The sequence below is a fragment of the Rhinatrema bivittatum genome, chromosome 18 (assembly GCF_901001135.1).
Source record: "Rhinatrema bivittatum chromosome 18, aRhiBiv1.1, whole genome shotgun sequence".
Lineage (NCBI taxonomy): Eukaryota > Metazoa > Chordata > Amphibia > Gymnophiona > Rhinatrematidae > Rhinatrema > Rhinatrema bivittatum.
The window spans coordinates 61,074,394-61,146,482 of record NC_042632.1 but is presented as its reverse complement, the minus strand read 5'-3'; the positions used below and the strand labels follow the sequence as shown (position 1 = coordinate 61,146,482).

General features: G+C 44.9%; 1 protein-coding gene across 4 annotated transcripts; it reads right to left on the bottom strand.

Moving 5' to 3' along the window:
* Positions 1-21,112: 21,112 nt before the first annotated feature.
* LOC115080083 (glycine-rich protein 23-like) lies at positions 21,113-64,604 on the bottom strand. 4 transcript variants are annotated; one of them, XM_029584119.1, is made up of 15 exons: positions 51,990-52,042; positions 49,165-49,221; positions 45,006-45,062; positions 39,296-39,362; positions 35,800-35,844; positions 32,047-32,079; positions 26,640-26,672; positions 26,203-26,223; positions 26,070-26,090; positions 25,925-25,957; positions 25,779-25,808; positions 25,633-25,665; positions 25,490-25,522; positions 24,346-24,366; positions 21,113-21,316 (listed from the first exon to the last, which is right to left on the bottom strand). In XM_029584119.1, the coding sequence occupies exons 3-14, from the start codon at positions 45,026-45,028 to the stop codon at positions 24,352-24,354; spliced, it is 387 nt and encodes a 128-aa protein (XP_029439979.1). In that variant the 5' UTR covers positions 45,029-45,062; positions 49,165-49,221; positions 51,990-52,042; the 3' UTR covers positions 21,113-21,316; positions 24,346-24,351. The 4 variants fall into 4 exon arrangements, 3 of the variants coding, with proteins under 3 accessions (XP_029439979.1, XP_029439980.1, XP_029439981.1); XM_029584120.1 differs by lacking the exon at positions 25,925-25,957; XM_029584121.1 differs by lacking the exons at positions 25,925-25,957; positions 26,070-26,090.
* Between the last annotated feature and the right edge of the window lie 7,485 nt (positions 64,605-72,089).

The following is a 72,089-nucleotide window of genomic DNA, read 5'->3' as shown; positions in this document are numbered from 1 at the left end:
TGCATGCCACACTGCATCCCAGATTCCCATGCATGCCCCAATCCATCCTTGGGAGTTATGATCAAAAACACTTTCAGCTCAAAAGCTGTTCTTAAATGCTCGCAGCCTCTGTGTTCTGGAATCTTCCGTCCTACTGAGAATTGAACAGAAACGCTGGATGCCTCTCACACTGATACCAGTCCCAAAGCAGGTAATTTTTTTCTTTTTTTTGTGGACCTGTCCACACTAAATATGGTGTATCTTGAATGTCTATGAGCAATAACAGCAATATTCTTCCTTATCTAATCAAACTTACCTCAGTGTTGTTGTTCGAGCAATTGAAAGCTTGGGTAACTGGAAGAAAGGAGAGGATAAGGGTGAGTGAGGGGGACCGTACAGTCAGGCAGAGCGTTCAGATTATCGGCTCCCTTACAGGAAACAACTGCAAACATCAAAGCCACAGACTTTTGTACTTAAGCTCTAGACTTTGCTACACTATTAGGAGCAAGATATCTGGAGAAGAAAATAATTCAGGACTAATTATAGCTAGGCGCCTTTCTTTTCAGATCTGATTTATGTTTCCCAGGAATTTATCAGGAACAAAAAACAGGAGAAATCGCTGCAGAAAGTAAAAGACTCTCCATTTTCCCAGGAAAAAAATATCATTTTTGTTCTTATTGCAAAGCACACTGATAAATTCCTGAAAAGGAAGGTCCTTATTTGTAAGAGGAGTGGAGGAGTAGCCCAGTGGTTAAAGCAGCAGGCTCTGAAGAGGGAGATGAGGAATCAAATCCCTTTGCTGCCCCTTGTGACCTTGAGCAAGTCACTTTACCCTCCCAGTGCCACAGGGCTCTGGGACAGGGAAACACCTGAATGTAAGCCGCTTTGAAGTGCCACACAGGGTAGAACATAAACTATCAATTATTTCTTTTTTGCAAAACAACCCTAACCTATTCTCATCCCAAGAACTGCACAGGAAAAAGTTTGCACCTTGTCATATGCACAGAAGGGACACAAATGGGTCTTGAAACTATTCACTGATGGATTTTCTATTCTGCATCCCAATTCTTCGTTAATTGCAAATTCTGATTTGCCTCTGTTCATTTACATTTATTGCAATCCGCCTTGATACTGATGAATAAAATGTATAAATATGCGCATACATAGAGGGGGAGAATAATAAAGCACCATTTCTGCAGATAAAAGGCTTTTGCTCACAAGTTTACTGTATTATGGCCCAGTGACTGCTCCTCCCGTTTCTTCTTGAATTATAAAGATCAGATCAGACCTCGCCCATCCCTGGAGATCCTGAGAAACCTTTTCCCTCTCTTCAGTGTCTTTTAGGATAATTACTGTCCCCATTCTTATTGTTACTTGGCTCTGGGATCTGGGGCAGTCGTTTTATTTCATTCTCTGCTTTACAGCACACACGACTATCGCTATCACCCTGCTCCTAAAATCCAGAGTCCCCCCTGAGGACGGGTCCTACAGCAGGCAACGTTCCCTCCTCCTGCTTTCTGTCTCTCCAGTAATCTCACAGTCAGCCACCTTTATTTGTATAATCTGAGGCTTATTCCTCCTCATAACACTTTCATTTCTGCAATGGGATCTGCTCACGAGCCTGGAAAAGGTGAATGTGAGCAGGAAGGGACTTACGCATAAGCACCAGGCTGCCAAATTGTGAAGGCACCGAAAAACGGGGACTTCCCCTGCTGATCTCGCCATAACTTTATATCCAGCCCTGGTCAGGTGAGAAGGCATTAGCCTTCCATTCCCCCCTCTCCCCCTCCTCATACAGCCAAGACGAGACCGTCCTCAGTTCATGTTTAATCTCAATCAAAGATGTCCAATGTGCCACCAGTGTGGAAAATCTGACAGATATTGCCCATTAAATCCTGCTGTACACTGTCCATCTGTCTGTGCAGCTGAGAGCAAAGTGCAAATCTCTTTGAGGCCAAGCAGTCAGGAACTAGGGTCAATGAAATATACAATTTACAATATCCGCAGCATCAAGGAGCATTATCTATCCATATTGCCACTGTATGCAGGCTGAAGAGACCATGTAAATGCTTTTTATAGTCTCTGCAAGACAGATTTCTCCTCAAACCTCTCAGCTAAGAATGATTCAGAAAAAGGTGGAAACAGGATGGCAGAATAAACGGTAAGGCCCATCCGCCCAGTTAATTTAGCTTTCTATGGCCCACTCAAGCTTCACCTTTACGCATTTTGAACAACAGAATACTGCCTCTAGCAATAGTTTTTTTAAAACCTCTCATGGTAACAGGAGCGCTACAGTCTCTGCACGCTGTAAGAATAATCTTCAGGAAATGGAGAGAGGCCTCGTCACTCACCAGGGCAGCAGCTCAGAGTCACCAGTAGAATGGCAGCGACGATCTGCATGGCGGAGATGGTGATCGACTTCACTATTGCAAGCACAATGCAAACTCTGACGCTCTCTGTAAAGCCAGAGAGAGAAGTGCCACATGCACAATACGTACAGGGAATACACCTTAGCTCCACCTGCACGGCTATGACGTTCACATGGGGTCAGCGCAGGTCTGGCATGTAGGCTATGTGGCGACAAAGCAAGATATTACATGAGTATTCCTCCTGATCTGTCATTGTTTGTCCTGGGATTGAAATACTAAGATGTCCTTTACCAGTTATTATTTGTTCTCTAAATGTACGATGTGTACACAGAAGATTTCATCTTATTATGGAGACATTCCAGGGAGCTCAGGGAACGTATGCTACAGAATCATCGCTGGCACTTAGCCATCTCTGTCTATAAAGTCTCTGTGCTCTGTGAAAAGTTATTAGGTCCCTTGTGTTTGAGTTTAGACCAAATCCATTGCAACCTTCTATTAGCTGTTTGGAAATTGTTAATCCCCGAGTTAGAAGAAATATGAAAAAATGGACTCCGGCAGCAAGGAGTGGGGCGGGGGTGATGGGGAATGTTGGACAGGGATGTCAGGATGTAAAGGGATGATGAAGTGAGGGTTATTTAGGCCCGGACTCTGCATTTTGACAATCCGGTGGGAGCACAGAGAGGAGAGGATCACCCCCTGCCGGTGGCTGAAACAAATCAGAGTTCCTGGAAGTGAAGGGAGCTTGTGATGTGCTTACTAAGATGACACCTGATTTTGAATACTTTTGCTCTATTGTGAGTTGTAAGAGGGCAGGGGAGTTTCTGTGGGAACTGGTTTATGTGAAGAAATTAGGTAAAATATTATAGGACTTAGTTCAAAATGGGCCAGCACCTCCTGCACTGAATTTACATTTTGGTAACAGCAGAATTTGTTGTCTGATTTTACTTTTCTGGTGCATAATTACTTTGTATGCAGGGCATACCTGAGCTTTTTGTATTGGATCTGAAATATTTTGTGTAGAAACTGAGTGGGAGGCTGATTTTTCATACTGTTTAGACTGCTAACCTTTGGCCTTTATGAAAACCAAGGCCTTTCTGGGGAATCAGAGGTTAACCCTTTACAGCTATGGGAAAAGCAGTTTATGTGCAGGCTGACCAGCAGCTGAAAGTATGAGAATAAAGCATGAGCACAGCATTAGCAAGAGGACAGGAAAGCTTCTGGACAACAGAGGAAGAAATAGATAAACAGTTGTGGAGACAGGAAAGTGAGGCCAATAACATTTCCTAAACCTCAGTGGGCAGACTGGGAGTCAGACAGACCTCATTAAACAGCTGGAGGCAAGCACTGGAGCAGCTGCATGGGATGTGTAGGTAATGTTCAGATCCTGCTAGAAAGGAAGAAGTGAAAATAGAAAAAGAAGCACATTTTCCAAGTAAAAATGTCGGAGAAGTGCAGGGCTGTGTGTCTGAGGAGCGGTCGTCTACTGTCCAGCCCTGAAAGCTAACATTCAAGGGAAGAGCTCCTGACGTGTGCCAGAAATGAGACATGGACGGTCAGCGGGAGTGGAAATCTTTCCTTAATTTCTCTGTGTCCTACCGTTTGCCCTCAGGGTGTACTGGCCCACAAAATGCTTCCCTCCCCCTTCCCTGATGCTCGTCAGCTTTCGGTTGTGTCTACAAAGACTTTGCAAATCTAATTAATGCTGCTGTTTGTGCTACAGGTTGTCTGTGAGCCCTTAGGGCCTTTCATTTAATAAAGTGGAGGGAGGAGGTTACATCAGCAGCTGCACCGCTGCCCCCTGTGGGCCTGGGCAGCTCACTCAGGGCCTGATTTCTCTCTATCTATGGGGAGGCCCGGGGACTGGGGAACGTCAATAAGAAATGATTAGTAATATAAGGGTTTTTCATTTATTAATTATTAATTTCAAAATTATTTGACAAAGATTAACCTTTGCTTAGGAAACATGATACATCTCATAGGCAAACATTAAAGAAATTACTAAAAAGAAAGAAAGAAGAAATACACTTTCACAGTACATCTTAAGTATCCACTAGACCCCAATCTACTGGGGAAGGAGCCATATGTAAGGAGAATTACAGGAAACAAATATAAGAAATTGCATAGCATAAACGGCTACATATGCAAATTATTACATCGATCCCACCTCTACACCTCTACGACTTTTTCTCAATCCCAAGACTCAAAAAAAAAGGAGGAGGGCTTCTACTAGCCGCCAAGAAAGAATTCTATCTCACACAGCAACCAGTCAAGACCCCCACAAAAAAAAAAATGGAATTAGGTCTATTCAAATCTAAACACATCCAAATTCTTTTGGTTTATGCTCCACCAGGTACACTCGACACCGAAGCCTCCCTTCTCATAGAAATTATCGCCAAATACATCAACACAGACGCTCCGGCTATGATATTGGGGGATTTCAATCTTCATGTAGATGCCTCACCTCTCTCCACTAATGTTGAATCCTTACTCTCAACTCTCAGAGCCATGGGTTTTGAACAAATCATAAATAAACCAACCCACAAAGCAGGACACACACTTGATCTCATATTCATTAATTCTAACCTGTCTTACTATAATTCTCCAGAATGCACCCCTGTTCCTTGGTCGGACCACTCCCTGATATCAACTACTCTCTCTACCAAAGTAAATCCTATTGAATCTCAACCTCAATCCACCATCCACTTCCGGAAAGCATGCCCCTCCGACACTCTTAGCGAACACCTATCTACTGATCTTCCTAATATGGATATCTCCAACCCCAATGCAGCCCTTCTCTCTTGGAGCAACATCACGGAATCAATAGCCAACAAACTATGTCCTAAAATGACGAAAACCATCAATTGGGCACAAAAAAAGAAACAACCTTGGTTCTCCCCAGAACTGAAACAGATGAAGCTAGACCTCAGATACAAAGAAGGCTTATGGCGTAATAACCCCAACTCCACAACTCTATCTGATTACAAACGTACCCTTCATTTCTACAAGATCTCTATCCTACAGACTAAAAAGAAATTCTATGCAAGCAGAATCCATGATATACAATACGATGCCAGAGCCCTGTTTTCCTTCGTATCCCAACTCACAAAACCCTCTGCACCTACTATCCCAGATGAACAGGCTCAATCAAAAGCCAATGAACTAGCACGCTTCTTCCAAGATAAAATAACAAACACTCTGGCACTCCTTCCCTCCAACCCTATGACCCCAACCCTAGACTCCAATCCCACCCTTCATCCCAGAGCCACCTTCGACTCCTTCGAACCTACAACTACCTTGGAGATAGAATCAACCCTTAAAAAAATGAAACCATCCAGCCATCCGACGGACCACATTCCTACTAAACTTCTGCTCCTCATCCCCAGCACCATCTCTAGAGCACTGACCAACTTCATAAACTGCTCCCTAACTCAAGGAAACTACCCAGATGAGCTAAAATCTGCATCTCTCAAACCCCTCTTGAAGAAACACAACTTGGATACAAAAGAACTCTCCAATTACAGACCTATATCCAACCTTCCGTTTCTAGCAAAACTCACAGAGAAAATTGTGAACACACAACTCTCTGACTACCTCGAGGAACATAAAATCCTATACCCCTCACAGTACGGTTTCCGGAAATCCTCCAGCACAGAAACCCTCCTCATCTCCCTATCAGACCACATCCTTCTGGGTCTTGACAAAGGGCTTTCATACCTACTGGTCCTCCTAGATATCTCAGCGGCTTTCGATACGGTAAACCATGCCATTCTTCTAAACCGTTTATCTGACATCGGAATTGCTGGACTCGCCCTTAGCTGGTTCAACTCTTTCCTTAAAAATAGAAGCTACAAGGTTAGAGTCAACAACAGAGAATCACCTACGTATACAGCAACAATAGGCGTTCCACAAGGCTCCTCTCTGTCCCCTACCCTCTTCAATATTTACTTACTGCCCCTCTGCCAGCTGCTCACAAACCTAAAACTGACACATTACCTCTATGCAGATGATGTGCAGATACTGATCCCCATAAAAGATTCTCTGCAAAAAACGCTCGACTACTGGGAAAATTGCCTGAAGTCCATAAAAAGCCTCCTCTCTAGCCTGAACCTGGTTCTTAACGCATCCAAGACGGAAATCCTTATTATATCCCCCGAACACTCGACCAACACCGACATTACGGCTCTGGACCCACAGATCTCTCAAACTAGAGATTTAGGAATCATACTAGACAATCATCTGAATCTAAAGAAATCAATTAATAATATCACCAAGGACTGTTTCTATAAGCTTCAAGTTTTAAAAAGAATCAAACCCCTTTTCCACTTCCAGGACTTTAGAACCATCCTTCAATCCACGTTATTTTCGAAAACAGACTACTGCAATGCCTTACTCCTGGGACTCCCCATTTCAGCCACAAAATCTATACAAATGCTCCAGAACACAGCAGCTAGAATCCTAACCAATACTAACCGCCGTGCTCACATTACCCCCATCCTTCGAAACCTGCATTGGCTGCCAATAAAATATAGAATTCTATATAAAGTTCTCATGATAATCCACAAATCTATTCACCAACAGCTCTCACTAGACATTCAGAACCCTCTCAAACACCGCTCGTCCGAAAGACCCATCAGAGAAGCCTATAAAGGGACCCTCCAAGTCCCACCTTCAAAATACACCCGTCTAAAAACCACCAAAGAACGTTCCTTCTCCACAGCAGGCCCTGTCCTCTGGAACAGACTTCCGACTGACCTAAGACTTGAACCTTGCCTTCATACCTTTCGAAGACAAGTGAAGACGTGGCTTTTCCACCAAGCCTTCCCCTAGTCAAAGTACACTTCGGACTCTGCTTAAGGAATGACATATGTACTAATACCATAACCAGTTAAATATTATTTATTTGTTGCTAATTTCCGCTCTACCTTTCTTCCTGGCTACTTTAGCCCCCAAGTTCTATGCCCTTGTTTTATGTAACTTTGCTCGATTCAGCCTTCTTGTTTTTTGGTTACTCTTGTTTTCTTCCCCTAAGTTCCATGTAAACCGGCCTGATGTGAATTCTATTCGTGAAGTCCGGTATAGAAATATATATTAAATAAATAAATAAATGTTCCCAGTTTCCTTGATTCAATAAACTTCTTTAACTGTTCCGGAGCAGCAGGGGCGGATTCCCGATGACGACCGGCCCCGGGATTCGCCGCCCAGGCCGGCCCGGAGATACCACGTGACTGGAGCGACCGGCCCCCCGGGGATGCCCGATTCCCCCGATAGGACAATCCACCCCTGCGCAGCAGTAAAAGCAAACTTATCTCCTCTCAGCTTAACCAAGCGTTTAGATGATATCTTAGGAAAAAGGGCCAAGGCTAGGAAACCTTTTCTTCTTGCATAAGTCCGGGAAGATTCTCACTGGTTGTCCCATGAACAGGACATTAGGTTTATTAAAGTATTTCTTCATGGTAACCCGTAGAGTAGCTCTCTCCGAGATTTCCTAGTGTGAGGACATTTTCCAAATCCACAGCTTGTATCTGCACTTGAGGTCTTACACCAGATGGTAAGAAATGCACCTTATCCAGGGGGAGGTCTCTTGTGAAGAAAATGCTAATGTTTCCAGGAAATATCTCCGCAGTGACTCGTGGCAATTGCCCCACCACCCTGGGGAAGTTTAACAAGCGTAAGTTTTCCACATATTCAATTCTTCTATTCAGGCTGTCGCCATCCTGAATAAGGGAACTTTGCACCCCTTTAATCACATTCAGTTCTTCCTCAATGCAAGCACATTTTTCTTGAATTTGCACTGGATTATTTTTACAAACTGTTTCTAACTGCTGAGGTAACACCGACATTTTTATGGAACAGTCAGTTACAGCATTTCCCATGTTTTTAACTAAATCCCATATTGAATAAAGCGTTACTGTTGCTGGTTTCTGGTTCATAGCAAAGGATTTCTGGGCTGCTAAGAGCCTCTCACCTTCTCCTCCACCGACAGATGTCCCTTCGGCCAGGGGCCTGCACAGGTCTCCGGTTGGAGTTCCCAGCATTTCTGGGGCAGATCCGCTCACCGCAGTCGCTGCTTTGTGGCTCAGCTCAGAAGCAACCTCTCCGAGACTCTGTCTGACATTGAGCGGGCTCAGGGACGCCTCCTCGCTTTCTTCGGCAGCCGGGACTCCTGGCCCAAGAACTGTAGCCATCACCAAGCTTTGCTGGATGGCTTCTTGCCCGGTAAAGTGTGATTATCAGAAGACGTCAACATATTTAGCTGATTTGTTTCAGAATAGAGAGTCGGGGAGGGGAGGTTATTTTGATTGATAGCATGAAGTGGGATTTAGAACAGGTTTCTTGCAGGGCACTTTCAGGCTGCGAGTGTCTGCTTGCAGTTATGGGGGATCTGTCAGTTATTAGACTGGAAGAATTTATATAATTTATTGAGGAGATCTTTGCGCAGTATTCAAGATTGCTAGTGGTTGGTGATTTTAATCTGAATTTGGAGCATATTGAATGTTCAATGGCTCAACGATTTTTGACTGTGTTGGCCTCTTTCGACTTGCATCAGTTGGTGTTATCACCTACGCATAGGAAAGGTCATATGCTGGATTTAGTCTTTGGAACCTCAGAGTTGGGGTCTCTGGGACTCGTGAGCTTCCATGGTCAGATCATTGGTTCATTAGTTTCGCCTTTGAGGAATTGGATTTTAGGGGAAAGGGACAGAACCTAGGATTGGGAAGGGTGAAGGTAAGATTAATTTAGAGAATTTTCAACAGAAATGGTTGGAGAGCCTCCCAGAGGATAGTAGTAATGATGCAGGTGAATTAGCTGAGAATGTCCATGGTACAAACTTTGGATTTAATGGCCCCTATTAAGGTTCGTAGAAGAATGAGAGGCACTTCTGCAGCTTGGGTTTCCCCTGCATTGAATAAGAAGTATCAGGAGGTTCATTGTTTAGAAACAAAGTGGGTTAAGAATAAGAAATGGGAGGATAAATTGGTTAGGCAAAAGGAAGCCAATGAATATGTGGTAATATTAAATTAGAGAAAAAAATGTTACTTAGGGAAACAGGTTGAGCCAGCAGGCTATAATCGATTAGAAATGTTTAAGATTATTGTGTCCCGTTAGGGAGGGGTTACAAACCAGATTTGGGGATTCCTGAGTCACTGCAGGGAGAAGATTTTGGGAGGATAATATTGAGAAAAGCCATTTTAGCAATAGGGTCAACATATTGGGAAGATAGTCAGTGTTCAGATAGAGGTAATGAGGTTAGAAGAGTTTTCCCCAATAGGAGTACAAGAGTTAATTGGGGTTTTGGCTAAGTGTAAGATTACTACTTGCTATTTTGACTCTTGCCAGACATTTGTAATGTAAACCAATGTGATATCGCAGATCAAATGTCAGTATTTAAAAAATTATAAAAAAAAATTATAAATTGCAATAAAAGCCCTTTTTGAGACTTTCCAAAATTGGCTGTTGAGAACAGTTAATGTCTCATTGGAGTCTGAACTGTTACCTTTAAGGTTGAAACAATTAATTGTGACGCCAAAATTAAAGAAAACATCGCTTAATATAGAATTGTGTGCTGTCATGGCTGCCAGCTGCAGCGGTCTGCGGCCGGGACCAAATGCTCACCCGCGGCGTCAGGTTGGTCTGGAGGCTCCTGCAGGAGCAGGGGGCCTCCTCCGGCGTTCTCCCCGTAGCTATGGCTGCTGCTAGGCCGGCCACAGGGCCCAACTAAGCTGAAATGACTCCTCCCCCTTCCTAGCTGCCTTAGAGCCGCGTGCGCAGCTGAAGATAAGATTTAAAGGGGTGTTCATTCTAAAGAAAGTACAGCAGCAATAGGTAACTGGAGACTTTATTAGGGAAAGACAAAAATGAAGGGGATAAAGACAGGGACCAGAACAAAGCACAAGGAAACATTTTGTTCCGGGGGGGGGGGGGGGGTGACAGGTCCATACAACTGCATAATCACCCAGTCACCCCAAAGTTCCAGTAATGTGCATAACCTTTAATACCTTTCATACTGACCAATCAGAGCATATGCAAAGTGTTGATTCTAGATAAATGCAGTCCATTTCATTTGAGAATGTATTAGACCAATCAGCTAATGGGTCTGGGGTGTTGGCTGGCTGCATTCCAGCGCGTAGGCAGAATCTTTGCATTCTGTGTCTAACACTGGTATACAGGAATTCAGCACTAAGAGGTGTCAGAAAGACAGGGCATACCTACATCGGCCATGACAGGAAGTTGCCGTGGCTCCCTCCTGAGACTCCTCCCTCATTTTAGGTATTTAAGGCAAGGTCTGCTCCTCAGACCTTGCCTTGGTATTGAGGCTTCGTGCTTGGTTTCCGGTGCCCATGTTCCTGGACTTACTTGGTTCTTCATCCCGTTTCTGCTCCTCCTCTTCATTGGATTGTCTCTTTGGCTCCTGACCTTCGGACCGGCTGTGGTGAGGTCCTGGCGTTGACTTTGGATTGGCTTTGGACTCTTCTCCTGTGTTGCTCTTGGACTGGCTTCGGACCTCTCTCCTGTCTGTTCCCGGACTGGCTTTAGACTGCTCTCTGGACTTCGACTCTTGGACCGGCTTTGGACTGTCCTTCGACTTCTACTCCTGGACTATCTACGACCAGCTGGAGACACCAGTTGTCTGGAATCCCCGACCTGCAGGAGGCGCCTGCGTCCAGACCTTCACTAGTCTTCAGGGAATTCCCAGCAGCCGGATCCCTTTAGGCTCCTCCTGGGGGGATCACAAGCTTCCAGGGTGAAGTCTTCTTTCAACACTTATTGAGCCTTGCCCTCCAATGGTAGGGACCTAACGGGTTCGCTGTCCGTTGGGGTAGCACCAACTCTACCTCGGAACAGCGGTCCACCTCTTGAATTTGTAACACTAACTATCGACCAGTTGCCAATAGCCCATTTCTGACCAAGGTTATTGAAAGGGTAGTGGTGAATCACTTAACTTCACATTTGGAAGAAAGTGAGGTCCTCGATGCTTGTCAATCATGGTTTAGGAAAGGATATGGGACTGAGACAGTGTTCATGGGAGCACAGGATGAGATCTTACAGTAGAGAGATGGGGGAGTCATTATTTTTTATTCTATTGCACCTCTTGAGCGCTTTTGATTGATCAGTTTTTATTATTGAAGCAATGTATCTCTCTTGGATTGGGTGGTTGAGAGATTGGGTGGATCTTTTTATCAGAGCATTTGTTAGTGGTTAGGATGAAAGAGGATCTGTCAGCCCCATTTAGATTACACTGCAGGGTGCCGCAAGGTTCCCTGCTTTCACCTTTATTGTTTAATCTGTTTTTACAGCCTTTGGGCAAGTTGATTCGATATTTAGGATTCATTGGCTTCATATATGCAAATGATGTTCAACTGGTTATTCAGGCAGGAAGGGATCCCATTCAGGCTATAGGTAGAATAAATGAGGGTTTAGGGACTATCTTGAACTGGTTTGAGTCTCAGAAGCTGTTTTTAAATATGGAAAAAACAGAAAGGAGCAGATTTTAAAACACGCACGCGGGCGCAGATTTGTTCGCACAACCCGGCGCGAACAAATCTACACCAGATTTTATAACATGCGTGCAGCCGCACGCATGTTATAAAATCCAGGGTTGGCGTGTGCAAGGGGGTGCACAATTGTGCAACTTGCGCATGCCGAGCCGCGCAGCCTGCCTCCGTTCCCTCCGAAGCCGCTCTGAAATCAGAGCGGCCTCGGATTGAACTTTCTTTCCACCCCTCAGCACCTTCTCCTCCCTTCCCCTACCTAACCTGCCCCACAGCCCTACCTAGAACCCCTCCTTACCTTTGTTGAAGAAGTTACGCGCACCGGCCGACGGTCGGCCCGCGATCCCAGGCACAGCGGCAAATGGCTGGAGGCTCAGGCCACGCGCTACCCTGCCCCCGGACCGTCCCTTTTTGCGCGTCCCGGGGCTTGTGCGCACCACCGAGCCTATGCAAGATAGGCTTGGCATGCACAGGGGGAGGCAGGGGTAGGTTTTGGGGGGTTGTGCATGTATCTTACAGGCGCAACCTTTGAAAATCTACCCCAAATGCTTTTAGTAGGAGGGGCGGATATTTCATTAGATAGGGATCTATTGAAAGTGAGGAATATTGAATTACCAAGGAGTAAACGTGTTAGGAATCTAGGGGTATTAGTGGATGAGGCCTTTAGTTTAGTTTCCCATGTGTCTTCCATTACTCAGAGAGCTTTTTTTAAGCTAAGACAGCTTAGGAGGCTCAGATGAGTTCTAAATTTCTCAGTTATTAGGATCATTGTACAGGCCTTTGTCTGTCCATTGTTAAATCTTACAAAACACTGCTGCAAGAATTTTGACCGGTAAAAGTAAAAGAGACCACATCACCGAAACCCTAGCAGAGTTACACTGGTTACCTGTGGAGCAGAGAATACAATACAAAACACTTTGCATCTTACACAAATTAATACATAATGAAAAAGCGGAATGGCTTAACACAGCCCTCCGTGTACACGTACCAAACATAAACCTAAGGTCAGCGAATAAAGCCCTCCTTACTATCCCATCAATTAAGACAGCAAGACTAACTCAAGTAAGAGAGAGAGCACTATCCTTGGCAGGACCCATACTGTGGAACACCATGCCACTAGAGTTAAGGTTGCAAAAAGACAACAAAACCTTCAGCAAAGGATTAAAAACTTGGCTATTCAAGCTAGCCTACCAAATAGAGAAGGAGAAACAGTGAGGCAGGCAAAGTATGAGATCTGAACAAATAGTGTGTAGCTGTATTTCAATTTGTTTTTTACTCTACCTTCTCGTTGTTCTTCACAGGATGAGAAGTTGACACTTATAAAATAGATTTGTTTTTAAACCGATAGTTCCTGGACAGTATTGTATCACACCCCAATTATATCATTGAGAAAACTATGTACCGAATCATTATGGCACGCGTGTAAATTAATGTATCCCAGCATCCTTATTTTATGTGCCTTATTGTAAACCATTGTGACGGATCCTTCCTAACGACGGTATAGAAAAGATTTAAATAAATAAATAAATAAATAAATAAATAAATAAATTATTGAAAGACTCCCAAAGAAAGATTCATATCCATTACAAGTAATTCAATATGGTTGCTCGATTAATTTTTCGTTACTCGAGGAGGATGAGCACAGCACCTTTGTTGAACACCTATATTGGTTGCCTATAGAAAAGTGCACCCGGTTCAAGATTTTGTCATTAATCTTTAAGGCGATGTAAGAGCAAAATATCTGCAGAAAGGGTCAAGCGTTAGACTCCGAATCACAACCTGCCTTCTCAGAATGATAACGTGTGTGTGTGGTTCCTTCTAGAAAGGAAGCAAGAAAGATGTTTTCTAGGAGAAGGATGTTTGTAGTTTGGGGACCTGAGTTGTGGAACTCCGTGCCCGCAGGCTATAAGATTGGAATTAAATTATTTAGCCTTCAGGAAGTAAAAAAAAAAGACTTGGTTATTTTGATTCAGTAGCTCTAGAGCCTTGGGGTTCTTTCATCAGCATTGAGGAAGGCTGTTCACATGGATTTTGTTTCTTTTTAACTGTTTTATATGTATTTGATTTTATTGTTGTTTTTAAATTGCACACCACTCTGGCCAGACTAGGCTGATTTAGTGGGTTGAAAGAAAAATAAATAAATAAAATACACCTTATGGGGCCGACTTATTCTGAAGTAAACCTTCTGAAAAAACCTATTTAACTCCCTGTAAGTTAATAATGATTTACAAGGAGATTGATTCATAACATGAAAGAGGCTCACAGGTCCAAAACCCTAGGTTCATTTAAAAGAAAACTTCTTGTAACCTGTGTCTCCTTAACCAAATCAGGAAAAATGGAAATGCATTGATCCTTAAAGGATACATTTTTAAGCCAAAAGAAGTATCTTATCATCCACTGCTTGTCACTCTCTTTAGCAAAGATTACCAATAAGGTGGATCTCCCAGTTATCTCACAGCATGCACAGAGGTCCACCCTAGCAAAAGAGTCAGATTTCTCTGCTGTGGATAAAATACTCTTCCAGTCCGGCAAATAATAAGATTAGCAACTTCAGGAATTACTTCCTTTGAGACCTTAAAAAAATCTAAAGAGATTTTTCCGAGCATTTCTTTAGGTGTATTAGGAAACATAGGAAAATTTAAAAACCTAAGATTAAAGCATCTTAAATGGCTACCCTATTCTCTAATTTCAGATATATCGACTGAACATTGTTAATTAGAGCAACATCACACTGTTCTAATTGAGAACACTGGCTTTCAATTTGCTGTACCTTAGAAACCTGATCAGATAACTTCTGAGAATTATCATTAACTGAAGTAGGAAATTTATGAACAGTTCCCAAGATCAAATCAAATTTCGTAGACACCGGTTGATGCAATTTGGCAATAGCTGACCACATCGCTCCATGGTAATCTCCGCAGGCTTCGCTATGGGTTGATAGCTGTTAACCTCCAAGAAAAACAACAGACTCTGATCTTCCCAGTAAAGGGCTCTCTTCCTCCCCAGGAGAAGGGGAAGTTCAAAGCGCCCAGAAGAGACGTCTGGTAATTGGGCAGGTAAGAAGTTACTGTAAATAAATAACCCATTAAAGGACTTCCCTAAACATGTTTTGCCCCTAAAGAGTCTGGGAATTCTGCTTGATGCGCCCTTTTCCTTTAAACCACAGGTTAGCGAGGTCATCAAAACTGTTGTTTTTTAAGCTTCGTTTGATCGCTGGTTTAAGGCATCTTTTCTACGATCATGATTTTCTGACTGTAGTTCGTTCTATAATGTTTCCACATCTAGATTATTGTAACAGCCTGATTATAGGGTTACCCAAGATCAAGTTGCAACCTATGCAACTTTTACTAAATGCTGCTGCTCGGCTGGTTTCTCATACGAAACGGACCAAACATATTTCACCAATTCTTTGTAAATTGAATTGGTTTCCTGTGCATGAACGCATTGAATTTAAAATTGTAATGATCGTGTTTAAGCTTCTCAGTCTGGATGGTTCACATTGGACAAATGCATTGCTGCGTATTTACAAACCAACTAGAGGTTTGAGATCTTCTCAACTAAATGTGCTCGATATTCCTTCTATGCGGCAAGCTAGTCTATTCTATACGAGATAGACATCGTTTTCAATTGTTGCTCCATCTTTATGGAATCTCATTCCTTTTGAGCTGCGTTCTTTGGATAACGTAAAGAAATTCAAGAGGCTTTTGAAAGATTTTCTGCTCCATCCGGTCTTTAGTATTTTCTAGAATCTATGACTGTGACAGATTTTTATACCTTTTTTAGGTATGATTTAGGATTTATTTTTGTCTGATTACAATTGTATTATATGTTTACATAATATTGTTGAGACTGTGGTTTCTATGAAACTAGATGAGTTGTGTTTTTTGTCATGTTATTGTTTTGATGATATTATGTATGTATGTTGTAAATCGCCTAGACCTTTGTGAGTTAGGCGTTTAATACGTTTTAATAAATAGAATTGGAAATAGGAGTAGGCCCAGTAGACCCTTAACGAGACCACAGTCTCTTCATGAACAGGTTTAACCACCCCAAGTTCCCCAGTTCCTGCCTATCTTGTGAAAAAAAAACCTGTTGTATCATCAGTTGAGAGGATGAAGGGTTCGCTATAACTCTCCTGATCAAAAACGAGCACCCCCCTTTCTTTTCTTCCCCATAATATATGAACAATTACAGTAAGTACAAATATGAGTGTACGGGCGCAAGGCTTCAATGCGCCGCTCTACGCTGCCTTTTATATTCCCCACTGCTTGATGTAATGTGGCAGGGCATCCTGGTGAGCAAATGCAGTCAGGCGCTGGAGGGATCTGCACAATCCTATTATGTATTTTTAAACTCTTATTTCAACAACTTTTTAAGATATTTTAAAACCCTGCATGGATCTCACAGTCCTATGGGTGCAATGTATCTGTGATACCGCAAGTTCATTTTTATAAGGAACCCCTTATAAATCCTCCAACTATAGGAAAAGAGCTATAACTTCTGTATTTGGGGACTTAAACAAGTGCGGTGTTGAAAATTAAGTGAAAGTTATATTTATTTTTTGTTTTAGTTTCTTAATGCAACCTGATTTGTTTTCTGTTTGAAATATTGATCTTGAATATATTTTGTAAATAAATAACTACTTGTATTTTTGTCGGTGAGAATCACGAATTTCAGTTTTCAGACAGGGCACCAGTTAGCATAAAGGTAGCCCTGAGTGCACCTCAGATAAGTGGCCTTTCACTAGGACATTTCAGTTTGACTCTGTCTTATTTGTTGACTCTTTTCCATAAGAATTTTGATTCTTTGTGTTATCTTGTAATTTACAGGTTCTATATTTTCAGGAATTCAACTTCAGCTCTGAGTTAGGGGAAATTTAAGTTGATCCTCAGTTATTTAAGCTCCCTCTGAATCTTTATTTTATGTTAATCTCTTTATATTTTGAGTTCTTGCACTAATGTTCCTTAACTTTGTGTGCCTTTGTAACCTTATGAATGTTTTGTTAATTCTGGCCAGAATGTTTTGAAGGTGTGTGCACAGTTAGCTCCTGTCTGTAATTAGATGTCATCCAGTCCTTCTGTTCTGTCCTTGATGCTTCTTCTCTCTTCTCCAGGATCTCCCTATGTCCTTAATAAAAAGAGATTCCAACTCCCTATAACTGAAACTAAAAGTATTTATGTTCCTTTCTCCAACTGGAAAACATTATTGAAACTGTTTTCACTAACAAGTGTAAAAATATAATAAAAATATCAGTGAATGTCACTAAACTCTATTTTTATATTTAGGCCATTCCTTCAATTATATAGCACAAGAGTTTTTCTTCTTTTCCTAGCTCTCCCCTCAAACAGTTACTCTTTCAAGTTTTCAGACCCTAAACTGGGATTTCACTGTTGTTCTTTTCTCTCTTACATCAGCCTCCGTTCTGAATTGATCATTTGTTACTGATGGCTGTTGCAATCTTTGAAAATTCCACTGCTGACAGAAAATTGCACCTACCGCAGAGGAACTTAGGGTCAGCCAACAAAGGATTGTTAACAGTACCTACAATCAAATCGGCAAAACTCTATAGCAGGCCCAAAACTGTGGAGCTCTCTGCCTGAAGAAATTAGATTGCAAGCTGATATTAAAAAATTAAAAGCGTGGCTGTTTAAATGTGCCTGCTTAGAAACACAGTGACAGCAGAATATGGTTTTACTACAGCACATTCTTATTTTATCTTCCAACCTTCTAATTAATTTAAAGTTTATTTTAGTATTCATGATTATTGATGCTTCGTTGATTATTAAGTATTTTATAATATTGTTTATGTTCTGTATTTTCTTACTTTAATTTATTGTTCACCGTTATGATGGTTATACTGATATGACGGTATAAAAATAAACAAACCTTAAACCTTAAATTTAGTTGCAATTCTTTGATTGGCAATCATCCGCTTTCTCCCAAGGAAAGTTTCCCAAATCAGTTTTCTTTTAGAGATAATTATGAGTTTTCAAAATTATCACATCACAGTTCTTTCTCAGCCATAGTAAATGTTGGTAGGAAAAGAGCCAAGTGGTCCATCTAGGCTGCTGGGCAAGTTTTTTGGTTTTTTTTTTTGGGGGCGGGGGGGGTAGTAACTGCTGCTCCATGCAGGTTATCACCATGTCATCGCTTCTGGGTAGTAGCAACTGCTGCTCCATGCAGGTTTCCCCATGTCATCACTTCTGGGTAGTAGCAACTGCTGCTCCATGCAGGTTTCCCCATGTCATCGCTTCTTGATAGTAGCAACTGCTGCTCCATGCAGGTTTCCCCATGTCATCGCTTCTTGGTAGTAGCACCTGCTGCTCCATGCAGGTTACTCTCATGCCTTCACTTATAAGTAGTAGCAATTGTCCTAAACTCGATCCATGACTATATAATTCTGATCTAATTTTTGGAAAGTGAATGGTGAATAAAATGGAAAATGTCCTAATGCCTCTGAATCGCTCCATGGTGACCACATCTTAAATACTGTGAACAGTTCTGGTCGCCGCATCTCAAAAAAGATATAGTTGCACTAGAAAAGATACAGAGAAGGATGACCAAAATGATAAGGGGAATGGAACAGCTCCCCTATGAGGAAAGACTAAAGAGGTTAGGGCTGTTCAGCTTGGAGAAGAGACGGCTGAGGGGGATATGATAGAGGTCTTTAAAATTATGAGAGGTCTAGAATGGGTAAATGTGAATCGGTTATTTACTCTTTCGGATAATACAAGGACTAGGGGACACTCCATGAAGTTAGCAAGTTGCACATTTAAGAGTAATCGGAGAAAGTTCTTTTTCACTCAACGCACAATTAAGCTTTGGAATTTGTTGCCAGAGGATGTGGTTAGTGCAGTTAATATAGCTGGATTTAAAAAAGGATTGGATAATTTCTTGGAGGTGAAGTCCATTAACGGCTATTAATCAAGATTGACTTAGGAAACAGCCACTGCCATTAATTGCATCAGTAGCATGTGATCTAATTAGTGTTTGAGTACTTGCCAGGTTCTTGCAGCCTGGATTGGCCACTGCTGGAAACAGGATGTTGGGCTTGATGGACCTTTGATGTGACCCAGTAAGAATTACTCTGTGTGTGTGTTTGTATCACAGGGTGGTGTTAGGAGGGATATAGAATCTTCAAGATTACCCTGTGTGTGGGTGTGTTTGTGTATATGTGTGTGTGTATGTCCCAGGCTGGTGTGTAGGAGGGATATGGAATTGGGAGGTTTAATGTGTGTATGTCACAGGTTATGTGTTGTGTAGGAGTGATATGGAATCACCAGGATTAATATGTGTTTATGCTTTGCAGGCTGATGTGTAGGAGTGGATATGGACTCAGTAGGGTTAGTGTGTGTTTGTGTGTGTGTGTGTGTGTGTGTGTGTCCCAGGCTGGTGAGTAGGCGGGATATAGAATCAGCAGGGTTACTCCTTGTGTGAGTGTATGTACGTCCCAAGCTGGTGAGTAGGAGGGATATGGGATCTGAAAGGTTACTCCAGAGTATGTGTGTGTGTGTGAGTGTGTGTATACACGTCCCAGGCTGGTGAGTAGGCTGGTGAGAATCAGCAGGGTTACTCCTTGTGTGAGTGTATATGTGTGTGTGTGTACGTCCCAGGCTGGTGAGTAGGAGGGATATGGGATCTGTAAGGTTACTCCAAGTATATGTGTGTGTGTGTGTGTGTGTGTGTGTGTGTATACGTCCCAGGCTGATATGTAGGCGGGAGATAGAATCAGCAGGGTTACTCCTTGTGTGTGTGTGTGTGTTTGTGTACGTCCTAGGCTGGTGAGTAGGAGGGATATGGGATCTGCAAGGTTACTCCGAGTGTGTGTGTGTGTGTGTGTGTGTGTGTGTACACGTCCCAGGCTGGTGAGTAGGCTGGTGAGAATCAGCAGGGTTACTCCTTGTGTGAGTGTATGTGTGTGTGTGTGTGTACGTCCCAGGCTGGTGAGTAGGAGGGATATGGGATCTGCAAGGTTACTCCAAGTATATGTGTGTGTGTGTGTGTATACGTCCCAGGCTGATATGTAGGCGGGAGATAGAATCAGCAGGGTTACTCCTTGTGTGTGTGTGTGTTTGTGTACATCCTAGGCTGGTGAGTAGGAGGGATATGGGATCTGCAAGGTTACTCCAAGTATATGTGTGTGTGTGTGTGTATGTGTGTGTATACGTCCCAGGCTGATATGTAGGCGGGAGATAGAATCAGCAGGGTTACTCCTTGTGTGTGGGTGTGTTTGTGTACGTCCCAGGCTGGTGAATAGGAGGGATATGGGATCTGCAAGGTTTCTCCGAGAGTGTGTGTGTGTGTGTGTGTGTGTGTGTGTACATCCAAGGCTGGTAAAATAGGAGGGATATGGGATCTGCAAGGTTACTCCGAGTTTGTGTGTGTGTGTGTGTGTGTGTGTGTGTTTGTGTACGTCCCAGGCTGGTGAATAGGAGGGATATGGGATCTGCAAGGTTTCTCCGAGAGTGTGTGTGTGTTTGTGTATGTGTCCCAGGTTGCTGAGTGGGAAGGATATGGGAATCAGCAGGATTACCCTGTTTCCGTTTCACATGTTGCTACTCAGGGGTGATATCTAAAAGATAATACAGACTAACAGACTGGTAATTTTCTCCCTGAAACAAACTCGGATGAGACACATTATATTGTGTCTCATCCGAGTTTATAAACAACTATTTATAAACACATAAATAGTTGTTTTCCTGAGGCTGTAAAGAATCTCTCAGCTATCGTGTATCAGTAACTCAGCTCATCATCTTTTCATGCAATAGTGTTTTTCTTTGACTAATTTCCCAGCCTGGCTTGTTTGGCAGGTTTTCAGGATTCCTGCAGGGAATGGATCTTTACATTACTTGGAAAGGGAAAAGCAATCAGCCTGAGCTCGGTCCTCTCACTCTATAGCAGAGGGACATCCCGCACTGTGACTGATCCCCAAAGGTTGGCAGCTGCACGTCCCTGTCTGACTGGGATAGAAAGACTGAGCTCTCAGGAACAGGAAGATATGCAGCATTTTAACCTTGCTGTTGTAATAGTAACTTTGTACCACGCTTGGACGGTCTTGGCATGTAATAAATGTAAATGAATTAATTTTAGTTTTGCAGGAATCCAATCTTTTATCTCTAAACCCCAGGGCAGGAGTTTTCTGAAATGGCAAGAACATCACCCCTTTGTATTACCCTAGAAACTAGGGGCAGAAGAGAGGCTGATTGCCCACCAGTGCCCTGAAATCACCCCTTCCCTTCTGGGAAACGAGCAACAAAGGAGAAGGAGCAGGAATTGCAATGCTGTTACTTTATTGAAGAAGCGATACAAGGGACAGCAAAATCATAAGACGTCTCTACAGGATAAGATGCTTCGTGTGCCAGCGGAAATAGAAGAAAATCCCTTGCAGTGAACAGAAAAGAGCAGACAGGTTTCAGCCGTCAGCAGTCACCACCTTTCAGGTCTTATCGGCTGATCTTGGGCACTTGCTGGGCCCCTCTAAAAGAGAGAATAAGATCAATAAATACAGAGCAGGGTCAGCCTGAGACAGAAAAATACAAAATACTTCTGAATGGATCGCTGGGAGCAGGATTATTCAGCGAGATGCTCCCAGTGCATGATGGGGACCTGCTAAGTAGCAGCTCATTTGCTCAGATTGCAGTATGGGAGGATCCTGATTACTTACTGGCGCGAATTGCATGGTAGAAGCAGCTGATTGGCTACTCATGGGCTCGGACTGCACGGTAGAAGCAGCTGATTGGCTGTTCATGGTCTCTGACTGCACTGGAAGCAGCTGATTGGCTGCTTATGGGCTCTGACTGCACTAGAAGCAGCTGATTGGCTGCTCATGGGCTCTGACTGCACTAGAAGCAGCTGATTGGCTGCTCATGGGCTCTGACTGCACTGTAGAAGAAGCTGATTGGCTGCTTATGGGCTCTGACTGCACTAGAAGCAGCTGATTGGCTGCTCATGGGCTCTGACTGCACTAGAAGCAGCTGATTGGCTGCTCATGGGCTCTGACTGCACTGGAAGCAGCTGATTGGCTGCTCATGGGCTCTGACTGCACTGGAAGCAGCTGATTGGCTGCTCATGGGCTCTGACTGCACTGGAAGCAGCTGATTGGCTGCTCATGGGCTCTGACTGCACTGGAAGCAGCTGATTGGCTGCTCATGGGCTCTGACTGCACTGGAAGCAGCTGATTGGCTGCTCATGGGCTCTGACTGCACTGGAAGCAGCTGATTGGCTGCTCATGGGCTCTGACTGCACTGGAAGCAGCTGATTGGCTGCTCATGGGCTCTGACTGCACTGGAAGCAGCTGATTGGCTGCTCATGGGCTCTGACTGCACTGGAAGCAGCTGATTGGCTGCTCATGGGCTCTGACTGCACTGGAAGCAGCTGATTGGCTGTATATTAGCTCTCGCTGTCCCTGCTTTTCATTTGTAATGCATTACTGGAGAAGCAGAATAGTTGGCTCGTTTCTGAATCTTCTGAATATCTAAGCAGTATAATATTTGTGTATAAAGAATTATTTAAGGAGCCTTCTCATTGGTTGTGACCATAGTGGAGTAGACCTGAAGTTTGATCCTGACGGGGAGAGGCCAGGGGTAGTGGGGTCAGCTCTTCAGCTCGCAGAAGCTGGGGAAAGGGAAAAAGATGTTTTTCTTTTTCTCTAAGGAAAGCTGAATAATCAAAGCATTCTGCAGTCTTTGCTACTTTTCTCTTTCAGTCAGGGCGGCCGCGGTTACCCTGCTTCTAACCCGCTTTCTATTCACAATTTGGCAGCGTTAGTCCAACCTGCGATTCACTATCCCTTTTAACCCATCCTTACCGCCTCTTTAAATCAACGGGTAACCCTTTCCGCCCGCGGCGTGTATATGAGATGTAAGCGATCGGATTAGCTATTCCCTCCCATTCAGTAACGTGCGCCCCGACTATCGCCTTTTTAACCTGCAGTGTAGCCGCGTCTTTAACCTGCTAAATTACCGCCTACCCCTACCCCTGTGTTAGAGGCCAGGGGTAAGGGTAGACGGGAAACTTTCCCCCAGCCTCCCCTGCCCTGGCCGCGTCCATGGGGGCAGCCCCAGCCCTCTCTCCCCTCCTCCCGAAGCGACTCGACATGTAAAGTATTGTGAATAAGTGTAAGCAAAGTTAACTTACTTTTTCTTTCTTTCAGCCCTCTCTGCCCTCCTCCGGAGGCGCGCACCGCGGCTCCCCTGCCTCCCGGGGGCAGCCGGCGGCAAAAGCGGCTTACAGCGGCCCCCGCCGGCGAAGATGGATGAACGCACGCCCGTAGTGCACGGGCGCTCAAGCCAGCGAAAGCACATGAACGGGCGTGCATGACGTCACAGCGTACTTTCACACGCTTCGTTGGCTTGAGCGCCCAAATTGACGGGGCCCCTCGCTAACTTGGGGCCCCGTCAATTTGGGCGCTCGCCAGCGAAGCGTGTGACGGGTCAGGGCGTACGTTCATGTGCTTTCGCTGGCTTGAGCGCCCGTGCACTACGGGCGTGCGTTCATCCATCTTCGCCGGCGGGGGCCGCTGTAAGCCGCTTTTGTCGCCGGCTGCCCCCGGGAGGCAGGGGAGCCGCGGTGCGCGCCTCCGGAGGAGGGCAGAGAGGGCTGAAAGAAAGAAAAAGTAAGTTAACTTTGCTTACACTTATTCACAATACTTTACATGTCGAGTCGCTTCGGGAGGAGGGGATTTTAGGTTTTTAGGTTTTCGATTGGTTAAAGTTGGGATCCACTTCCTGGTACCTGTCATTTCAAATGACAGGTACCAGCGCACCCAGGATACTGTATAGAGCGCTGTATAGCGCTCTATACAGTAAAATGGATTGCGCTTCATGGACGTGCGTTGGACGCGGCTTGCATTTGCATGCCATTTAAATAGAGTATTGAGCGGTATGTGATCCAAACTGTGCTTGCGGCAAACGAGCGGGCGCCCGGCCCTAACGCACCTCTTTCTACCGCACCGTACTGTTTCGGCCCGAGTGTGAGCGAGGAGGCTGCCAGTAATTGCTGTAAGTCCATGGTTACTCCCTCCTACTCCTCCTCCTCTTTTCCTGGCAGCCCCCCCCCACGGGGCTCACAGACCCAGGCGGTGTGAGAACAGGATCGGGTCTCGGGTCTGTTCCCAGAACCTCCAGCTCGGTGCAGAGGGAGACGGCACTGAACCTCAGGACTGCATCGATGCTGCACAATATCGGGGGGGGGGGGGGGGGGGAGGGGAAGTGAATTGGGGATTCATGGAAAGAGAATTGCTGCATTATACTGGATTTTTGTCACTTGAATTTCGTCTTTTGTCTTTGTCTTAGCCTCTCTTGGTATTTTTAGGAATGTTTGTATTGTTCACCAGTCTAGGCTTCTGCGAAAAGCGATCTAGAAATGTTTGAAATAAAATAAATTCTGCCAATGCTGCAGTAAAATTTTAGTAATAAATTTCAGGGCAGGAGCACTTGTTCTGATTACAAACAGTAAAATCATGAAGTGAGCAGTATATAAGAAATGGTAAATAAATAAATAAATACCAGCAGTTAGAGGAGATTGCCCTACAGGAGAGAAGAGAAACAGAGCTTACAAAGTGGAACTTTTTCTCAGACACTGACACAAATCCAAACCTAGCAACAGTTTTTAAAAGAAAAATTATCAGAGACATAGAGTTATCTTATTATTACACTTAATAAATCGCATAAATAAACTCTCTAAGTGGTTAACAGAAATAGCATAAAAATAATCCATACCCAATTAGACAAATACACTGAGAACGTACCCCCAGCATCCAATACGAGTACAACAATCCCAAAACATCCTCCCAACCTGCTCCCCGTTATAGGAGGCAAATTACAGTAATACCCTTACCCCACCCACTCTAATCCCATAAAAATAATGACAAATTGTAAGTCCTGTGAGGGCGATACCTCTATCCAAAGACCGGGCATTTTCCTTAGTTGGGCCCGCTCTGTGGAGCAAGCTACCACCCTCCCTCCGCCAAGAATCATGCCCGAAAAATTCAAGCAGAGCCTGAAGGCTTACACCTGACTGCGCTCCATCGTCTCCCCATTCAATCGCCCTGTGACCTTCTGTTCTTTATAATCTCTTTCTTTTGTAACTCAATAGAAGTAGGATATGCCATTCTAAGCTTTTCTATTTCATGCTAACGTAACGTGTATATAATTCATCCTTGCAAAAATGTGATGCTCTTCTAACTACCAGTCACTTGATCTTTCCCTCTATTCCCTCCCCTCCAAGTTTGCGCCCCCTCGCCCTCCCTTCTCTAATTTCTTATCCCACCCCCCCTACTATTTTCATCCGTTCTATGTTCAATGTAAAGCCTGTTGCTGCTTTTTGTTTCTTGTTAACCGAGGAGATGTTCCCAACCACCTTCGGTGTAAAGAAACTGTTAAATAAATAAATAAATAATAGCTAGCATGCATACACAGTAAACATAGCCAAGCACACTGGAGACACCAGCAAGGAGACCAATCCCTAGCCAGGGCCACACGGCCTCCATACCTCCAAACAATGCTCTTTCCTCCAGAAATAATAAATAAATAAATAGCGGCCCCAGCTCTCTTAGTGACTCGCACGTAATCTTCATGTTCCTCACACACATGCAAAACAACTTCTCACAGGTTTTCAAAGTCACTTTATGGGGCAAAGTTTCAGACTTACTGTAAGATCAGTCACAGGGCTAAGAACACCACCCTAAAGGAAAGAATGAGAGCAGAGAGTTAGGGAGGAGGATCTCATGGGGAGGGCACAGAACAGCAAAGTCACTTTAGGGAACAATTAGCAGGAGCAAAGGTTGGACTTACTGTAACACCAGTCACAGCGCTAAGAAGACCACCCTAAAGGAAAGAATGAGAGCAGAGAGTTTAGGGAGGAGGATCTCATGGGGAGGGCACAGAACAGCAAAGTCACTTTAATTAACATTTAGCAGGAGGAAAAGATTTACACATACGTTGCCGCCAAGGAGACTGCCAAGAAGACCCTAAAGGAAAGAATGAGAGCAGAGAGTTTAGGGAGGAGGAGGATCTCAAGGGACGGATAAAGAATAGCAAAGTCACTTTAATTAACATTTAGCAGGAGGAAAAGATTTACACATACGTTGCCGCCAAGGACACCGCCAAGAAGACCACCCTAAAGGAAAGAATGAGAGCAGAGAGTTTAGGGAGGAGGATCTCATGGGACGGGCACAGAACAGCAAAGTCACTTTAATTAACATTTAGCAGGAGGAAAAGATTTCACATACGTTGCCGCCAAGGAGACCACCCTAAAGGAAAGAATGAGAGCAGAGAGTTTAGGGAGGAGGATCTCAAGGGACGGATAAAGAATAGCAAAGTCACTTTAATTAACATTTAGCAGGAGGAAAAGATTTCACATACGTTGCCGCCAAGGAGACCACCCTAAAGGAAAGAATGAGAGCAGAGAGTTTAGGGTGAATTTCGGAAAGGACTATAAACATGGCTGTTTCAGCAAGCATATGCAGACGGAAAATTAGCATAGGAGCTTCAGACATTGTAATGTGTCTTAACTTTTTCTAATACTGCTTTTACTTTTTATCTTTACTTCGGTAATGTTATAGTTTTTAATAATTTTAGATATTTAGATGTATATTTATAATAATTGTATTTTTTCCATTTCTCCACCTATTTTATCATTATGATTAATTGTGAACCGCTGAGATGCATTTGTCAGTGCAATGGTATATAAAACTGTTTTAAATAAATAAAATAAATTGGGAGCAGGATCTCATGGGACGGACACAGAACAGCAAAGTCACTTTAGGGAACAAGGAGCAGGCGCAAAGGTTTAGACTTACTGTAAGACCATTCACAAGGCTAAGAGCACCACCCTAAAGGAGAGAATGAGAGCAGAGAGTTAGGGAGGAGGAGGATCTCATGGGGAGGGCACAGAATAGCAAAGTCACTTTATAGGGATGCGTCACTTTTTTGAAGGGGTTAATAAACATGTGGGTAAAGGTGAACCAGTAGATGTAGTGTATTTGGATTTTCAGAAGGTGTTTGACAAAGTTCCTCATGAGAGGCTTCTAGGAAAAATAAGTCATGGGATACCCACCCTTCCCCTCTCCCCCATTCTTCACCCCAAGCAAAGATTCCAAAATATAGTGTTTCTCCCCCTAAGCAATGACGCCTAAATTCTCTTATTAGCTTTCCCTCACCCTCCTTTAAGCCCACCCTACCATTCTCTCCCCCCCCCCCCCACCTCTCCCTGTCACTGCCATCACGGGTCTGGTACCCTCCAGCCCACCTGTACATACATTGTCTATTGTTAATTTATTTTCTTCAAATGTTCCTCTCTCCTCTTTCATTGCTGCTCCCCTTTCCCCATCCCTGTTTATTGTATTTCACTCTCTTGTTATTTTTGTTACAATGTAAACCGGCAGGATGTTCCAACCAATGTCGGTGTATAAAAATCAATCAATCAATCAATCAATAAATAAATAAATAAATAAATGTCCTTTCGTGGATCGCAAACTGGCTAAAAGACAGGAAACAGAGAGTAGGATTAAATGGACAATTTTCTCAGTGGAAGGGAGTGGACAGTGGAGTGCCTCAGGGATCTGTATTGGGACCCTTACTTTTCAATATATTTATAAATGATCTGGAAAGGAATGCGACAAATGAGGAAATCAAATTTGCAGATGACACAAAATTGTGCAGAGTAGTTAAATCACAAGCAGATTGTGATAAATTGCAGGAAGACCTTGTGAGACTGGAAAATTGGGCATCAAAATGGCAGATGAAATTTAATGTGGATAAGTGCAAGGTGATGCATATAGGGAAAAATAAACCATGCTATAATTACACAATGTTGGGTTCCATATTAGGTGCTACAACCCAAGAAAGAGATCTAGGTGTCATAGTGGATAACACACTGAAATCGTCGGTGCAGTGTGCTGCGGCAGTCAAAAAAGCAAACAGAATGTTGGGAATTATTAGAAAGGGAATGGTGAATAAAACGGAAAATGTCATAATGCCTCTGTATCGCTCCATGGTGAGACCGCACCTTGAATACTGTGTACATTTCTGGTCACCGCATCTCAAAAAAGATATAGTTGCAATGGAGAAGGTACAGAGAAGGGCAACCAAAATGATAAGGGGAATGGAACAGCTCCCCTATGAGGAAAGACTAAAGAGGTTAGGACTTTTCAGCTTGGAGAAGAGACGACTGAGGGGGGATATGATAGAGGTGTTTAAAATCATGAGAGGTCTAGAATGGGTAGATGTGAATCGGTTATTTACTCTTTCGGATAATAGACTAGGGGGCACTCCATGAAGTTAGCATGGGGCACATTTAAAACTAATCGGAGAAAGTTCTTTTTTACTCAACGCACAATTAAACTCTGGAATTTGTTGCCAGAGGATGTGGTTAGTGCAGTTAGTGTAGCTGTGTTTAAAAAAGGATTGGATAAGTTCTTGGAGGAGAAGTCCATTACCTGCTATTAAGTTCACTTAGAGAATAGCCACTGCCATTAGCAACGGTTACATGGAATAGACTTAGTTTTTGGGTACTTGCAAGGTTCTTATGGCCTGGATTGGCCTCTGTTGGGGGCAGGATGCTGGGCTTGATGGACCCTTGGTCTGACCCAGTATGGCAAGTTCTTATGTTCTTATGTTACCAGTGTTAGGCCCGAGGTCCAGTCTCTAGTTTTGAGCTTATTTTATAACCTTTCCAATTTGAGCTTCCGGGGAAGGGAGTCTCAGCTGTGTTCCCATATCAAGCAATATCAGAGCCAGATCTGATGATAAGACCAGCAGCGGCCACTTTCCTTTCTCCTGGTTTTCCTCTTCTTTGGACTCAGAGTGAGTTTGCAAATAAATTATAAGAAAGTGGACCAGAGGTCTATACATTTGCAAGCTGAGGTCATGAAGGTCCTACAAACTTTATCTGCTAAAAGTTAAAAAAAATTTTTGCCACTGAGGTTATATTTGTATGAGCGATTGTTTGACAGTTTCCTGAGATTTCCGAGGTATATTGGGCCTTTTTGTTTGATTTTCCTCTTCTCATCCCATTGGCCACATCCTGTTTTGCATTATCGCATAGTAGGGCCTTCATTTTCAGTTTAAATCAATTGTAACCTTAAATTCCTGGATTTTTCCAAAGGTGACAATCAATTTAAACAGATTACAGAGCTGGAAGCCAGTGTGGGCCCAAGCGTGTGCTGTGTTTCCGGCCCCACCCCCTTCAGTCACCCTCCCGCCATGCAAAGTGCCTGCTGTCCAGTGCCACTGCAATGAGCCACCCCCCCTAGTAACCCTTCCAGGCAGGCTCGCTGGCCCAATGTGCAGGAGCCACAGCCAAGCTGCCAAAGAGGAGGGGGGTGAGGCCTAATATCATTTTAATGTTCTGGCTTCCGTCCGCCTGTTTTATTCCTGTCGTAATAAACCCTGATAAATCTCCAGAAAAAACAAGCCTAAAATACCCGAAAATGAAGATCCCAAAATTGAGCGCAATTATTAGTCGGAAGCTTTACCAGAAACAGGGGTGTCCATGCTCGGACATTTAACAAAACGTTATATATATATATATATATATATATATATATATATACACATAGCAGAAAGAAAAAGAAAAATAAGTGTGGCAAACAATCTAATGAGTTCAGAGAAGATAATATTTGGTATTGTACCTATTGTGTGCTGGGCTGTGATAGATGTTATAAAGCAGGAACCGGGTAATGTGGAATTGTTGGGTTTCATGTTAAGTATGCCAAATAACATTTCTTTCATAAATGTCCATTAGAAATCAAATATAAATGGAAAAGCTTGGGAGGCCTGCCTAGGAAGCACCTTGCGTGGGTAATGGGCCCTACATTCAGATGCAGAGTCCTCTGCTCTCAGGAGGCAGAGCCCCAGACTCAGAGCGAAGGTGAATATTTCTGGCTCTGTAATAGTGATGTGGGGAGATACTAGAGAGGAACTCCACGTCTCCCTGATCTTCCCTTCTTTCCTTACAGGACTCTCCCCCCATCCAACGTGCTGTCCCTGAGGATGAGTCTCCTCGTTTTCAGAAGGTTGCAGCTCACAGAATACCTACTTGTGCTCAAGAAGCCGACTTAGCCATGAGAGCAGGGGCAGCTCAAGGTAATCTGCTGTCTGAGGTCAGGAAAAAGATGGCGCCATCCCCCAAGGCGAAAGAAGGAGGAATGCTAGCTGGAGTCTAGCACTTTTGGAGATTTGCCATGCAGGGGGCAGGTTCCCAGAGGAGTGGCAGACAGAGTGCTATTGATATTTTAGGAAGTTGATAACCTTCTTACACTCCCGCCTTCCCCTGGGGAAGAGGGAGATGGGTGAATGGTTTGTGGGTGTGTGTGAAGCACTCCTTCCAGACCTGGACAAGGGTATTAGACACCTAAGGCAAATGTTACAGCCCTTGTGTTCATCCCCACCCAACCCTCTAGCCCTCCCAGACACAATTACAAATTATGGATTTATAACAACAGATTTTACATGAAAAACTACAGTCGAGGTAAAACCATCACTTACAGCAGGTATATTATATTATAGTTACATGCACTATTGCAGAAAACCCTGCACAAAAATAGGCCTATTGTAAAGTGCATTAGGTGGCAGCTTGACCCTCCAGAAAGCTACAGTATGAGTAAACTGAATTACAAATTACAACATAGTAAACCTTCCATATCAAAACAGTACTGTCAGTTCTCAAGCATAAACCTCCCTACCCGTGGAAAGCAGCATTGCAAATATTACACCAGGTCCTAAAACACCAATACACCTACTATTAGGAAAAAAGAAAAAGCCAGCCTCAAAGAAACTACATGGTAACAGAATACCTCACCTGAGTCACACATGGAGAACACAGACCCTCACCAAATACAGAATAAAAAGACCATAAATTACAAATAATAAAAATACAGTGAAAAACTGAGCTGGAAACAGCAAGAAACCAAACTACGTGGGCAGTGCAACAATGGAAAAACAGAAATATCACTATTCTTCATAAAACAAACAATACAATCAACAATCATAATAAAGAAACACACTTAATAAGAAAATGAATATTTCAAAAGTTGACAAATAGACCATTCAATAACTATATAAAAATTGTTAAAACATTCCCAAACGTCAAACAAATATTTAAAAAGAGCAGACACATCAAACACCCAATATTTAAAACTAATAAATGCCCCTCATGCCATAGCTGGTAACTTTTGATTTCCAGTCACCCTGAGATTGTGAGGAGGGGGCGGGGTCTGCACACAGAGGTTGTTCTCATGTTCATTAACGCCCACACCCAGGCTCCCGCACACTCTCGCCCTCTGGGAGGTGCAGCCGATGGGACGACTACTCTACTCTTTCCTTTTGGGACACAGGCAGACACTGCTCCTGCTCCTTCTGGCTGCAGTGGTTGCGCTTCCTTCCTTCAGGTGACAGAACGACCTATGCTGGGCCCACTCCAGGCAGCTGCCTTCTACTCCTCTTTCACCTCTCACCCACTTACCACATTAATCATTGGCTCCCCTTCCTTCTCCTCTTCTCTACCCTTCCCTACCTCCTCTTACTTCCCTCTCACTCACGCACCCTCTGTACCATTCCCTTCTCGCTCTGCCTCTTTCCTTCTCTTCCCCTCTCCCCTCTCCTCCCCTTCCCTGCCTCTGCTCACCTTCTTCCTGCCGGTAAGGGAGTGGGAATTTTGCATGGCTGTGACCCTGCTTTACCCCACAGTGGGGTGGGGTCCCCAGGGGTGCTCTATCAATACTGGGCCTCCGCAGGTCCTTTCTGTCTGCCCACGGGGGTAGCTGTGCTGCTGATGGGCCTGGAGGCAGGGGTGAGGTGGCTGCCTCGGCAGGAGAGTTCTGAAAGCCTCAAAGTTTCACGGCCCCTGCCACCGAGGCAGCCACCTCACCCTGCCTCATGACAGGACCACAGGTCTTAAGCCTGCATGACAGAGTTAAGAACTGCTGCACAGTTTGCAGGCAAAAGTAGCCATGGATGTTGAACCTGCCGCAGGCTGCAGGCGATTGCTCTTTTCTCATTCCATTTTTGGATCACTGGCTCAGTATCAGCGTATTTAGATGTTTCAGTGACCCACACAACCGGATTTTTATTTCGGTGCTATACGCGGGGCTCTTTCAGTGTCTGCAGGAAGACACAAATTGTCTCTGTAGAGCTCGGAGGAGTTGATTGAGAGGTCCATGAATGCATGCACACACATTTATCACCACAGTAATAAATCAGTCTTACCAACGTCTTTACCAGGGATGCAACAATTCCGTCCTGAAGGAAGCAGAAACAAGAGTGGTTATAACGTTTATTTATTTATTTATTTGTAGGGTTTTATATACCGTCGTTCGGTAAAGCCATCATAACGGTTTACAAAATCTGCAATTATCATCCAACATTATGCAATTATCTTACAATCATGCACCTCACAGTTACAATCCAGCCCTGGAACCCATGAGAAAATGCTGGATCATTTCAGGCCCTCTGTTCCCACCCTGAGCCGAGCAGTAATGTCAGGACTGAGGGATGTGCCAGAATCATAACCTTGACCCTGGCCCTGACATCAGCCTGGCCCCGAGTGCAAAATCTCTCGAAATCACAGCATTCGGTTTTACAGGCACTGAAATTAAAGCTCCTCTGACTTGTTTATTTTGAAATCCAATCTGCTGATTCCACAACCAGGACTGATTGTTTCTTTTATGCTTTCTGGATATAAACATAGCTCACCCTGTCTCTTCTGTAATTGTACCTTCCAGTTTTTCCAGTACCCCTTTATCTTCTGACCTTCTTAGCCCTACATTGGCCAGTTCTGGGTTTTCATGTCTAGGTTAAGAACCACATGTACCGATCATGGAGGTATTACAGGGCATGCTGTCTATGGCTGTGGTATGTCCCAGCATGTGGCTGACGGTGTGAAATTCTGTATGATGCTAGGTAATGGGCTCCATGCTCTGTGTGACTGGAGGTCGCTTTGTATGTTGTGCCTGGTTGAGGAATGATTTGACATGCAGAATGTGGCTGAACGCTGTGTGTGGTTGAGGAATGATTTGACATGCAGTATGTGGCTGAACGCTGTGTGTGGTTGAGGAATGATTTGACATGCTGTATGTGGCTGAACGCTGTGTGTGTGTGTGTGTGTGTGTGTGTGTATGTGTGGCTGAGGAGTGATTTGACATGCTGTATGTGGCTGAATGCTAGGTGTGTGGTTGAGGAATGATTTGACATGCAGTATATATGGCTGAACGCTGTGTGTGGTTGAGGAATGATTTGACATGCTGTATGTGGCTGAACGCTGTGTGTGTGTGTGTGTGTGTGTATGTGTGGCTGAGGAGTGATTTGACATGCAGTATGTGGCTGAATGCTGTGTGTGTGTGTGTTTGAGGAATGATTTGACTTGCAGTATATATGGCTGAACACTGTGTGTGGTTGAGGAATGATTTGACATGCAGTATGTGGCTGAACGCTGTGTGTGTGTGTGTGGCTGAGGAGTGATTTGACATGCAGTATGTGGCTGAACGCTGTGTGTGTGTGTGTTTGAGGAATGATTTGACATGCAGTATATATGGCTGAACACTGTGTGCGGTTGAGGAATGATTTGACATGCAGTATATATGGCTGAACACTGTGTGTGGTTGAGGAATGATTTGACATGCAGTATGTGGCTGAACGCTGTGTGTGTGTGTGTGGCTGAGGAGTGATTTGACATGCAGTATGTGGCTGAACGCTGTGTGTGTGTGTGTGTTTGAGGAATGATTTGACATGCAGTATATATGGCTGAACACTGTGTGTGGTTGAGGAATGATTTGACATGCAGTATGTGGCTGAACGCTGTGTGTGTGTGTGTGTGTGTGTGTGGCTGAGGAGTGATTTGACATGCAGTATGTGGCTGAACGCTGTGTGTGTGTGTGTGTTTGAGGAATGATTTGACATGCAGTATATATGGCTGAACACTGTGTGTGGTTGAGGAATGATTTGACATGCAGTATGTGGCTGAACACTGTGTGTGTGTGTGTGTGTGTGTGTGTGGCTGAGGAGTGATTTGACATGCAGTATGTGGCTGAACGCTGTGTGTGTGTTTGAGGAATGATTTGACATGCAGTATATATGGCTGAACACTATGTGTGGTTGAGGAATGATTTGACATGCAGTATGTGGCTGAACGCTGTGTGTGTGTGTGTGTGTGTGGCTGAGGAGTGATTTGACATGCAGTATGTGGCTGAACGCTGTGTGTGTGTGTGTGTTTGAGGAATGATTTGACATGCAGTATATATGGCTGAACACTGTGTGTGGTTGAGGAATGATTTGACATGCATTATGTGGCTGAACGCTGTGTGTGTGTGTGTTTGAGGAATGATTTGACATGCAGTATATATGGCTGAACGCTGTGTGTGGATGAGGAATGATTTGACATGCAGTATATATGGCTGAACGCTGTGTGTGTGTGTGTGTGTGTGTGTGTGGTTGAGGAATGATTTGACATGCAGTATTATATGGCTGAACGCTGTGTGTGTGTGTGTGGTTGAGGAATGATTTGACATGCAGTATATATGGCTGAATGCTGTGTGTGTGTGTGTGTGTGTGTGTGTGTGTGGTTGAGGAATGATTTGACGTGCTGTATGTGGCTGAACGCTGTGTGTGTGTGTGTGTGTATGTGTGGCTGAGGAGTGATTTGACATGCAGTATGTGGCTGAACGCTGTGTGTGTGTGTGTTTGAGGAATGATTTGACATGCTGTATGTGGCTGAACGCTGTGTGTGTGTGTGTGGTTGAGGAATGATTTGACATGCTGTATGTGGCTGAATGCTAGGTGTGTGGTTGAGGAATGATTTGACATGCAGTATATATGGCTGAACGCTGTGTGTGGTTGAGGAATGATTTGACGTGCTGTATGTGGCTGAACGCTGTGTGTGTGTGTGTGTGTGTATGTGTGGCTGAGGAGTGATTTGACATGCAGTATGTGGCTGAACGCTGTGTGTGTGTGTGTTTGAGGAATGATTTGACATGCAGTATATATGGCTGAACGCTGTGTGTGGTTGAGGAATGATTTGACATGCAGTATATATGGCTGAACGCTGTGTGTGTGTGTGGTTGAGGAATGATTTGACATGCAGTATATATGGCTGAACGCTGTGTGTGTGTGTGTGTGTGTGTGTGTGTGTGGTTGAGGAATGATTTGACATGCAGTATATATGGCTGAACGCTGTGTGTGTGTGTGTGTGTGTGTGTGTGGTTGAGGAATGATTTGACATGCAGTATATATGGCTGAATGCTGTGTGTGTGTGTGGTTGAGGAATGATTTGACATGCAGTATATATGGCTGAACGCTGTGTGTGTGTGTGTGTGTGTGTGTGTGGTTGAGGAATGATTTGACATGCAGTATATATGGCTGAACGCTGTGTGGGGTGTGTGGTTGAGGAATGATTTGACATGCAGTATATATGGCTGAACGCTGTGTGTGTGTGTGGTTGAGGAATGATTTGACATGCAGTATATATGGCTGAATGCTGTGTGTGTGTGTGGTTGAGGAATGATTTGACATGCAGTATGTGGCTGAACGCTGTGTGTGTGAGATGTAGGTATGATTTGTTTACTGTATATGAGTGGAATAGAGCTTGACATGCTGCTGCAGTCAAGGTATGTACTGATGCCTGAGTTATGACTTTCTATGATGCATGAAGCTGAAGTATCACATTGTGTGCTGTATGTGACCAAGACATATTATATGCCAGCTATTGTATGGCATGATTACATTAGAGAGATGAGGTACAGAACCTGATTCACTATTTTTTCCTCATAGACACAGAATGAAAGGAAAGCCACAATAAATCAGACTCAGCATGGAAGATTATGGACTGGGGAAGGTTGTAACATGAGAGAGAGATAGAGAGAGAGAGATATGCAGAAGGATATGAATAATTGGACATGACAGGGCATATAATAAGGGGGAATGCTACATCCAGCTTTCTTATGTGAAACAATTAACACAATTTCTTACCAATCCACCACCACAAGGCAGACCAAGCCCGATGCCAGCAAGTTTCTGAAAGAGAACAGAAGCCAACAGAATGCAACAATTAAGCAAGCAATAGAAATAGCCATGAATATGCAATAACTGAGGCTATGGCTGGAATAAGATTTGGCTGTTCTGAAGAAAGCTGCCGATTTCCTTTCAGCTTGGGTTGACATCTCATGTGCTGGCTGCAGCATTATTTAACATGCACCGTCCTAAGCTCATTCTGCTCTGTTCTGGATCCTCAGGCAGTTTCATTCAGATGGTTTACAACTGTATTTTGTCATAAGGGCTGCCCTCAGCCACTTTGTACGAGTGTATAATTGATTAATGACTGGGTGAGTGTTCAGCTTGTCTCATGTCCCAGAATATTTGGAAACGCATAATACGCTTACACTTGTGGTAATCAGTTGAAAGGTTGCGTGTGTAATCTGGGATTCATGCTGTATGCTAGACTCACATACAGAACGTTGTGAAGGCTGCTTATTCTTCAGACATCTGAAGTATGTGCATGGCCCAGGCTTTTGTGCTCTCCATGGTTGATTACTGCTGCCTCATTAAGCAGCAGTTCAGGGTTTGCAAAACTCTGCAGCTCATTTGATAGTGGGCAGACAGCGCCGGAAATAGATCTCTTCCATTGCAGAGCCAAAAATCCTACTGCTTATATTTAAGGCCCTGAAACTAAGTGGACAATCTTATTTAGCTGATATGGTGCATTACTATGTTCCCTCTCGAAACCTGCAGCTATGTGAAGAGAACTTATTGGTAATTCCTTCTATCCAGACATGGGGGCAGGTCATTCTCTGTAGCTGCTCTGCCTGAGGCTCTATGGGCCGGTACTGATATTAAGTCATTTAGAAAGCATCGTATTTGTTTAGGCAGGCTTTTAGGAGGAGGAGTAGCCTAGTGGTTAGAGCAGGGGGCTACGAACCAGGAGAGCAGCGTTCAACTCCCACTCTCGCTCCTTGTGACCTTGGGCGAGTCACTTTACCCTCCATTGCCTCAGGTACAAACTTAGACTGTAAGCTCTCTGGGGACAGGGAAATACCTGCAGTACCTGAATGTAAACTGATGTGATATCTCGATTGAGATCAAATGTCGGTATATAAAAATAATACATAATACTTAAGTGAAAGTATTGATTCAAGTGCTTATGTCAGGAAACATTAATGGTTTTTTTTGTCAAAATACTTTTTATTAACAGGGAATCGGCAGACAGAAACGTCAAACAGGCACATAATATTGAATCCACACAACCATAGGGGCATGGCAAAAATGAGGTTTTAGGTATTTACAAATGTATTGCTTTGTATGTTGTTGTTTTATCATTGAATGTATTTACAAATGTATTGCTTTGTATGTTGTTGTTTTATCACTATAGGCGGAATGAAAACATTTTAAATAAATAGATAAAATGAGAGCTGTTCCCTCCTCCTGCTGACCTCTGACCCCCTGATTCCCTTGCTGCTCCCTCCTGCAGTCGCCCGGATCTGCAAATCCTATTGCTCCTCTCCTTCTCCCATTATCAGCAATCGGTGAGTGCAGGGACGGAGTCCATCAGACACCACCGCAAGCCCCAGTGGCCGGTGGACTTGCCAGCACAGCACCAATCAGGTGTTGCTTTTTTTCTTTTGGGGGAGCTGGAGCCAGAGATGCAGACCTTGCCTGCCCAGCGTGTGCTGCATTTCTCATCTTCTCATGCTCCTCAGTCACAAATTCAGTTTGGCCTGCATCACTCACTGACCATGGGGACGCACTCTTTCCTGGCATTGATCTCACAATGGCTTACGTGGTCTCCACGCCAGTGACACTGACTACGAGGCCTGGCCACGACCTGCGCGTGCTCGCCTAATTTTTGTCAGACTCAGGGACAATGGAAGATGGACAGACAGACGAAGACACCTCATCTGGCCGCGTGAGTCCTCGCCGGCAGTGCAGACGGTGCAGCTGCAGTTACCTGCACAGCTGCCTGCTAAACACACAGCCTTTCTGCCCGCGCTGCGGGGGGTCCCCATGCCCTCACCCGCCCACCACTGCAGCTCTCCTCCCCCAGAGTCCAGGTAAAGTCAAGGCCGGCTCTTCCATTAGGTGGTTTGGGGCCAGCAAAATTCTGCCAGCTTGAGTCCCAGATGGGTGCTGTGCCAAAAAAGGAAGCTCAGCTCTCTGCCACTGGTAAGAGGGGACCGAGTGCTAGAGGTAAAAGCTGGGTGAGGTGATTGCATGATCAAAGGTTTGTCTAGGGCGCCGGCCCTGAGTAAGGTTGCTGGTCTGGGGAGGGAGTTATATATTTCTTTCCGCTTCACCCCCCCCCCCCCCCCAGTCTCTATTCCCATTTCTGTTTCTTGGGACACGGCTGGGTGGTGCCCTGATTCCTGCACCCAGGCCAGACCTGTGGGAGCTGGGCCAGTGACCTCTGAAGTTGGAATTCCCAGGGGAAGGGGAGGTTGCTTTTCTGTCTTCTTAGGATGCTGCTGTAGATAAAGCTGAAGGAGCCAGCAGCCGGTTAAAATAAAATAGATTGAGTTTGTGAAAAAAAAAAAAAAAAATGGAAAGCACCTTAGCCAAGCTGGGGGATGCGCATTTAAAGGCAAATTTTCAAATCCCTGCGCGCGCCAAAACCGTGAAATGCGCGCCCGAGTTGGGCCGGTGCGCGCTGGGCGCATTTTAATAGGGCACGCATATATCTCCTGCTGATGCACGAGCAAAAACTTTCTAAAAAGGGGCGGGTCAGGGCCTGCCCAAGAAATGTGCACACAAATACGTAGGCGTCCTCGCGCTCGCTGGGTGTCCCCGGCCGTGTAAATTTACTTCTGCCTCGGATGGTGTGCAAGCATTAAAACAAAAAAAATCTAGGGTAGTCAACGCAGTTATAAGGGTCCGGTCTAACAGTGGGAAAGGGAGGCTATTAAACTAGGGGAGTTTGGAAGTCCTATCCCTTAACTGGGCAAACTGGAATGAACTGGATGGCGCACATCCCTTGTAAAATTCCCCCATTTACGTGGTAGAAGCGGCATTTTTTGTGCACACATCCATTTAAAACTGAGCGCAGGTGTACACGTCTCCAGGCTGTTTTATAACACGCACACATACATGCATATAGGACATGTCTCTGGGAGCGGGCTGACGAACATGGGCGCCTGCTTCAAAGTTACCATCCCTGGCTACAAGCGGAGGCATCTTCTCTTTTTCTCTTGACACCCTTCCTGCCCAGCATGGAGTTAGGGGTTGTGATATGTGTAATTCCTAATATTGTGGTGTTAGGGATGTGGAGGGTGGGCTTTCTGATTAATGATGCAAGGATGGTGCAATCTTCTATGACTGTAGATTTCAATGGAATGAAGAAGAATCACTGTATTTTGCAGAGAAATGTGGATTATTTTAATAGTTTTCTGAATCTCTAGTCTGACAATTCATTTGATTATCTAAATGAGCTAGCACATGGCTGTAGCCTAGGAAATTTTGAAAAATCTTTTATTCTTACCAACGCATTTTGGAAGTCCCAGAATAAATGTAGGAATATCGTTACCAATTTTTTGGAAAACCTGTTCCTAAGAGATAAATTGATATGTATTAATACAGGGAAGTGACTGTGCTGAAAAATCAATCCTATATCAGAATATTCACTGCAAACTTCCTATTACACTGAAGAACTAAAACACTCATGCTTGATGGCATCTTATAGGCCCTACGAGACAGGAAATCCAATCTTTCAAATACAAATATCATAAGCTGAATTTGCCAGGAAGGGGCACTGCTCTAGGCTTGATTTGCATTTTTAGGGATGACCTTCTGTGATTTGTTTGTTTTGTCTCTTGTTAGTAATCAGAACTATATTGCACCCTGTTAGATATGAAGGTGTCAGTAGTAAATCTGGATGCCTTGGGGTCTGCTGGCAGATTACACTTCAGAGACAGTTGGGGTTATGTTGGCAGTGAAAATGAACAGAACTGTTTTCAGAGTTGCACAACGTCACCCAGTTTCTGAGGGGGAACTCACTGTCTGATGTAATACAGTGTATGTGATCACCACAGTGTATCTGATGTACTATCAGCGGCATTCGATACAGTAAATCATGACATCCTATTAAATAGATTAGAAGAAACAGGATTAAGCAACAAAACAATCAAATGGTTCATTCATACCTAAATAACAGATACTTCCAAGTACAAATCAAAGATGTAATGTCAGAGAAAATAAACCTTCAAACAGGAGTTCCGCAGGGATCAGCCCTATCTGCCACACTATTCAACATATACATGCTGCCTTTATGTCACCTGCTAGCTGGGTTGGGCATCTCACTTTACATATATGCTGATTAATACTTCCAATTGATTACACAATTAATACTTCCAATTGATTACACAATTGAGAAAACATTAAACATAGCCAATGTGTATCTAGATAATAAAACAACTTCTAAACCAAATGGAATTAGTTATTAATATAGAGAAAACAGAATTCCTACATCTAGAACGAAAAAACATAGCGATCATCCAAAACCCAATCACACTCAATGACAACCAAAAAATACAACTAGCTGAGAAAGTATGAAACCTTGGCGTGATAATGAATATGGAACTAAGTATGAAACAACATATATCTCTAAAAGTAAGGGAAGGATATGCCAAACTTATGACTCTTAGAAGACTAAAACCACTACTAACACCAACCGACTTCCGATCAGTATTACAAGCCTTAATTTTTGCTAGTACTGACTACTGTAATGCCCTTCTACTGGGTTTATCATACACCACAATAAGACCACTACAGGTATTACAAAACACAGCTGCAAGAATTCTAACTGGTAAAAGTAAAAGAGACCATATCACCGATACCCTAATTGAACTACACTGGTTACCCATTGAGCAAAGAATACGATACAAGATTCTATGCACCATACATAAATTAATATATGACAAAAAAGCAGAATGGCTGAACACAGCCCTTCGCGTACACGTCCCCCACAGAAACCTGAGATCAGCAAACAAAGCACTGCTAACTATTCCCTCAGTTAAAACAGCAAGACTAACTCAAGAAAGGGATAGGGCCCTATCCCTGGCAGGACCTATAATATGGAACAATATGCCTTTAGAAACCAGATTGCAAAGAAACATCAAAACATTCAGAAAAAGTTTAAAACCGTGGCTATTTAAGCAAGCGTACCACAAAGAGAATGGAGAGTAGAATCCAGGGAAATGTAGGATGTAGTCAGTAGAACTCCCACACACACATTCTTACTCAATTTGTGTGTATTTTATTTTTCTTTCAACAACAAAGGACTAGATTTAAGTATTAATTTATCTCATAGCTGATAAAGATAGAACTGGACATGACTTATCACTCCCACCAATTAATATTTATTATGAAACTATGTTACAGTATTTTGATGGCACCTGTTTAGTTGATATAATTTAAGACATTTTATGCAACATGAAGTTATGTGCCTTATTGTGAACCGTTGTGACGGCATCTAGCTTATAGATGGTATAGAAAAGACTTTAAAAATAAATAAAATAAATTACAATCTATCCAATCATTCAGTGGTCTTTCTGTGGTTATTTTTGTAATATCACACAAGTTACACCAATTTTAAAAATGGACTTCCACTTTAAAAATAGGAGTCCACTTTGAAAATTATATTGACAAAACTGTGCACATAGAGTCATAACATACATACTTAATAACATAGTAAAATAGTAATGATGGCAGAAAAGGACCAAATGATCCATCATGTCTACCCAGCAAGCTTCTTATGATAATATGTACCGCACTGTGTAGGTCACCCCCAGGTTTTAAGGGAAGTCCATGCACTTACCCCCAGCAACTATCAAACCCATACAAAATGGCTGCTAGCAACATTTTTACTGGGTGAGGAGCCTTCCAGAAAATTCTGGCAATGCTGACTTGCTTTGCTTTTGGATTTGGCCGAGGAAGCCGTCCTGTGCTTTTTCCCTTATGTCTGCATATCAGTGCCCCCAGATCAGAAATTCAGGGCCAGTGTTGGTACCATTTGAATCCAGTTCCCTTTTTTCCTCCTACTCAGCAAACATAGTTTTGCTGAAAGAATTTATATGCTCGCTTTTTAAAAAAAAAATAGGAGCTTATGTCCCCAAATCCATCTCCAAAATACTGCTCCACTGTGCACATCAATGCGCATGCACCAAGTGTGCAGACCTGTAAATCTGTGTGCACATCTGTCATGCAGTTTTCTGAAAGGCCGATTCTGCAGGTAAAGAACTACTTTTACTCATGCAGGTCACGCGTGAACATTCCCCTCCCTGTGCCCGAGGCCCAACTTCATTCCTGGTCCCCAGTGGCCCTCTGGCTTTTCCCACCACTTCCTTCACCACTAAGGATCTGCCTTGCTAACTCTGTTTTCTTAAATTATTTTCTATGATGCCCCAAGCACTTTTCCTCTACTCCTGTGGGCTTCAGGCTAGAATGTGGTATTTTTAGTCTTCGTATGTAATGAGTGGAGCGACTTCCCAAGCCAGCTCAACATTCCTCATCCCTGGGCTCTGAATCAGGGCTGTCTCTGGATCCCTGCAATCATGGCCCAGCCCCTGGCTGCTGCATGATGACTGGTACTACACTGTCTCAGCCAACCTGAGGAGCAGAGAACCTGACTTGAGAATTAAACTTAGGACTCCACATGCTTTATTCAACCCTGTTCTTGTTTTGGACACCATTGCAAGGCCATTTCATGCATTATTTTATTTATTTATTTAATAACTTTTTTATACCGGCATTCGTAGGACACATCATGTCGGTTTACAAAAAACTGAGAAGGAAAGGAAATTACAATGAACAGGGGAGGGGGTAACTGGGTGAGTACACAAGTAAAAGAGAGGATATTTAACAAGCAGCGATACAACTATTTGCATTCGGTTAGGGTTATATATGCAAATGAACTAATATACAATGTTACATGGCATGTGCACTTGACACATTTAGCATGTGGAACTTGATTACAGTAGCGCGGGGCTTGTGCACTTGATACACAGTGACGGTTACAGAGGGGGGGGGGTGGGGGGGGGAAGGTTGCAGGGGAGGGGGGTGTGGGGGGGGAAGTTCTGGGGTGGTTGAAAAGTATCAGGTAAGGGTATAGGCTAGGTTGGGATTAAGATGAATGCATTCACCTCCCTTTACGCAAAGAGCTGGAGGAACCCAGATGTGTGGGAAATGAGAATGAGAGATGGAGAGAATTGAGTAGGGAAGAGAGGTAAGATGGGTGAAGATATGGGTGGGGGACTGAGATTGATGATAGAGAGGAAGGAATGAGTGAAGAGGGATTGGAAAAGTCTAAAGGATAGAGCATATTTCACTTCTTTGAGCCTTGGGGCAGGGGTGGGGTATTATGTGATAAGCTGAGGCTGTAGACGTGAGAGAGGAAAGTGGAGAGCTCAGAGGGTGGGAGAAGGAAGGATTTATTTACTTAGAAGAACTTCTTGAGTGTGCTCTGTACAATTCTAGGTGTTTTACACATAGAAACATGGAACCATACATTACATATAAAACACATTCAACAGCTATTAACCATCTCTTTACCTTAAGCTAGCTAAAGCAATCTAGTAAGACCAAAGTCCAGGCTTACTCAGCATCATCTGATCTTTAAGCAATAAAGCTTTTCATTTCTTCCTGAAAGAGCCTGTGCCTGTGCTAATATCATCATGAGGTGAGCTCCATACTTGAGGCCCTAAGGTGATAATCCCTTTGTTGAGTGTCTTCTAAGCAAATGTGGCATATTGAAGGAACGCCTAAGGTTCTTAATAAGTGATCTAACAGCCCTTGGAGGTTTACATTTCTTTAACAGTGAGCTATCATAAACTGAGAGGATGTTAGAATCTTAAATTTACATCGTGCGGTGATTGACAAAGATCTCTCAGCTGCATCCCAGGGATCAGACTGCAAGCAGTGTGACTGTGAGGGTGACATTGAAATCCCTCCCAGAAAGCAAAGTTGGAAGCTGATTAGTGGGGTAGAGCTGAGGTTATAAATTAACATTTCTTCTGTTTGTTAGCTGTACCTTTACACCCTCTTCTGCTCCGAGTCCCTCACAACCTGTCTCATCTCAAGGACAGTGAACTTGCAGTTGGATTTTGCTGACACAAGTAGAGATATTTTCACAGTAATTGTAGGAGGTAGCTGAGAAACAGAATCATCTAAGCTACCATCTCTAATCTCTCATCCCTCAGCCAGGATCATAAATACATTGCACCAATATGGGATTTTGGCTAGGTTCTGGTACCTAACATTTGACTTCTAACTTCCTGCCTCTTGATATTGAAATAGCCAAAGGTAGAGGCTCAACTGGACAAGCTCAGTCAGTGATTAGTTATAGAAGATTTTTTAAAAATAAAACTATCATAAGCAGAATCTCCTAAAAAGGTGACTGCTCTAGGCTTGATTTGCATTTTTTTTAGGGAAGACCACCTTTGATTTGTTGGTTTTCTCCCTTATTATATCTCACTGCTCCCCCATCTTGCCTCCCTCCTCCAGGCTGCTGATTCCACTATAACATGGGTTTATTCTGCTACAATATCTTAAATGAAACTGGATTATTATAGAAACATTTGTATCATTAGCAGGTTTTAAGAGAGTAAGGGAAGGAACAATTTCCCTTAAAAAAAAAATCAAGAATAAAGTGAGGGAGGGGGAGAGGCTCCGAGATAGGAGACCATGCTAGCCAGCAGTGTAAGTGGTGGATGAAATGAAGCATGCTTGGCATACACATAGAGGGTAGTAAGAAGAACAGAGTTGAGAGGTTGGGGAGAACCTGAGTCGGTTTAAGTATTTGTCATGCTTTTACCTAGAGCGCTAAAGGACCAACAAGGGAAGACCACAGAGCTGACTTGGATAAGGAGAAATATCCTGCAAGTGGCTCACCAACAGATGTGTACATAGGAACAACCAGGCAGAATGGATGGATGAGTTTCTTATTCTCTATGACAACCTTAAATACAGGATTAGGAAATGGAAAATGTACTCTTAGCTATGGATGATTCAGTTCCCCAGTAATAGCTCCAAGTCACCACTCAGTGTCCACCTGTAGTTTTTCAGTACCAGCAGTAGTCATACAAGGGAGATGATTATCCCTATGGAGAAATGAGACCAGCAAAGTGCACCGCCAAGCGATGTGAACATGATACTATATTATAGAGGCAGATATAGAACGTGAAAGGGGAACTTACCAGATTTTGTACACCAGCGCCATTCAAGAGTGCAGGAAGAAAACACGAAAAAACATTCTAAAAAAAAATAAATAAAATATATGTATATAATATATAAATTATATAAATGCTGTATATAAGATCAAGGACTACAAATTAGCACATTTACAAATCATGGCATGTTATAGCTGAGGGCACACTGTGATCCCGTCCTGTGTATCAGTGCATCGTACTGTGCTAGGACAGCTCCCTTTCCATGCCACATGTAAATGAATGCTGATACGTTATATCTGAGGGCACACTATGATCCCGTCCTGTGTATCAGTGCATCGTACCGTGCTAGGACAGCTCCCTTTCCATGCCACATGTAAATGAATGCTGATACGTTATATCTGAGGGTACACTGTGATCCCGTCCTGTGTATCAGTGCATCGTACTGTGCTAGGATAGCTCCATTTCCATGCCACATGTAAATGAATGCTGATACGTTATATCTGAGGGCACACTGTGATCCCGTCCTGTGTATCAGTGCATCGTACCGTGCTAGGACAGCTCCCTTTCCATGCCACATGTAAATGAATGCTGATACGTTATATCTGAGGGTACACTTTGATCCCGTCCTGTGTATCAGTGCATCGTACCGTGCTAGGACAGCTCCCTTTCCATGCCACATGTAAATGAATGCTGATACGTTATATCTGAGGGTACACTGTGATCCCGTCCTGTGTATCAGTGCATCGTACCGTGCTAGGACAGCTCCCTTTCCATGCCACATGTAAATGAATGCTGATACGTTATAGCTGAGGGCACACTGTGATCCCGTCCTGTGTATCAGTGCATCGTACCGTGCTAGGACAGCTCCCTTTCCATGCCACATGTAAATGAATGCTGATACGTTATAGCTGAGGGCACACTGTGATCCCGTCCTGTGTATCAGTGCATCGTACTGTGCTAGGACAGCTCCCTTTCCATGCCACATGTAAATGAACGCTGATACGTTATATCTGAGGGCACACTGTGATCCCGTCCTGTGTATCAGTGCATCGTACTGTGCTAGGACAGCTCCCTTTCCATGCCACATGTAAATGAATGCTGATACGTTATAGCTGAGGGCACACTGTGTTCCCGTCCTGTGTATCAGTGCATCGTACCGTGCTAGGACAGCTCCCTTTCCATGCCACATGTAAATGAATGCTGATACGTTATATCTGAGGGCACACTGTGTTCCCGTCCTGTGTATCAGTGCATCGTACTGTGCTAGGACAGCTCCCTTTCCATGCCACATGTAAATGAATGCTGATACGTTATAGCTGAGGGCACACTGTGATCCCGTCCTGTGTATCAGTGCATCGTACTGTGCTAGGACAGCTCCCTTTCCATGCCACATGTAAATGAATGCTGATACGTTATATCTGAGGGTACACTGTGATCCCGTCCTGTGTATCAGTGCATCGTACCGTGCTAGGACAGCTCCCTTTCCATGCCACATGTAAATGAATGCTGATACGTTATAGCTGAGGGCACACTGTGATCCCGTCCTGTGTATCAGTGCATCGTACCGTGCTAGGACAGCTCCCTTTCCATGCCACATGTAAATGAATGCTGATACGTTCTAGCTGAGGGCACACTGTGATCCCGTCCTGTGTATCAGTGCATCGTACTGTGCTAGGACAGCTCCCTTTCCATGCCACATGTAAATGAACGCTGATACATTATATCTGAGGGCACACTGTGATCCCGTCCTGTGTATCAGTGCATCGTACTGTGCTAGGACAGCTCCCTTTCCATGCCACATGTAAATGAATGCTGATACGTTATAGCTGAGGGCACACTGTGTTCCCGTCCTGTGTATCAGTGCATCGTACCGTGCTAGGACAGCTCCCTTTCCATGCCACATGTAAATGAATGCTGATACGTTATATCTGAGGGCACACTGTGTTCCCGTCCTGTGTATCAGTGCATCGTACTGTGCTAGGACAGCTCCCTTTCCATGCCACATGTAAATGAATGCTGATACGTTATAGCTGAGGGCACACTGTGATCCCGTCCTGTGTATCAGTGCATCGTACTGTGCTAGGACAGCTCCCTTTCCATGCCACATGTAAATGAATGCTGATACGTTATATCTGAGGGTACACTGTGATCCCGTCCTGTGTATCAGTGCATCGTACAGTGCTAGGACAGCTCCCTTTCCATGCCACATGTAAATGAACGCTGATACGTTATATCTGAGGGTACACTGTGATCCCGTCCTGTGTATCAGTGCATCGTACTGTGCTAGGACAGCTCCCTTTCCATGCCACATGTAAATGAATGCTGATACGTTATAGCTGAGGGCACACTGTGATCCCGTCCTGTGTATCAGTGCATCGTACTGTGCTAGGACAGCTCCCTTTCCATGCCACATGTAAATGAATGCTGATACGTTATAGCTGAGGGCACACTGTGATCCCGTCCTGTGTATCAGTGCATCGTACAGTGCTAGGACGACTTCCTTTCCATGCCACATGTAAATGAACGCTGATACGTTATAGCTGAGGGCACACTGTGATCCCATCCTGTGTATCAGTGCATCGTACTGTGCTAGGACAGCTCCCTTTCCATGCCACATGTAAATGAATGCTGATACGTTATAGCTGAGGGCACACTGTGATCCCGTCCTGTGTATCAGTGCATCGTACAGTGCTAGGACGGCTTCCTTTCCATGCCACATGTAAATGAATGCTGATACGTTATAGCTGAGGGCACACTGTGATCCCGTCCTGTGTATCAGTGCATCGTACCATGCTAGGACAGCTCCCTTTCCATGCCACATGTAAATGAATGCTGATAGGTTATATCTGAGGGCACACTGTGATCCCGTCCTGTGTATCAGTGCATCGTACTGTGCTAGGACAGCTCCCTTTCCATGCCACATGTAAATGAATGCTGATACGTTATATCTGAGGGCACACTGTGATCCCGTCCTGTGTATCAGTGCATCATACTGTGCTAGGACAGCTCCCTTTCCATGCCATATGTAAATGAATGCTGATACGTTATAGCTGAGGGCACACTGTGATCCCGTCCTGTGTATCAGTGCATCGTACTGTGCTGGGACAGCTCCCTTTCCATGCCACATGTAAATGAATGCTGATACGTTATAGCTGAGGGCACTCTGTGATCCCGTCCTGTGTATCAGTGCATCGTACTGTGCTGGGACAGCTCCCTTTCCATGCCACATGTAAATGAACGCTGATACGTTATAGCTGAGGGCACTCTGTGATCCCGTCCTGTGTATCAGTGCATCGTACTGTGCTAGGACGACTTCCTTTCCATGCCACATGTAAATGAATGCTGATACGTTATAGCTGAGGGCACACTGTGATCCCGTCCTGTGTATCAGTGCATCGTACTGTGCTAGGACAGCTCCCTTTCCATGCCACATGTAAATGAATGCTGATACGTTATAGCTGAGGGCACACTGTGATCCCGTCCTGTGTATCAGTGCATCGTACTGTGCTAGGACAGCTCCCTTTCCATGCCACATGTAAATGAACGCTGATACGTTATAGCTGAGGGCACACTGTGATCCCGTCCTGTGTATCAGTGCATCGTACTGTGCTAGGACAGCTCCCTTTCCATGTCACATGTAAATGAATGCTGATACGTTATAGCTGAGGGTACACTGTGATCCCATCCTGTGTAACAGTGCATCGTACTGTGCTAGGACAGCTCCCTTTCCATGCCACATGTAAATGAACTCTGATACGTTATATCTGAGGGCACACTGTGATCCCGTCCTGTGTATCAGTGCATCGTACAGTGCTAGGACGGCTTCCTTTCCATGCCACATGTAAATGAATGCTGATACGTTATATCTGAGGGCACACTGTGATCCCGTCCTGTGTATCAGTGCATCGTACTGTGCTAGGACAGCTCCCTTTCCATGCCACATGTAAATGAACGCTGATACGTTATAGCTGAGGGCATACTTTGATATACAGAGGCACAATGGGTGACTTCAGTGCCAGCACAGAGCCAATACATCAATTTTTCAAATTATGTGTTCCTAAGCCTGAAATTCGAGTTGAGAAGATTTTTTTCTATTATCTTAGAGTAAGAAACATATTTTGATATCAGGAGCCAACAGAACGTGAATGTATCATCACAAGCAGTAGAGAGAAGATGTTAGCTTTACCATATCTTCCGTGAGCTTATTGCAGATTTGTGTACGTACAGCATCAGTAACACCAGCCTGAAAAAGATCAAGAAGAGTAAATGCAGAACAGGATTCTCTGGATCAGATTTCTCAGCCTAAAATTTCCACAATAGAAAGTTTATCAAATGACGCCACTGAACTCTACTTATAGAAAAGCAGCACCAAGAAATTGTGAGCATTAGAACTCGGGACCACACTCCCAGCCTGCGCCAGACCTAAAGGAAGAACTGGATGATTCCAAGTCTCCAAACAGGCCCTGCCTGTCAGCAGAGAATTGGGGCGCCAATGTCTCACCCCCTTTCTACTTTTTCCTCCAGCTCCCAGACTGGCCCACTTGCTTCCTAGTCTTGTGTGTGGAAAAGTGTCAAAGGCTATACTGAAATGCAGATAGGCCACAGCTACATGTAGGACAGTCACCCACCAAACCCACCCTGCCTCTTACTATATTGTACAGCAGCTCTCTGTCCCCTGGTGTCCCCCCCCCCTCCAAGATATTGTTATTAATATTACTCATCGCTGGTATCTGCTATTCACGAATCAAATGGCATGACCCATGCCCACACCCCACCAGTGGAGGTTTGTGGTGGCAAAATGAATTCAGAGATGCATGTGATGTGCACAGAGGATTGTTAGATGGGGACAGTAAGGTGAAGCTGTGATACTGTGGTATGTAGGAAACGTGTTCAGATGAGATGCATGTGATGTGCACAGAGGATTGTTAGATGGGGACAGTAAGGTGAAGCTGTGATACTGTGGTATGTAGGAAACGTGTTCAGATGAGATGCATGTGATGTGCACAGAGGATTGTTAGCTGGGGGACAGTAAGGTGAAGCTGTGATACTGCAGTATGTAGGAAACGTGTTCAGATGAGATGCATATGAGGTGCACAGAGGATTGTTAGATGGGGACAGTAAGGTGAAGCTGTGATACTGCAGTATGTAGGAAACGTGTTCAGATGAGATGCATGTGATGTGCACAGAGGATTGTTAGCTGGGGGACAGTAAGGTGAAGCTGTGATACTGCAGTATGTAGGAAACGTGTTCAGATGAGATGCATGTGAGGTGCACAGAGGATTGTTAGATGGGGACAGTAAGGTGAAGCTGTGATACTGCAGTATGTAGGAAACGTGTTCAGATGAGATGCATGTGAGGTGCACAGAGGATTGTTAGATGGGGACAGTAAGGTGAAGCTGTGATACTGCAGTATGTAGGAAACGTGTTCAGATGAGATGCATGTGATGTGCACAGAGGATTGTTAGCTGGGGGACAGTAAGGTGAAGCTGTGATACTGCAGTATGTAGGAAACGTGTTCAGATGAGATGCATGTGATGTGCACAGAGGATTGTTAGCTGGGGACAGTAAGGTGAAGCTGTGATACTGCGGTATGTAGGAAACGTGTTCAGATGAGATGCATGTGATGTGCACAGAGGATTGTTAGCTGGGGGACAGTAAGGTGAAGCTGTGATACTGCGGTATGTAGGAAACGTGTTCAGATGAGATGCATGTGATGTGCACAGAGGATTGTTAGCTGGGGGACAGTAAGGTGAAGCTGTGATACTGCGGTATGTAGGAAAAGTGTTCAGATGAGATGCATGTGATGTGCACAGAGGATTGTTAGATGGGGACAGTAAGGTGAAGCTGTGATACTGCGGTATATAGGAAACGTGTTCAGATGAGATGCATGTGATGTGCACAGAGGATTGTTAGCTGGGGGACAGTAAGGTGAAGCTGTGATACTGCGGTATGTAGGAAACGTGTTCAGATGAGATGCATGTGATGTGCACAGAGGATTGTTAGCTGGGGGACAGTAAGGTGAAGCTGTGATACTGCGGTATGTAGGAAACGTGTTCAGATGAGATGCATGTGATGTGCACAGAGGATTGTTAGCTGGGGGACAGTAAGGTGAAGCTGTGATACTGCGGTATGTAGGAAACGTGTTCAGATGAGATGCATGTGATGTGCACAGAGGATTGTTAGCTGGGGGACAGTAAGGTGAAGCTGTGATACTGCGGTATATAGGAAACGTGTTCAGATGAGATGCATGTGATGTGCACAGAGGATTGTTAGATGGGGACAGTAAGGTGAAGCTGTGATACTGCGGTATGTAGGAAACGTGTTCAGATGAGATGCATGTGATGTGCACAGAGGATTGTTAGCTGGGGGACAGTAAGGTGAAGCTGTGATACTGCGGTATGTAGGAAACGTGTTCAGATGAGATGCATGTGATGTGCACAGAGGATTGTTAGCTGGGGGACAGTAAGGTGAAGCTGTGATACTGCGGTATGTAGGAAACGTGTTCAGATGAGATGCATGTGATGTGCACAGAGGATTGTTAGCTGGGGGACAGTAAGGTGAAGCTGTGATACTGCGGTATGTAGGAAACGTGTTCAGATGAGATGCATGTTAGGTGCACAGAGGATTGTTAGCTGGGGGACAGTAAGGTGAAGCTGTGATACTGAAGTATGTAGGAAACGTGTTCAGATGAGATGCATGTTAGGTGCACAGAGGATTGTTAGCTGGGGGACAGTAAGGTGAAGCTGTGATACTGTGATATGTAGGAAACGTGTTCAGATGAGATGCATGTGATGTGCACAGAGGATTGTTAGCTGGGGGACAGTAAAGTGAAGCTGTGATACTGTGGTATGTAGGAAACGTGTTCAGATGAGATGGGCTTTGCAGTCCCAGTCTGACTCTGATTATCAGTCTCTCTTTACTATGAGCACAAACACTGTGTTAACTCTAAAGCCCTTTCTCCCATGGCCAGCATGAGGATTTTTAAAGCCGTAAAGAATAAGAAGTCCTTACCTTTATACGACATGATCCTTCGATGAGCTTTGCCAGTACTAGAAGAACTTCTTTCCCTTCATTTTGCTACAGAGAGAGAGAGTTTTAGAACGGCAAGTCTGGAGCAGAGTGAAATATTATAAATTTAAATATCCTCTCCCCCTCCCCCACACAGTGAAATAATTTATAGGAGCAGCAGTCTGAGACACCAGCGGCGAGGAACATTCCCTCGGTGTATGCAGCAGCTGGAAAGGATAATTGCTGAATGTTATTAATTAAAGCAATCTATGAGTGATAGCTGGAATTACTCATCCAGTGCAGCCCAGTACTCATATGACTCTTTTCTGACTGGAAAGTAGAACTGCACTTATTGATTTATTGAAGACTTTTATATACCGACGGTCGTTGGGAACATCTCATCGGTTTACATGAAAACGAAATGCAGCGAACAGGCTTTACATATAACAAAGAACGTGAAAAGATAAATTTCAGGCTACCGGGGCACCAGGAGGAAGGAGAAGTACAATATTCTACAATTATTATACCAAACACTACGTAAACCGGATTTCTATCAAATTTTATACAAAAACTAGGGAAGCAGGTAAAAATTACCTGCCGGGGAAATGCACGCTGGGTGAGCGTTTGCGTGGAAAAGTTTACATAGAAAGATCAAAGTTGGGAATAACTGGAACAGGATCAGAGGGAGGCAGAGGTGGGAGGCCGGGCAAGGAGGGAGAAGCAGGAGGATCAGGTGATGGAGGGTAAAAGAGGGAGAAGGCGCCAAGGGAGGGACGGGGGGCCTGTGCATGAGGGGGGGGAGGTAGTTCATTGTAAGCCAGGGCTTGAGGTTCTGTTTGAATTTTTTTGGGCAAAGTTCCAGGCGGAGGGTGGAGGTCATCTTGTTCCCTAGGACCAGCAATGGAGACAGCAGGGTTCTTGGTGGATGTGAGTTTGGTAAGTTTAGGGGAGGGTGTGTGCAATGTAGCCAGATATTGCTTCCTAGTGGAGCTGGCAATGGTGCGAAGAATGAGGAACTCTTTGAACCAGTTCATGTTTTGGTTGTGAAGTGCTTTATGGATGAGCGAGAGAGTCTTGTATAGGATCCGGGAGGTGATGGGGAGCCAGTGTAAGTGTTTGAGGACGGGGGTAATGTGGTCATTTCTCTGGGTGTTGGTGAGGATTCGGGCAGCGGCATTCTGGAGCATTTGGAGGGGTTGGGTAGCATTTTTAGGCAGGCCCAGGAGGATAGCATTGCAGTAGTTGATTTTTGACAGTATAAAGGATTGGAGGATTGTCCGAAAGTCACTGAGATGTAACAGGGGTTTAAGTTTTTTTAACGTTCTGCGCGTACATGCTCTGCGCGTACACGTCCCACAAAGAAACCTAAGATCTGCTAATAAGGCTCTACTAACTGTTCCCTCTGTCAAAACAGCGCGCCTCACGCAAGTTAGGGAGAGAGCACTATCACTGGCTGGCCCCGTGCTATGGAACACACCATGCCCCTCGAAATAAGGCTGCAGAGAAACTTCTGGTCGCCGCATCTCAAAAAAGATATAATTGCGATGGAGAAGGTACAGAGAAGGGCTACCAAAATGATAAGGGGAATGGAACAACTCCCCTATGAGGAAAGACTAAAGAGGTTATGACTTTTCAGCTTGGAGAAGAGACGACTGAGGGGGGATATGATAGAGGTGTTTAAAATCATGAGAGGTCTAGAACGGGTAGATGTGAATCGGTTATTTACTCTTTCGGATAGTAGAAGGACTAGGGGACACTCCATGAAGTTAGCATGGGGCACATTTAAAACTAATCGGAGAAAGTTCTTTTTTACTCAACGCACAATTAAACTCTGGAATTTGTTGCCAGAGAATGTGGTTCGTGCAGTTAGTATAACTGTGTTTAAAAAAGGATTGGATAAGTTCTTGGAGGAGAAGTCCATTACCTGCTATTAAGTTCACTTAGAGAATAGCCACTGCCATTAGCAATGGTTACATGGAATAGACTTAGTTTTTGGGTACTTGCCAGGTTCTTATGGCCTGGATTGGCCACTGTTGGAAACAGGATGCTGGGCTTGATGGACCCTTGGTCTGACCCAGTATGGCATTTTCTTATGTTCTTATGTTCTTAAATCCAATCTGAAAACCTGGCTATTTAAACAAGCTTTTTATAACGATAAAGAGAAGGAAAAAAAACAGTTGATTGATTAGGATGCACCAAACTAGAAATTGTTATTTGTAACCTACAAATGCACATTAAGGGGCGGATTTTAAAAGCCCTGCTCGCCTAAATCCGCCCAAAACCGGGGGGATTTAGGCGAGCAGGGCCCTGCGCGCCGGTGAGCCTATTTTACATAGGCCTACCGGCGCGCGCAGAGCCCCGGGACTCGCGTAAGTCCCGGGGTTTTCGGAGGGGGCGTGTCGGGGGCGGGACCGAGTGCAGCGGCGTTTTCGGGGCGTGTCGGCAGCGTTTTGGGGGCGGGTACGGGGGCGTGGCTACGGCCCGGGGCGGTCCAGGGGCGTGGCCGCGCCCTCCGTTACCGCCCCCAGGTCGCGGCCCGGCGTGCAAGAGGCCCGCTGGCGCACGGGGATTTACGCCTCCCTCTGGGAGGCGTAAATCCCCTGACAAAGGTAAGAGGGGGGGCTTAGACAGGGCCGGGTGGGTGGGTTAGGTAGGGGAAGGGAGGGGAAGGTGAGGGGAGGGCAAAAGGAAGTTCCCTCCGAGGCCACTCCGATTTTGGAGCGGCCTCGGAGGGAACGGGGGTAGGCTGCGCGGCTCGGCGCGCGCCGGCTATACAAAATCTATAGCCTTGCGTGCGCCGATCCAGGTTTTTAGCAGATACGCGCGGCTCCGCGCGTATCTACTCAAATCCAGCGTACTTTTGTTTGCGCCTGGAGCGCCAACAAAAGTAGGCCTATTCGCGGAGTATGAAAATCTACCCCTAAGGTTAAATTCTTTCCGTCTAACATGCTCCATACAGACAAAATGAATGTACACACAAGGTTTATTAATGTGAATTGTTACCGCACTATGATGGCACATGATTAATTGTAATCTATACCACTTACTTTATTCATTATCGTGCCATGCTGTAAACCGTTGTGATGGTTATCTAACTTAACGACGGTATAGAAGAGCTTTTAAATAAATAAGTAAATAAATAAATAAATAACATGTGTAGCTTAAAGAAGCCGTATTTTAGGGTGGCGTTGATGAACTGTAAGATGGTTATCCAGAGTGACGACGAGGCTGCATACATGTTGAGACAGGGAGATGACAGCGAGTAGGTTGAGAGGCCGGGGGAGGCTAAGCTCCATATTGTGCGGTGTGATATGTAACAGCTCGGTTTTGGTAGTGTTGAGTGCCAAGAAGTTGTTTGAGAGGAGGCTGCTGATTGCTGCGAGAGCAGCGTTCCAGGTTTTAAGGGCTTCGCACAAAGTGTCCTTAATTGGAATAAGGATCTGTATGTCGTCCGCATATATGAAATGCGGAAGACCCAGATCAGAAAAGAGGTGGCAGAGGGGGAGTAGATTGATATTAAATAGGGTGGAAGATAATGAAGAGCCTTGCCTAAGGTTAGTGGGGTTAGATTCGCAGTTCCCAATTTTTGCTCTGTATTGTCTGTCATTGACGTATGAATGAAACCAGTCCGATGCCGGAGATGCCAATTTCTTTGAGGCGTTCTATTAAAATGGACCCACTGAATGATATGAGATTACAGTCTGTGGGATGAGGACCAGGGAGAGCCCCACTGGAAATGTGAGAGCTGAACTCTGCCATGTGTAACTGTCCAGTGTTTCCTGCAGCCTTTATATTAATAATCACAGGACACATCTAAGGTCTCACTGGTACCCCAGTGTTTCCTGCAGCCTTTATATTAATAACCACAGGACACATCTAAGGTCTCACTGGTACCCCAGTGTTTCCTGCAGCCTTTATATTAATAACCACAGGACACATCTAAGGTCTCACTGGTGCCCCAGTGTTTCCTGCAGCCTTTACATTTATAACCACAGGACACATCTAAGGTCTCACTGGTACCCCAGTGTTTCCTGCAGCCTTTACATTAATAACCACAGGACACATCTAAGGTCTCACTGGTACCCCAGTGTTTCCTGCAGCCTTACATTAATAACCACGGGACACATCTAAGGTCTCACTGGTGCCCCAGTGTTTCCTGCATCCTTTACATTAATAACCACAGGACACATCTAAGGTCTCACTGGTGCCCCAGTGTTTCCTGCATCCTTTACATTAATAAGCACAGGACACATCTAAGGTCTCACTGGTACCCCAGTGTTTCCTGCATCCTTTACATTAATAACCACAGGACACATCTAAGGTCTCACTGATACCCCAGTGTTTCCTGCAGCCTTTACATTAATAACCACAGGACACATCTAAGGTCTCACTGGTACCCCAGTGTTTCCTGCAGCCTTTACATTAATAACCACAGGACACATCTAAGCTCTCACTGGTACCCCAGTGTTTCCTGCAGCCTTTACATTAATAACCACAGGACACATCTAAGGTCTCACTGGTACCCCAGTGTTTCCTGCAGCCTTTACATTAATAACCACAGGACACATCTAAGGTCTCACTGGTACCCCGGTGTTTCCTGCATCCTTTACATTAATAACCACAGGACACATCTAAGGTCTCACTGGTACCCCGGTGTTTCCTGCATCCTTTACATTAATAACCACAGGACACGTCTAAGGTCTCACTGGTACCCCGGTGTTTCCTGCATCCTTTACATTAATAACCACAGGACACATCTAAGGTCTCACTGGTACCCCAGTGTTTCCTGCATCCTTTACATTAATAACCACAGGACACATCTAAGGTCTCACTGGTACCCCGGTGTTTCCTGCATCCTTTACATTAATAACCACAGGACACATCTAAGGTCTCACTGGTGCCCCGGTGTTTCCTGCAGCCTTTACATTAATAACCACAGGACACATCTAAGGTCTCACTGGTACCCCAGTGTTTCCTGCAGCCTTTACATTAATAACCCCAGGACACATCTAAGGTCTCACTGGTACCGCAGTGTTTCCTGCATCCTTTACATTAATAACCACAGGACACATCTAAGGTCTCACTGGTACCCCAGTGTTTCCTGCAGCCTTTACATTAATAACCACAGGACACATCTAAGGTCTCACTGGTACCCCAGTGTTTCCTGCAGCCTTTACATTAATAACCACAGGACACATCTAAGGTCTCACTGGTACCCCAGTGTTTCCTGCAGCCTTTACATTAATAACCCCAGGACACATCTAAGGTCTCACTGGTACCGCAGTGTTTCCTGCAGCCTTTACATTAATAACCACAGGACACATCTAAGGTCTCACTGGTACCCCAGTGTTTGCTGCAGCCTTTACATTAATAACCACAGGACACATCTAAGGTCTCACTGGTGCCCCAGTGTTTCCTGCAGCCTTTACATTAATAATCACAGGGCACATCTAAGGTCTCACTGATACCCCAGTGTTTCCTGCATCCTTTACATTAATAACCACAGGACACATCTAAGGTCTCACTGGTACCCCAGTGTTTCCTGCATCCTTTACATTAATAACCACAGGACACATCTAAGGTCTCACTGGTGCCCCAGTGTTTCCTGCATCCTTTACATTAATAACCACAGGACACATCTAAGGTCTCACTGGTGCCCCAGTGTTTCCTGCAGCCTTTACATTAATAACCACAGGACACATCTAAGGTCTCACTGGTGCCCCAGTGTTTCCTGCAGCCTTTACATTAATAACCACAGGACACATCTAAGGTCTCACTGGTACCCCAGTGTTTCCTGCAGCCTTTACATTAATAACCACAGGACACATCTAAGGTCTCACTGATACCCCAGTGTTTCCTGCAGCCTTTACATTAATAACCACAGGACACATCTAAGGTCTCACTGGTACCCCAGTGTTTCCTGCAGCCTTTACATTAATAACCACAGGACACATCTAAGGTCTCACTGGTGCCCCAGTGTTTCCTGCAGCCTTTACATTAATAACCACAGGACACATCTAAGGTCTCACTGGTACCGCAGTGTTTCCTGCAGCCTTTACATTAATAACCACAGGACACATCTAAGGTCTCACTGGTACCCCTGTGTTTCCTGCATCCTTTACATTAATAACCACAGGACACATCTAAGGTCTCACTGGTACCCCAGTGTTTCCTGCATCCTTTACATTAATAACCACAGGACACATCTAAGGTCTCACTGATACCCCAGTGTTTCCTGCAGCCTTTACATTAATAACCACAGGACACATCTAAGGTCTCACTGGTACCCCAGTGTTTCCTGCAGCCTTTACATTAATAACCACAGGACACATCTAAGGTCTCACTGGTACCCCAGTGTTTCCTGCAGCCTTTACATTAATAACCACAGGACACATCTAAGGTCTCACGGGTACCCCAGTGTTTCCTGCAGCCTTTACATTAATAACCACAGGACACATCTAAGGTCTCACTGGTACCCCAGTGTTTCCTGCAGCCTTTACATTAATAACCACAGGACACATCTAAGGTCTCACTGGTACCCCAGTGTTTCCTGCAGCCTTTACATTAATAACCACAGGACACATCTAAGGTCTCACTGGTACCCCAGTGTTTCCTGCAGCCTTTACATTAATAACCACAGGACACATCTAAGCTCTCACTTGTCATTTCCCGTCCTTAGTCTACTCTTTATCTCCCCACAGACTCAATGTCAAAGCTTTGCTTGTCCTTTGGAAATATAGACAATTTATGCAAGCTTTCCACTGTAGGCTCCACCCCCTTCCAGTGTGGATATTGATAACCCTATGCACTCACAACTGTCTGATTTTTAATATTGCAAGTAATTAATAGCCTAAACTCATTATCCTGCACACTTAATCCATGCCCTACGGCACTTCTAAAACTGGCATGCCACGAGATTACAGAACCAACTACAAGAATCATTAATCCGTCACTTAGAATTGGCAAATTACAATCACCTTTAAAAAAGGCCTCTATTAAAGCCATCTGCAACCCTATGGACTATGCAAAATAATAGAATCTGTCATGTTTCAAACAGCTAACTCAATTCTTTGATAACAATTCCATATTAGAGCAATCTCAGTTCACTTATACCAAGACACTGCTGCTATCTAGCACTGATTCCATCCTTCAAATCATCTTGATACTTGTAGATATTGCAGCAGCTTTCGAAACTGTTTAAAAAGTGGGCAGAAGGGTCTGTCAGGTGTGTGGGGAGAGGAGCCAGAGGTCCTGCAGGAAGGTTGCTGCTGTGGGAGCACTGGGTGTTGATAGATTTGCTTCAGAGGCTCTGAGTGGACTTTTAGCAGGGTTTTATGGGGCATCACAATGTGCCTGACAGTGGAGGAGTTTGTTGTGCTGGTAATGAGATCTAGAACATAACCAGTTTAATTCAATCAAAAATCATAGAATAGGGGGAATGGTGAATAAAACGGAAAATGTCATAATGCCTCTGCATCGCTCCATGGTGAGACCGCACCTTGAGTACTGAAAGCAGTTCTGGTGGTGACATCTCAAAAAGACTGCTGTCAGTCTGCCTTACAGGAACTCCATGTGTCTGAGAGCACTCACTCCCGGCTGTCAGAACATAAGAACATAAGAAAATGCCATACTGGGTCAGACCAAGGGTCCATCAAGCCCAGCATCCTGTTTCCAACAGTGGCCAATCCAGGCCATAAGAACCTGGCAAGTACCCAAAAACTAAGTCTATTCCATGTAACCATTGCTAATGGCAGTGGCTATTCTCTAAGTGAACTTAATAGCAGGTAATGGACTTCTCCTCCAAGAACTTATCCAATCCTTTTTTAAACACAGCTATACTAACTGCACGAACCACATTCTCTGGCAACAAATTCCAGAGTTTAATTGTGCGTTGAGTAAAAAAGAACTTTCTCCGATTAGTTTTAAATGTGCCCCATGCTAACTTCATGGAGTGCCCCCTAGTCTTTCTACTATCCGAAAGAGTAAATAACCGATTCACATCTACCCGTTCTAGACCTCTCATGATTTTAAACACCTCTATCATATCCCCCCTCAGTCGTCTCTTCTCCAAGCTGAAAAGTCCTAACCTCTTTAGTCTTTCCTCATAGGGGAGTTGTTCCATTCCCTTTATCATTTTGGTAGCCCTTCTCTGTACCTTCTCCATCGCAATTATATCTTTTTTGAGATGCGGCGACCAGAATTGTACACAGTATTCAAGGTGCGGTCTCACCATGGAGCGATACAGAGGCATTATGACATTTTCCGTTTTATTCATCATTCCTTTTCTAATAATTCCCAACATTCTGTTTGCTTTTTTGACTGCCGCAGCACACTGAACTGACGATTTCAATGTGTTATCCACTATGACACCTAGATCTCTTTCTTGGGTTGTAGCACCTAATATGGAACCCAACATCGTGTAATTATAGCATGGGTTATTTTTCCCTATATGCATCACCTTGCACTTATCCACATTAAATTTCATCTGCCATTTGGATGCCCAATTTTCCAGTCTCACAAGTGCCTTACAGGACCTCCATGTGTCTGAGAGCACTCACTCCCGGCTGTCAGTCTGCCTTACAGGACCTCCATGTGTCTGTGAGCACTCACTCACTCACTGCTGTCTGTCTGCCTTACAGGACCTCCATGTGTCTGTGAGCACTCACTCACTCACTGATGTCAGTCTGCCTTACAGGACCTCATGAGTCTGTGAGCACTCACTCATTCACTGCTGTCAGTCTGCCTTACAGGACCTCATGTGTCTGTGAGCACTCACTCACTCACTGCTGTCAGTCTGCCTTACAGGACCTCCATGTGTCTGTGAGCACTCACTCACTGCTGTCAGTCTGCCTTACAGGACCTCCATGTGTCTGTGAGCACTCACTCACTCACTGCTGTCAGTCTGCCTTACAGGACCTCCATGTGTCTGAGAGCACTCACTCACTGATGTCAGTCTGCCTTACAGGACCTCCATGTGTCTGTGAGCACTCACTCACTCACTGCTGTCAGTCTGCCTTACAGGACCTCCATGTGTCTGAGAGCACTCACTCACTGCTGTCAGTCTGCCTTACAGGACCTCCATGTATCTGAGAGTACTCACTCACTGCTGTCAGTCTGCCTTACAGGACCTCCATGTGTCTGTGAGCACTCACTCACTCACTGCTGTCAGTCTGCCTTACAGGACCTCCATGTGTCTGAGAGCACTCACTCACTGATGTCAGTCTGCCTTACAGGACCTCCATGTGTCTGTGAGCACTCACTCACTCACTGCTGTCAGTCTGCCTTACAGGACCTCCATGTGTCTGTGAGCACTCACTCACTCACTGCTGTCAGTCTGCCTTACAGGACCTCCATGTGTCTGTGAGCACTCACTCACTCACTGCTGTCAGTCTGCCTTACAGGACCTCCATGTGTCTGTGAGCACTCACTCATTCACTGCTGTCAGTCTGCCTTACAGGACCTCATGTGTCTGTGAGCACTCACTCACTCACTGCTGTCAGTCTGCCTTACAGGACCTCCATGTGTCTGTGAGCACTCACTCACTGCTGTCAGTCTGCCTTACAGGACCTCCATGTGTCTGTGAGCACTCACTCACTGCTGTCAGTCTGCCTTACAGGACCTCCATGTGTCTGTGAGCACTCACTCATTCACTGCTGTCAGTCTGCCTTACAGGACCTCATGTGTCTGTGAGCACTCACTCATTCACTGCTGTCAGTCTGCCTTACAGGACCTCATGTGTCTGTGAGCACTCACTCACTCACTGCTGTCAGTCTGCCTTACAGGACCTCCATGTGTCTGTGAGCACTCACTCACTGCTGTCTGTTTTATACAGGGTGGCCCAGGACTGAATAGGAAGGCACAATAAAGCCAGAGCACTGCACATGGGGGCCACACCCTATCGCCGGACAGACGGACAGTCGGCAGCTATGGTGGGTCAGCCCTGGGTCGGTCTGTCTGTCTGCCTCATGGTATCTCCCCCTGTCTGAGAGAACTTGCAGGCCCAGGGGCATAGAGTGGACAGGGAAGCTGAGTCCTGTGCCCCCTCGTTTACAGGCTCCCACCTGAGCCCCTCCTTCTATCTTTAGCTTCTTCAACCTCTTCCCCAACAAGGGATGAACGCAGAGACCTTTCTTAAGCTTCTCATATAAGCCACTTACCAGAAGGGGTTCCAAGCACCGAACAAGGGGTTGGAAATCAATGATGGGGGGTCCTCCGGGGCCCCCACAGCTGCTGCCGCCTCCGAGGAGACCGTTGACGGTATTAGTAACGCCTCCGACGAGACTGCTGACGAGATTACCAGATCCAGTGGCACCTCCGAGGAGACCGTTGGCGGTATTAGTAACGCCTCCGAGGAGACCGCCGACGGGGTTACCAGATCCAGTGGCACCTCCGAGGAGACCGTTGGCGGTATTAGTAACGCCTCCGAGGAGACCGCCGACGGGGTTACCAGATCCAGTGGCACCTCCGAGGAGACCGTTGGCGGTATTAGTAACGCCTCCGAGGAGACCGCCGACGGGGTTACCAGATCCAGTGGCACCGTTGAGGAGACCGCCGGCGGGGAGGACACTGCCGAGGAGATTACCAGCGCCTTGGCTGGGACCGCTGCCGCCGAGGAGACCGAGGAGAGGATTAGCATTGGTATCTGGGTGAGAAAAATATGATTGGCCTCGGTGAAAACAGTTTTTAGGGTGGAAATAAATCCTTGTAGAGCAGCATTTGCTGACCTGTAGCCCTGCAATTCTACATGTTGGGCTGTAAAGAGGCTCTGCGGGCAGGGAGAAGGTCTTTGTGTTGTAAATTCCCTTCATGCAAACACTGAAGCCTAAATTGCTCCTGGAAAGCTGCAGTGTGGGGCCCTGGGACCTTGTACTCAGGGACACTGCTTCTCCTTGGTTTGGTTTGGTTTTTCTTTCAGGAGCTTTGATCTTCCCAGTGGGATCGGGCAGCAGCCGGGCGTTAACCCTCTCTCCCCTCCTCACCGGTCCCAGAGGGGGGAGGCTCGGGAGGAGCAGGGCTGCTGGGCTCAGGGAGGGCACAATGTCAGTACTAGTGAAGGTTTCTGGAATGGAGGAGTAGCCTAGGGCTGAGAGTTCAAATCCTGCTTCTTCTGCTGTCACTCCTTCTGAACTTGGCCAAGTCACTTCACCCTCTATTGCCTCAGCTACACTTACTAAGCATTTTCCCCAGAGAGCCAAAATGGCAGGCAACCTTTGCTAAATAGACTCCCTCCCAGGACACGGAAGTGTGACTTCACCTTGAGCTACCAATAAAGAAAGATCTGAGCTAAATCTACACCCTGAAAGGGCTGTGGCGCTGATATTCAGCACCACTCAGCCACATATGGTCAGAATTATCTGGGCAGGTGCCACTGTTTCAATATTTTGCCACATTTAGTGGCCACTGTATAGATATCTATTTATCTGGCTAGTTAGCCTGCTGAGTGACAGCTGGGGTGAGGCATTCTGGGGTGCATCTAATTATCCAGATAAGGGTCATTATTCGCCCTTATCCAGCTATATTTGCAAATAAGTGAGACCTGCTATTCAGGAGGTCTAAGGTTAGCTGGATAAACATTTCCGGGTGAAATCAGTGGCAAGGCCATGCCATGCCACAGAATATCACAGACAAGTCTGCTGGATAGTGAGGGAATATTAATTCCACATTGTCCTAGGAATTTCACTTTGATTTTGTAGCCTGGAAAATATTTTTTTTTGTTTTGAGGTCTGGCAATCCAGTCCTCTAGAGATGCACACAGAGCACGGAAGGGACTACAAAGAAAATAGTTCCTTCTTATAGTCCTACATTTCTACCAAAGAAAAGAGTTGCTTTTTGGGGTCCTGTTCTCCCTACATAGACTTATCTGGCTAACTTAGAAGGGATAATCAGCAGCACGGCCTTGTAAAAGTCGCTAGTTATCTGTGTAACTTTAGACCTGCTATTGATCCACTTAACTGGATAAGTTTGAATATCATGGCTTATCCAGCTATGTTAATTGGATATGTTCCTCCTCCTCCATCAGCCTTCATCCCGCCTATCACTTATCTGACTCCTGATCGAAGCTGCCACTTAGCCAGATAAGTTGCTACTTAACCAGCTATGTACTGCTGATTATTGCCTTTTCCCTATTTTTATTTTTCATCTTATTGACCATTATTTTCAGAAGCCTTTTCTGTTAACTATAACCAGAGGAAGATATTCAGTTTGGGGATCTGAAATGTTATTAAAAGTTAAACACTAACTTCAAATACCTTCTTAGCACATCTGCCTGACTGATGTACCTTGCTCTCCAAATTTGCATGCAAATGATCCCTTGAATCGTCCCCTCAGCCATTCTCTGCCTCCAGTAGTGTGAAAGGTCAGACCAGGAAATATGGAGGCTTCTGCTCCATATTCTATAATAATTTAAAGGTTACTTACCCTGATAGCAGCAGCTCAGGGCCACCACCAGAAAGGCAACTGCGATCTTCATGGCTGGGTTGGTTGTGTATTGAGTCTGAGCTACAATACACAAAGGCGTCTGAGTAGAGAACTCTGTGCTGAGAGCTCCTATATATACTGTGAATGCCCCCCACGCTCCGCCCAGGACCTCAGGTGACAGCTCACCTGGTGTTTGCCATCTGGGAGTTTTTGGGAGATTGTCCAAGCTTCAAAAGTTGTACAAGTGCCAATATCCTACATCTGCTCATACCTTCTTATGAGAAAAGAAGAAAGTGATTACCTGACTGACATGTTGCATGATTAATCCAAGGAAAGGACACGAGTATATTCATTTCAAATATCCTGTCCTAATTTCTACAGCCATGGGCTTCCCTGTGACCCGTTGCACTCACCTTGGCCCACTGCTGCTGCTCCCGTAGGCGCTTGCTCGCACTGCCTGGCAACTCTTAAAGGCTCCACAGTGGGACTCCCTACTGCCGGCAAGCTCTGATTATGTCATTTGGGCTCCATTTAAGCCTCAGGACTGCAGCAAGCACCCCCACACATGAGTACTCGGACATGTTCTGTACAGACCTGTGAGGAGGCAGTGGAGCAGCCTCCCTCCCCAGGTTACTACCTATGAGGACTCTGTTGTGCACATCTGAGGGAGACAGAATAGAAGGCTCTAGCGCATCTTTTTGATGTGCTTCAATATTTTGAGAAGTGCCATTAATGTGGCCTCTATCTGTGATAGAAGCTGTCCAGATAAATGCCTCTCTTTACTTGTGACTATATCTTAACACTTATCCTCAAGAACCGTTCTCTATCCCTTTCTACCCTGAGCTTGACTGGCTGTTCATTTTGATATATTTAAAAAATCACTTTCGAGCCGATGTAGTAAGATACGTAGATATTATTTTGAATGGCAAAGGTGAAGTGTGGGTAATGTGAGAGGCCTTCTTTAGGATCACTCAAGTCCACCTGTTAAGTTTATTTAAAAACTGCAGTTCCTTAATATAAAAAAGCCTGTGATTTTGTGATAAGGAAGCTTCTAAATCCGAGGTCCCTATTCAAGGCTGGGTGGGAGGATGAGAGGGATATCGGGGTAACCCTCCAATCATTCACCCTCCACCCTCTTCCTCATCTTACCCTGTTAAACTTTAGCCACCTAAAAAGTTAGCCGTTGGCAAGGAAGGAAACTGTAGTTAACATTTTAGAAATGTTTGCAGCTTTTAGCTGAATACTAATATCACATTGTGTAGCTTTTGTGTGGATGAGGTGTGATGACACTTCCTTTTGTGCTAGCCGTCTAGCTGAGATGTCTACTTAAAGAACACAATACACAATTTTACAGAAAACCAGCATTTTTTTTTCAAAGAGAACCATGTACTCTAGAAAGGAAGCAAAGAGAAAGGTCTGTGTGGCTGCTGTTAGATCACGCAGAGAGAAAATGGCTGATAGGTGTAGGTGAGGAAACCCTCCGGCTCATGCAGAGCAGGTTCCCTGGCCCCTGCTGACTACCCTGCTCCAGGACCATGGCGAGACACAGAATAGGTCCCTGCTATCTACAGAAACATTCTTCTCTTACTCTCATGTGCATGCGATATTTAGGTAACGGTAATACTTTCTGCTTTGAGAGGGATAAAATGAAGGTGCAGCAGGTTCGTATCTTATAATCGATGCAGGTCATAAATGAGTAAGATAGTTTTTTTTCTTTCAGTTTTACGTAACTTCATGATGGAAACAGGTTTCTTCAAGACCTGCATGCTGGCGTGAGGCGCTGACAGGCGCGTGGCTCGCCCGGAGCCGTCGTGGCCGTCGTGGGCAGAGTGATTGGGATGCCAGTGCACGTGCTCTTGTGATTATCCTTTCTTGCCTGTTTGCACGGCTGCACGTGTGAGTTGTTGCTTTTCACATCAGCTGGTTTGACACTCGGTCTTTGTGTTATCAGTTGCTTTCCCTGAGTTTCTCTAATTTCCTTTTGCTGTGTTGTGCATGCCGTGGTCTCGTTGTGTTGGCAATGGGGGACTGACGCTGCCTTCACTTTTTCCTCCGAGGGGGCAGGTACCGGAGCGTTAAGGGAGAAGTCTCACTTCCTGCCCCCTGGCTGCTCAAGGCCAAAGTGCTGACCACCCGAAAAGGAGCCATCTTCAGCCCTAGCACGATGTGCACTTCTCCACGGGTGCAAGGCACTGGTGACTCCGTGAGCTTCGGCAAGCAGATGCAGACCTGATGAGGACCACCCGTCTTCCAGTTCAGACGCGAGGGTGGGTGGTTGTAGGGCATGAAAAGAAATGTGGGACTCAATGAGGAAGGTTCTGTTCTGTAACCAAGACATTTCTAGAAAAATTCTAATAAAACATGAATGTCCATACAAAATGATTTAGAATGCTTGATCTTTCCACTTGTTTGTTTGTTTGATCCAAGGAAGTCACCTTCCTTTCTTCCTTGAGTGCAGCTTTCTAATTGTCTAGTGCTGAGCACTAACCATTAGGCCTTTGATTTGCTCTGGGAGGTGTTAGTGATTTTACAATTCTGCTCTCTTCACTGACTAAGGGCCCTGCTCTCTACTTTCAGTTTTGCTAATGTATCCCCTTTATCCCTGTAATGTGCATCTTCCGGTCAGTTGTCAAACTACCTTACCACCCATGTTAGAGATCTAAGGGCCTGTGATGACCATAAACCTGTCCTGGGCCAGTGAAGCTCATCAGTAAGTGGCCAAATGACCACCAAACTTCAGAGGGATTTACGCTAATTTGTTTGCCACAGACTGTCATGAGGACCTGCGGTCTTCATGGTGGCATTTATAATGTGGCCGTGCAGGAAACTCAGTTTAGTCAATGTCCTAATGCACGCTCAGTGTAAGGCTAACACCTTCATGGGAAGGTGGTCACCATCCCAATCATGTCATGTACCGCTATAGACTTCAGTGATGTTAAATTGCCTATTTTTATGTAAATTGCAATTTGTATGTGCTTTTTCCCTGGCTTTTTTTTTTTTTTTGTATAACTTCTGAACCTTGCAATGTCTCCATTCAGCTCCATAGACTCAATGGCATCACTTTTTCAAATATCAGAAAATCACATAACTCTCATTCTATTCTGGTACAGTAGAATGGAGCAGGGGTTCTTAACCCAGTCCTTGGGGTACCCCTAACCAGTCAGATTTTCAGGATATCCACAATGAATATGTATGAGATGGATTTGCAGGTACTGCGTCCATTGTATGCAGATCCATCTCATGCATTGTCATTGTGGGTATCCTGAAAACATGATTGGCTAGCTTTGTCCTGAGGACTGGGTTGAGATCCACTTGGACGGAGGATATGATTTGATCTCTTGGAGCTGGAGTACAATAGGGGAGGGCATGCACAATCCAAGGGGAGTCAGTCTCAGATATGAATCATGATTCAGAGGTTCTGGTCACCTCTACGCTTACAGGCGCCATTCGGCCTATGAAATGCAGCAATGCTTTTCCGAGTTAGGAGCGGTGGAAACTGATTATGTCCTTTCCAGTCTGCAAAATTCTTTCTTGTCCCAAATTTTGGATATTTGTCTTAACTTTTAGGGTCTCTGTTCTTCAGTAAACTAATGTATGTACCTCACACCAAAAAGGCCTGAAAGTATAATAATGGCCAAGCATAGCCCATTCAGCGCGGCGGGATTTGTAAAGCTCATTAAAGCCCTATCGTGTAATGGGATAAATAAACAGGGAATATTGACAGTACAGAATGTCCTGCCCAGAGAGATGATTAAAGTTCAGGACCCCTTCCATTAGTGCCTGAAGACAGGGCGATGGATGACTGAGGGAAATGGATAGAATTTCACTTTCTCTGCCAGTGTATTCCAAACGCAAATAGTCACCTAAGTGCAGTTATATGCTATTTAATTTCATAATTCACTGCTAATTCATCTGACATTTACTTTATTTCCTTATTTTAAGAACACTTTTAAATAAAATTAAAATGTCAAAACAAGGAAATATATTTCTCGTTTATTAAAATTATTTTTCAGAATTAATACACCTAAGCAACGTGCCAAGGGTAATCATGTGAGAGGAATAGAGATGTTGTTGGAAAACATTTTCGATTTGATTCGTTTATGTGGCTCATTTGGCTCAAGGATTCATTGAATTTATTTTGGAGCCAAACAATTATTCATTTTCCATGTCATTCGGTCATTTGTTTGTGATTAAAGTCAGCAATACTTAGTATTAGGGACTCAAAAATGGGGGTTTTGTTGTGCAAGTTTAGTGAAACAACAGCAGTAGATGGACGAATTCTCCAAGTGTGGGGCAAAGTGGAAACAAGAGTGGCATGAATACCTCAAGGTACTGTGAGCAGGCAAAGTAGCCCAGAGGCATCAACATGCCACGGCACTGTGAGACGAATAAAGCAGCATCAAGAGCAGGGCAAGGGGCATTAACACCAGTGGCAAATAAATCACACAGCAGCAAAGAGGGGCAATGTAGTCCCAAGAATGGCATGAATATCCCAAAGCATACCAGGAGAAGGGGGGCAAAGGCATGAGTACACCAAGGCTTAGCATGAGGGTATGGAAGTAAACAAGATATTTTTAGGATTACAATACACCCAATACTGGGGATTGCTACACACACACAGGAGGTATTCATGTTTGTTAGAAAAATAGTACACAGTGGCATCATTGCCCTCAAAAATTGAGAGAGGGATAACACAAGTTGCATTGTGGTCAACACCAAAGGCTTAGAGTAAGGGAAAAAGCATAAAACACAGTGGTATCAAAATCCCAAGGCACAAAATGAGGGTAACGCAGTGAGCTCAGTGGCACAAACACCCCATGACATAGAATAAAAGCTAAGGCAGAGAGCAAAGTGTCATCAAAACCCCAAGGCATAGAGTGACGGTAAGGCAATGAGCACAGAAGCCTCAAAACCCCAAGGCATAGAGTGACGGTAAGGCAATGAGCACAGAAGCCTCAAAACCCCAAGGCATAGAGTGACGGTAAGGCAATGAGCACAGAAGCCTCAAAACCCCAAGGCATAGAGTGACGGTAAGGCAATGAGCACAGAAGCCTCAAAACCCCAAGGCATAGAGTGATGGTAAGGCAATGAGCACAGAAGCCTCAAACCCCCAAGGCATAGAGTGACGGTAAGGCAATGAGCACAGAAGCCTCAAAACCCCAAGGCATAGAGTGACGGTAAGGCAATGAGCACAGAAGCCTCAAAACCCCAAGGCATAGAGTGACGGTAAGGCAATGAGCACAGAAGCATCAAAACCCCAAGGCCTAGAATGTCGGTAAGGCAATGAGCACAGAAGCATCAAAACCCCAAGCACCAGAGTGACGGTAAGGCAATGAGCACAGAAGCCTCAAAACCCCAAGGCATAGAGTGACGGTAAGGCAATGAGCACAGAAGCCTCAAAACCCCAAGGCATAGAGTGACGGTAAGGCAATGAGCACAGAAGCATCAAAACCCCAAGGCATAGAGTGACGGTAAGGTAATGAGCACAGAAGCCTCAAAACCCCAAGGCATAGAGTGACGGTAAGGCAATGAGCACAGAAGCATCAAAACCCCAAGGCATAGAGTGACGGTAAGGCAATGAGCACAGAAGCCTCAAAATCCCAAGGCATAGATTGACGGTAAGGCAATGAGCACAGAAGCCTCAAAACCCCAAGGCATAGAGTGACGGTAAGGCAATGAGCACAGAAGCCTCAAAACCCCAAGGCATAGAGTGACGGTAAGGCAATGAGCACAGAAGCATCAAAACCCCAAGGCATAGAGTGACGGTAAGGTAATGAGCACAGAAGCATCAAAACCCCAAGGCATAGAGTGACGGTAAGGTAATGAGCACAGAAGCCTCAAACCCCCAAGGCATAGAGTGACGGTAAGGCAATGAGCACAGAAGCATCAAAACCCCAAGGCATAGAGTGACGGTAAGGCAATGAGCACAGAAGCATCAAAACCCCAAGGCATAGAGTGACGGTAAGGCAATGAGCACAGAAGCATCAAAACCCCAAGGCATAGAGTGACGGTAAGGCAATGAGCACAGAAGCCTCAAAATCCCAAGGCATAGAGTGACGGTAAGGCAATGAGCACAGAAGCATCAAAACCCCAAGGCCTAGAATGTCGGTAAGGCAATGAGCACAGAAGCATCAAAACCCCAAGCACCAGAGTGACGGTAAGGCAATGAGCACAGAAGCATCAAAACCCCAAGCACCAGAGTGACGGTAAGGCAATGAGCACAGAAGCATCAAAACCCCAAGCACCAGAGTGACGGTAAGGCAATGAGCACAGAAGCATCAAAACCCCAAGCACCAGAGTGACGGTAAGGCAATGAGCACAGAAGCATCAAAACCCCAAGCACCAGAGTGACGGTAAGGCAATGAGCACAGAAGCATCAAAACCCCAAGGCATAGAGTGACGGTAAGGCAATGAGCACAGAAGCCTCAAAACCCCAAGGCATAGAGTGACGGTAAGGCAATGAGCACAGAAGCCTCAAAACCCCAAGGCATAGAGTGACGGTAAGGCAATGAGCACAGAAGCATCAAAACCCCAAGGCATAGAGTGACGGTAAGGTAATGAGCACAGAAGCCTCAAAACCCCAAGGCATAGAGTGACGGTAAGGCAATGAGCACAGAAGCATCAAAACCCCAAGGCATAGAGTGACGGTAAGGCAATGAGCACAGAAGCCTCAAAATCCCAAGGCATAGATTGACGGTAAGGCAATGAGCACAGAAGCATCAAAACCCCAAGGCATAGAGTGACGGTAAGGCAATGAGCACAGAAGCATCAAAACCCCAAGCACCAGAGTGAGGATAAAGCAGTAATCACAGTGGCATCAGAATTGCAATGTGTCATGGGAGGTACAAAGGGCAACAACAACAGTGGCATGAGCATCAAGTCATCATAAAAGGGGCAAACTGGCACAAACATTGACAGGAGTTATGAAAGAGCCAGGAGCAGGCTGGGCAGTAGGTAGAACAACACCATAGTAAGGAACTAAACCAGGAAAAAGGTAAGTCACAAAATGTGGACAGTAGTGGCAAGAATGATTAAAGCAACAACACAGCAATTTGCTTAGAGCAAATACTGTAGGCACTGGTTCACTGTAGCAGTGTAACAAGCTGCTGACCATGGGGTGCTGCACAGCGGTGGCATTCTGTACCTCAAAGTCCTGAGTCCAGCTAGGTTCCCTGCATCTGATTTTCTGCTGCTCTGACTAAGTGCCCACCCCTATTCAGCAGATTTATAGATTTATTTATTTATTTAAGGTTTTTTTATACCGGCATTCATGAACTCGTTCACATCATGTCGGTTTACAGAAAACAGGGGTGTGAATAATACAACCAAAAACATAGATATTACATTTACCGGTCACGGCAGGCCACTACAACTGGCTTCACTTACCTCTGGCACCTCCAGACACAGCCGCCGCTGAATGGTTAGGCTGTACCTCTTACTAGGGTGAATGTGTGCACCTCTGTCCGGCACCCTCTGATGACATCACATGTCTTCGCCTAGGCTCCTTTGCCATGCCTGAAGTCCATGGTGTAAACTAGCCTTGCCTTGTCCTGCCTTGCCTCATGCGACCTTGCCTCATCCAGTTTCATCCAGCCTTGCCATGTCCTGCCTCATCCAACCTTGCCTCATCCTGCCTCATCCAACCTAGCCTCGTCCAGCCTCATCCAACCTTGCCTTGTCCAGCCT

What these genes read in the sequence shown, in the direction of transcription:
- LOC115080083 (XM_029584119.1), bottom strand. Translation starts at nt 45,028, where the DNA reads ATGGCGCTGGTGTACAAAATCTG. An exon ending in GGGACTTCCAAAATGCGTTG is followed by an intron (nt 35,845 to 39,295) that starts GTAAGAATAAAA and finishes GTTCTCTTTCAG; the next exon opens with AAACTTGCTGGCATCGGGCT. An exon ending in GCGCTGTGACTGGTGTTACA is followed by an intron (nt 25,523 to 25,632) that starts GTAAGTCCAACC and finishes TCTTTCCTTTAG; the next exon opens with GGTGGTGTTCTTAGCCCTGT.